Raw genomic sequence first — 65,370 nt, 5'->3', positions numbered from 1 at the left:
CTGTGTATTTTAAGTCATCTCTAGATGACGCGTGGTATGGAAGGCAACGTGAATGCTATGTAAGCAGTTGCCGGTGTGTGGCAAATTCAAGTGTCGCTTTCTGAAACTTTTTGTTTTTTTCCCGATTATTTTCAACCCACAGTTAGTTGAATCTGCTGGATCCGGAGCCCCTAGATACGGAGAACCCCCAAGCCCTTCCCACCTCCTACATTTCCACTGTAAGCGCTGAAGGGGACCAAAGAGAGGAGAAGAGCGCCCTCTAGCGGCTGGAAACGCTGAGGAATTTCTTCATTGTATGCAGCGCAGGAGAGAAGGTTTCGGGCCCACTAGCGTCAAAGGAGGGCCCGCCTGGACAGGAAGGAGGAAGGACGGCAGTGGAAGCCAGCTCGCACCCTTCCTGGAGCTAGCTGGTAGCAGTGAGGGACGCCGAGGGACTGGGGACACATCGCGTGGGGGCGGGGCAATCCTGGCCGCCAGGTGCACGGTTCACGCAGCTGGCACCCAGTTTGCACGATCAAAATAACAAGGAGTGGGGGTGGGGGGAAGGGGCTGCCTCAGCACCGGGATCCTGACAAGAGCCAGAGTGCGGCGACCTCAGCTAATGCGGCTCCCCTAGTAAGCCAAAAAAAGGGAACTCTGAGGCAAGATATTGCAGATTCCACCACAGCCACACGGAGAACTAGATCTCTAAGGTGACAAAATGGAACCGTCGGAACCAGGAATCTTTCCTTTTCTCTTCTTCTGGACCTTGGGACAGGGAGCCATACATCTCTGACGGGAACCATCTTTACTCCAGTAGAGAGCTCACTTTTTCAGGAATAAGCATAGAGAGTAAGAGTGTCGTGATGGTTTCGTGGTTCAGAGTTTCTGTCAGGGGCTGCAGTGGAAAGGCGGGGCTCCCCACTAAACCTGAATCTTTGCTCCCATGTCCCCCTTGGCCTGACCTGGGTTCTGCGTTTGATACCCCAGGTCCACCTTCTGCACATCCAAGTGCTGGCTGGCTCCCTCTAGGCGGGCGCTGTGCCCTCAAGGGCGGTGGCGTTAGCGAAGGCGGGGAGGCTGCAGAGAGTGCGGCATCGGGGGGCGGGACTGCCCAGGGAATCCTGTGGGTTTCCTCCCGTGTCCCCTTCAACCTGCACTGAGAGCGCCCTCTGCTGCCTGAAGTTCAGTGGGTGCACATCACCTTATTTTCTGGCTCCCTGGAGGCGGGCACGGTGCGCTCAGGGGTCCTTCTGTGGGGCGGAGGCGGGGTGTCTGCAGAGAATGAGGCAGCGAGGGGGGGGCTGCGCAGGTAAGCTTTGGATTCCTCCTGTGTTCCCCTCAGTCTGCTCCATGGGCGCCCTCTTCTACCCCAGGTTCACGGGGTGCCCTTCACCGTGTTGGCCGGCTCCTGAGATGCCGGCGTGGTATTCACAGGGGGCGGGGTCGGGGAGGGGGCGGGGCGTCTGCAGACAGGGCAGCAGCAAAGGATGGGGGCTGCCCACGGAAGCCTGTGCATTTCTTCCACTGTCCCCCTCAGCCTGTTCCGGGGGCGCCCTCTGCTACCCCAGCTTCACTGGGTGCAATTCCCCGTGTTGGCTGGCTCCTAGGATACTGGCGCGGTAAGGCCAGGGGGCGGGGTCGGGGGAGGGGGCGGGGCGTCTGCAGACAGGGCAGCAGCGATGGATAGGGGCAGCCCAGGCATGCCTGTGGGTTTCTAGCCTTGTGCACGTCAGCCTGCTCTGGGGCGCCCACTGCTACCCCAGGTTCACTTGGTGAACATCTCCTTGTTGGCTGGCTCCCTGTAAGCGGGTGCGGTTGCGCTCAGTGGGCGGTGAAATGCTTGGGACGGGGCTGTTAGAGAGAGGGCGCCAGCTGGGGGCCAAGGCTGCCCAGGAAAGCCTGTGGGTTTCCTCCCGTTTCCCCTTCAGCCTGCTCTGTGGGCGCCATATGCAGCCTGAGGTTCAGTGGGTGCACATCTCCTTGATGGCTGGCTCCCCAGAGGAAGGCGCGGTGCGCTCAGGGTCCTTCTATGGCGCGGGGGCGGGGCGGCTATAGAGAGTGCGGCAGCGGGGGACGGAGGCTGCACAGGTAAGCTTTGGATTTCCTCCACTGTCACCCTCAGCCTGGTCTGGCGGCGCCCTCTGCTACCCCAGGTTCACTGGGTGCACTTCCCGATGTTGGCAGTCTCCCAGGATGCTAGCGAGTTATGCCCAGGGAGCGGGGGAGTGGGTGGGGCGGTTGCAGAGAGGGCGGTGGGGGGGGGAGGTCTGCGCAGGCAAGCCTGTGGATTTCCTCCCATGTCCCCCTCAGCCTTCTCTGGGGACGCCCTCTGCTACACCAGATTCACTGGGTGCACATCTGCTTGTTGTCTTCCTCCCTAGAGGTGGGCTCGGTGCGCCCTCGAGGCAGTGGAAGGGGCAGGGGCTGGACGGCTACACGGAGGGTGGCAGCGGGGTGCGGTGGCTGCCCAGGAAAGACTTTGAATTTCTTCCCCTGTTCCCCTCAGCCTTCTCTGCGGGCGCCATCTGCTACCCCAGGTTCACTGGGTGCCCTTCCCTGTGGTTGCCTGCTCCAGGGATGATGGCGTGCTATGCCCAGGGGGCAGGACAGCTGCAGACCGGGCAGCAGCGAAGGACTGGGCCTCCCAGGAAAACCTGAGGATTTCCTCCCGAGTCCCCCTCAGCCTGCTCTCTGGGGTCCTTCTACTGCTTCAGGGTGGCATTTGACATCCCTTCAGGTCAGTCGAGTCCTGGGAGGCTTCCTCCAATACACAGAGAGACACACATATAAATAGAGAGGCAGACACACTAGTCTCTTCATTCGTTTATTAACAAATAGTTATACTAAACTCCTCGCCCTCCTATATTATGTAGGTACACCCATACATAGATAGAAAGACAGACTCACACACACAAACACACACACACACACTCACACAGAGAAGCCTCTTTCTACTCCTCAATTAGGTGGGTAGATCGACACACTGATCTCCTCCTCCATTAGATAGATTGTCAGACAGATACACACACACACCAGCCTCCTGTTCCTCCTCAATAAGGTAGGTAAGTAGATAGACACGCTAACTTCCTCCTCCAACACACAGATAGATGAAAAGACACACTACCCTGCTCGTATGCCTCCACTTGATAGGTAGGTAGATAGGTAGATAGATAATAGCGACAGACAGACTACCCTCCACCTCCTACTACAATAGCTTAAATAGATAGGCACACTAGCCTCCTCCTCTAGTAGATAAAGAAACAATTAGACAGACTGAGAGACAGACACACTCAACTCCTCCAATAGACAGACAGACGAACTCACTAGCGTCCTCCTACTTCATTAGATGCATCTGCAGACAGACAGACAGAAAGTCACGCTAGCTTCCTCCACCTCCTCCTCCATTAGATAGAAAGTATAGTCATGGACAGACACACACACACACACACACACACACACATACATACACACACACACACACTACCCTCCTTCTCCTCCTCAGTTATGCAGATAGAGAAACACACTTGCCTCCTCTGCCTCCTTCTTTGCATAGATAGATTGACAGAGATATAGGTAGGCAGAGAGATAGACCGACATTCTAGACTCCTCCTCGTCCATTAGATAGACACACAGAAACACGCAGACAAAGACTATCCTCTCCCCTCCTATAATAGATAGATAGACTGTCAGGCAAGCAGGCAGACAGACAGACAGACAGACACAATAGAGGCGGAGTGCCGCCAGGGGACGGTGTCAGGGACAGCGTGAGGGGACTGGGGTGCCCCTTGAGAGCCAGAGGTTTTTCTCCCATGTCCTCAACGGACTGGCCTGGGGGCGACCTCCGCTCACCCACGTTCGCCAGACTCAAACCCTTTAATCAGCCTGCTCTTGGGAGCGGGCGTGGTGCTCTCAGTCAAAGAGGATAGCGGTGGAGGGTGCGGAGGCACTGCAGCTAAGGGGGCTGCACTGGCGAGTTGGCAATTTTCCTCCGATCTCCCCCTCTCCTGCCCTTGGGACGGCCTCTGCAACCCCGGGTTTGCGGGATTGAAGTCTCCTTGTCAGCCAAGTCATGGGAGGCTGCCGAGGTTCCATCAGGGGCTGCAGTGGAAAGGCGGGGCTAACCACTAAACCTGAATCTTTGCTCCCATGTCACCCTTGGCCTGACCTGGGGTCTGCGTCTGATACCCCAGGTTCACTGGCTGCACATCCAAGTGCTGGCTGGCTCCCTCTAGGCGGGCGCTGTGCCCTGAAGGGCGGTGGCGCTAGCGAGGGCGGGGAGGCTGCAGAGAGTGCGGCAGCGAGGGGCGGGGTCAGCGCAGGTAAGATTCGGATTCCTGCCGTGTCTCCCTCAGCCTGCTCTGGAGGCGCCCTCTGCTACACCAGATTCACTGGGTGAAGTTCCCCGTGTTGGCTGGCTCCCGGGATGCTGGTGCAGTATGGCCAATGGGCGGGGTCGGGGAAGGGGGCAAGGCGGCAGTAGACATGGCAGCAGGGATGGATGGGGGCTGCCCACGGAATCCTGCGTATTTACAAATTTGTCCCCCTCAGCCTGCTCTCCGGGTGCCCTCTGCTACCGCAGGTTCACGTGCTACACTTCCCCGTGTAGCCGGCTCCTGGGATTACGGCGCCTTATTGCCAGGGGGCGGGGTCCGGGGAGGGCGCGGGGCGGTTGCAGACAGGGCATCAGCGAAGGATGGGGGATGCAATCGGAAGCCTGTATATTTCTTCCACTGTCCCCCTCAGCCTGCTTTGCGGGCGCCCTCTGCTACCCCCGATTCACTGGGTACAATTCCCCATAATGACCTGTAACCAGGATGCTAGCGTGATTCGCCCAGGGGGCGGGTACGCGGGAGGGGGCAGGGCGGATGCAGACAGGGCAGCACCGAAGGATGCGGGCTTCCTAGGCAACCCTGATGGTTTCTTCCCTTGACCAACTCAGCCTGCTCTGGGACGTCCAGTGCTACCCCAGGTTCATTTGGTGAATATCTCCTTGTTAGCTGGCTCCGGGCAGGAGGGTCGGCTGCGCTCAGAGGGCGGTGACATGCTTTGGACGGGGCTGTTACAGAGACGGCCCCAGCTGGGGGCGAAGACTAACCAGGAAAGCCTTTGGGTTTCCTCCCGTGTCCCCTTCAGCCTGCTCTGAGGGCACTCTCTGCTACCTAAGGTTCACTGGGTGCACATCTCCTATTTGGCTGGCTCCCTGGAGGCAGGCGGGGTGCGCTCTTGTGTCCGTCTATGGGGTGGGGGAGGGGCGGCTGCAGAGAGGGCGGCAGCGATGGGCAGGTTCAGCGCAAGTAAGATTCGGATTCCCCCTGTGTCTCCGTCAGCCTGCTCTGGAGGCGCCCTCTGCTACGCCAGATTCACTGGGTGAACTTCCCCGTGTTGGCTGGATCCCGGGATGCTGGAGCAGTATGGCCAATGGGCCGGGTCGGGGAAGGGGGCGGGGCGGCAGAAGACAGGGCAGCAGGGATGAATGGGGGCTGCCCACGGAAGCCTGCGTATTTCCAAACTTGTCCCCCTCAGCCTGCTCTGCGGGTGCCCTCTGCTACCGCAGATTCACGTGGTACACTTCCCCGTGTAGCCGGAACCCGGGATTCCGGCGCGGTATTGCCAGGGGGCGGGGTCCGGGGAGAGGGCGTGGAAGTTGCAGACAGGGCATTAGCGAAGGATGGGGGATGCATACTGAAGCCTGTATATTTCTTTCACTATCCTCCTAAGCCTGCTGTGGGGGTGCCCAGTGCTACCCCAGGTACACTGGGTACAATTCCCCGTATTGGCTGGCTTCCAGGATACAAGCGCGGTTCGCCCAAGGGGACGGGTTCGCGGGATGGGGCAGGGCGGAAGCAGACAGGGCAGCTCCGAAGGATGGGGGCTTCCCAGGCAACCCTGATGGTTTCTTCCCTTGTGCAACTCAGTCTGCAATGGGGCACCCAGTGCTATCCCAACTTCAGTTTGTGAATATCTCTTGTTGGCTGGATTCCGGCAGGAGGGTCGGCTGCGCTGAGGGGGCGGTGAAATTCTTTGGACGGGGCTGTTACAGAGAGGGCGACAGCTGGGGGCGAAGGCTGCCCAGGAAAGCCTTTGGGTTTTCTCCCGTGTCCCCTTCAGCCTGCTCTGAGGGCGCCCTCGGCTGCCTGAGCTTCACTGGGTGCACAACTCCTTGTGAGCTGGCTCCCTGGAGGCAGGCGCGGTGCACTCAGGTGTCCCTCTATGGGGCTGGGGAGGGGCGGCTGCAGAGAGTGCGGCAGCGAGGGGCGGGGTCAGCGCAGGTGAGATTCGGATTCCTGCCGTGTCTCCCTCAGCCTGCTCTGGAGGCGCCCTCTGCTACCCCAGATTCACTGGGTGAAGTTCCCCGTGTTGGCTGGCTCCTGGGATGCTGGCGCAGTATGGCCAATGGGCGGGGTCGGGGAAGAGGGCAAGGCGGCAGTAGACATGGCAGCAGGGATGGATGGGGGCTGCCCACGGAAACCCGGGTATTTCCAAACGTGTCCCCCTCAGACTGCTATACGGGTGCCCCATGCTACCGCAGGTTCACGTGCTACACTTCCCCGTGTATCTGGCTCCCAGGATTCCGGCGCGGTATTGCCAGGGGGCGGGGTCCGGTGAGGGGGCGTGGCGCTTGCAGACATGGCATCAGCGAAGGATGGGGGATGCCAACGGAAGCCTGTATATTTCTTCCACTGTCCCCCTCAGCATACTGTAGGGGCTCCCACTGCTACCCCAGGTTCACTGTGTACACTTCCCGGTATTGGCTGGCTACCAGCATGCTGGCACGGTTTGCCCAGGGGGCGGGTTCTTGGGAGGGGGCAGGGCGGATGCAGACAGGGTAGCACAGGAGGATAGGGGCTTCCCAGGCAACCCTGATGGTTTCTTCACTTGTCCTACTCAGCCTGCTCTAGGGCGCCCAGTGCTACCACAGGTTCGTTTTGTGAACATTTCCTTGTTGGCTGGCTCCCGGCAGGAGGGTCGGCTGCGCTCAGGGGGCGGTGAAATGCTTTGGACAGGGCTGTTACTGAGAGGGCGCCAGCTGGGGGCGAAGGCTGCCCAGGAAAGTCTTTGGGTTTCCTCCCGTGTCCCCTTCAGCCTGCTCTGAGGGCGCCCTCTGCTGCCTGAGGTGCACTGAGTGCACATCTCGTTGTTGGCTGGCTCCCTGGAGGCAGGCGCGGTGGGCTCAGGTGTCCGTCTATGCGGCTGCGGTGGGGGGCTGCAGAGAGTGAGGCCTCGAAGGGCGGGTTCAGCGCAAGTAAGATTCGGATTCCTGCCGTTTCTCCCTCAGCCTGCTCTGGAGGTGCCCTCTGCTACCCCAGATTCACTGGGCGAACTTCCCCGTGTTGGCTGGTTCCCGGGATGCTGGTGCAGTATGTCCAATGGCGGGGTCAGGGAAGGGGTCGGGGCGGTAGAAGACAGGGCAGCAGGGATGGATGGGGGCTGTGCACGGAAGCCTGGGTATTTCCAGACTTGTCCCCCTCAGCCTGATCTGCGGGTGCCCCCTGCTTCTGCAGGTTCACATGCTACACTTCCCCGTGTAGCAGGCTCCCAGGATTCCGGCGCGGTATTGCCAGGGGGCGGGGTCTGGGGAGGGGGCGTGGCGCTTGCAGACAGGGCAGCACCGAAGGATGGGGGCTGGCCAGGCAACCCTGATGATTTCTTCCCTTGTCCAACTCAGCCTACTTTGGGGCTCCCACTGCTACCCCAGGTTCATTTGGTGAATATCTCCTTGTTGGCTGGCTCCCTGGAAGAGGGCTCGGTGTGCTCAAGGGTCCGTGTATGGCACGGGGGCTGGGCGGCTACAGAGAGTGCAGTAGCGGGGCGGGGGCGGCGCAGTTAAGCTTTGGATTTCCTCCAGTGTCACCCTCAGCCTGCTCTGCGGGCGCCCTATGCTACCCCAGGTTCACTGGGTGCACTTCCCGGTGTAGGCCGGCTACCGGGATGCTAGCGAGGTATCCCCAAGGGGCGGGGACGAGTGAGTGGGTGGGGCGGCTGTAGAGAGGGCGGTACCGTGGGGGGCGGGGTGTCTGCGCAGGCAAGCAAGTGGATTTCCTCCCGTGTCTCCCTCAGCCTACTCTGGGGACACCCTGTGGTACACCAGAATCCCTGGGTGCACATCTCATTGTTGGCTTCCTCCTGAGAGGCGGAGTCGGTGCGCCCTGGAGGCAGTGGAAGGGGCAGGGGCTGGGCGGCTCTATAGAGGGGGGAAGCGGGGTGCGGTGGCTGCCGAGGAAAGCCTTTGGATTTCTTGCCCTGTTCCCCTCAGCCTTCCCTGAGGGCGCCATCTGCTACTGGAGGTTCACTGGGTGCACATCTCCTTGTTGGCTGTCTCCCTGGAGGCGGGTGCGGCTGCATTCAGTGGGCGGTGAAAGGAGCGGGGGCGGGGCAGCCACAGTGAGGGCGGCAGAGGGGGACGGTGGCTGCCCAGGAAAGCTTGTGGGTTTCCTCCCGTGTCCTCTTCAGCCTGTTCTGGGGGCGCCCTCTGCTGCCTCAGTTTCACTGGGTGCACCTCTCCTTGTTGCCTGTCAAACTGAATGGATGAAGCACTCCCCGCCCCCCGCATTACGAAGGGTCATTTGTTTTATGTCAACTTCAGTTGATTGGCGATGTCTATCACGTGGAGAAAGCCCTTTCCAGCAACACCTAGACGGGAGCCTGAGCCAGTAACTGAGCCCGCCGGCCTGGGCAGGCTGATGCGGAGACGTCACCGTCACTGCTCCCAGACTCGGAGGACAGAGCAACAGGGTGGAAAGTGTTCCTCTGCTCTAGATGTCCCTCCCCGACAAGCACCGGCACTCACCGAGTGTCAGGGGCCAGGAGAGCCCCGGGCAAGCCTCGTTCAGCAGGTCCAGCCCTGCTCCGAGCCCCACGCCCTGCCGTCCCCGCTCAGGGACAAGCCCAGGACAGCCCCACCACCCACACTTGCTGGCTTTCAACTCTGGGGTTTTTTTTTTTCCTTCCAATTTGTTTGTTTTTGTTTCCTGATCTTGGAGGATATATTTACTCTGTTTGCAAAACGCTGACGCCCTCGTGACCCTGCCTTGTCCCGGAGATCCCACGCCTCTGCTCATGCTGGTTTTCAGGGCTCTCCTTCTGCCTTCCCACCACCCACCGTCCCAACCTTCAAGTCTGCTGGGTTTCCTCTTTGCCCCGTTTTTCTTTGACTGTGAAAGAAGAGAGTCGCAGACCCGTGGTCTGTCCGTGTTCACCCGCCTCCGTTCATACTTGTTTTCTGCCCATTTAGCTCCTTTTCAAGCCCCCATGGGGGTCTTCCCTTCTCCGCAGCCTCCTGGTCGATGTTCCCCTTCATGATGTCTTCCTGGGCCCATTTTCTGTTTCGCTATTTCCTTCTTCTGTGGACCTGTTTGCATAGCTGATTCTTATTTTAATTTGTTGTTCAAACACTTCTTCCTTTTTATCGTGTGTTTTAGTCTTCTTTTCAGGGACTCAATTTTTAAAGCCTTCTCACTTCAACAATGCTTTCGTTCCTCTCTTAGCATTTATTTCTTCCCTTTATTCTCACAGGCCAGCCGTCCGCCTCTTTCCCGTGCAGCTGGGTCTCCACTCGGACCCTCGGCAGGGTGCGAGCGGTGGCAGGAGGTGCCTTTGTGTTTTCTATGTTTTTTCACCTTAAATTTGCTCTGTCTTTTATACTTTGTGCTCTTCTAAAGTCACAGATTTACATCCCCTGGGAATAGGCAAAGCGTAGCTTTGAAACCCGCCGGCGAAGAGACCACGATGGAGGTGGCCTGGCTGAGGCAGCGTTTCTCAGGGGGGTTCCGGGAGGATGCCAAACTCGGCTGTTCCTGCACCAGCACCTCCACAGCATTTGCCTGGATAACGTGCCTGCCCAGAAACCCTGAGCCCTTTGGATCCGAGGTCCCTGCTTGAAAGTCCTGCCTGCCCCACCGTCTCCTGCAAGTTACCTGCCCCACTCGGCCCCTCTCGTGTTGGCCCTTCCAGAGCCCTCAGCGTGGGCATCTTTTTTCCAGAACGTTCCAGATCTTGGCCACGCAGAGGGGATCCTGAACCAGCAAGATTGCATTCTTGCTGACACGGGTGTCCTCTGGTCTGAGTCCCCGAGGAAGGAGCTGAGACCTGAACTCCCATCCATCCACGTTCATGGCCCGGGGTGGGGGGCAGGGCGTGGCAGGCCCCACAGGGGAGGCGGGGAGCCTGCAGGAGGTTCCTGGGGGCGGCCTCACCACGAGCTGTGTCCTCTCATCCAGTCCTGGGCGGGCAACTGGGCGAGTGAGGCTGTGGCCACGATGACCCCAGGACTCGTGCAGACGTGATTGACCCGAGGCCCTCCCCAGCCCTGAAGAGCTTGCTGAGCCTGTGAGCGTCAGACACAGAGGCCCCTGGACCGACATCGAGGCCACTTCCTGGAACCTTCAAGACGCCTGGTCAGGACCTAGACTGGGCCCCTCACGAGGAGCTGAGGGTACAAAAGACGTACCAAGAATATCCTATTTGGTGAAAGAGAGAGAGAGCAGGTGGGGCCAAGCTCCAGGAATAGGTCCCCTCCCTCCTCTTCCAACCTGTATAAACAGCCATGAGGCGAGGAATCCCCTTGATTCCCCGTGACCTCTCATCACCCCCAGCCCCATCCAAGCATCACCATGCCTGCGCGCAGGGAAGCCTGTCTCCTGACCCGGGTTGTGGTGCAGGAAAAGGCAGCGTGTGCCGCAGACGCCCAGCGGGGAGGGGCACCCCGACTTCCCGACGGGGTTCAGGGAAGGGGTTAGGAGGGCCCGAGGGGGCGTGATCATCTCGGGCGCAGTTCTCAGGTTGGCACCGAGGTCCAGTCTCAAGTATCACCAGCCAGCCTTCTGGCCTCAGGTGGTCCGGGCTGCACGTGCCTGTTGCCAGCAGTTTTCCTCTGGTCGGGGGTCTGTTTCCTGCAAAAACACCTTGGGGCTGTGGGCCAGACCTTTATCTGTATCTTCAGGGAACTGGGAGTTTGGTGACTCGGCTGTGTGGCCAGTTTATAGTCTGGATTGTTACCAGTTTCCTTCCCAACAAATAGTCCTTGTTTCTGCATCTTCTCGCTTCCTAGTCATTCACTGCTGAGCAGCCTTTTGAGACTCAGGGGGGGCCTGGAAAACTGAAGCAGAAGCCTCTCACATCAAAGGGCAGGGTCCCAGGGCCCTGTATGTAGTTTCCACGCCCTTTTCTTTGATACCCCTCAGTCTTTTGGGGAACGGGTTCAGGGAAAGAAAGGGTGTGAGGTTTGGGCAGAGGGCTTAATCATAGACTCGGCAGAGGGACTGGGTTTTAGGGGCACTCGCTTTCAAAAGCAGACCTCTCGCCAAGGGCTCTTAACAACCTTATGTTGCTGTGTGAGTTTGCTGGGCTGCTGTAAGAAACGCCACAGAGGGCTGTGTGCCTTAGTGCCTGGGAGGCTGCAGTCCGAGAGGTGCTGGCATGGCAGGGCCGGTGTCTCCCGCGGCCTCTCTCCTTGGCTGCAGATGCCGACTCCTCCCCGCGTCCTCACAGGGTCTCCTTCTATCCTGAGCTCCTGTGCTTACAAGGACACCAGTCCCGTGGGATTCAGGGTCCACTTCCCCTTAGTTGCCTCTTTAAGGATCCTGCCTCCAAATACAGTCACATGCTGAGGTCCAGGAGGTTACGACTTGGACGTATGAACTTGGAGGAGGGGTGGACAAGACTCTGCCCAGAACAACTGCCAAAGGCAAGGTCACGGAGGACACGCTCTGCGGACTCTGTCTGATGGCAATTCTGTGAGCACCGGGCTAAATTCGCAGCAGTCTCCAAGCCCGGCGTCAGGTTCCGTGGGCGGGTGCGGGACGCGTCACCCCCAGCAGACGATCCCGAGACGTTCCTGTTCATGGTGTTTGGGAAGTCACCCCTTCCAGCCTTTTCTAAGGAGACCAGGAGATATGCTGGCATTTCAGAAATTCGAGGTGGGTTGGGCACAGGCCTAGCATGCATGATGTCCTGGGTCAATCCCCCCTGCCTCTATTAAAATAAAGAAATAAACTTAATTACTTCTCCCTCAAAAACAACCCCCTCAAAAAAATTTAAAAACCAAAGTTAAAAAAAAAATTTTAAGTTCATTATTAATGCATACTTTCAGAAGTTTTGTATTTCTGGACCAGTGGGCATTGTCTTCCATTCCCATCCCTCCCTCTTCTCCCCCACCCCGTGGCTCTCCTCAACCCCTGTGATTTCACTGGTCCTCGGTGCTTATCCACACCCCAGGGTGAGTCATCCCTGGAACCCCCAGGTCAGCCACTTTTCTCATGGGACTCTGAAAGCATCGAGGTATATTTGTGGCCAAGCAAAGTGGCTGCTGCTAAGATCGAACGGCCTGTAAGTGTTGCTGGGGAGAGGTGCAGAGGCCTCGGAGAGACAGATGGTGCAAGAGGGCAAAACCGCAGGCCGGAGGGGGGAGCCCGGGAGAGCTCCCGCTGGGACGTGTTGCAGACAGCTTTCTGTGCTCTGCCCTGTGCTTTTGCTGCAGCTCTGATGCCGTTGGCTTTGATTACAAGGGCTGCTCTCTCCCCACAAAAAATTGTCCCCTGGGGCGCAATGAGGCTGAGGCTTCTGAGTCAGAATTGTGCACACAGAAGATAAGATGTCCGTCTTTCTTTCTTATTTCTAACCCCCCGGCGTCAGTTATTGTGTTTCTCCAAATCCCCAACCCTGTGAGGTCACATTCCTTGAGCGCTGAAATGAAAATCGCTCAGGGCCCCGTGCCCCCACCACCCCTCCTTCCCCCATCTGCTGACGGACCTGGGGACACCCTAAGGACACGCTATCCCTGGCGTCCTCTGCTCTGCCCCCGGCACCTCACACCCTTTGGTTCCACGACAGCCATCAGCACGAAGCCATTTCTTGAGACACAGGTTTCCCCAAGGGAGTGGCCGCTTGGAGGAGACCTGAGTGAGCTGCCACGGGGATGCTGGTGTCTGACCACGTGAGGGCCGTCCCGCCCACAGCAATTCCGGAGGGGTGCTCTGGTTACAGGGCCACCAGGGTCTGTCTTGGGTTTGTCAGACTGAAGGCATCTGAGCAGTCTTTCCCAGCTGGGCTGGGGACGTGCATGTGGGCACTTTGATGGTGAAGGGTTGAATTACTGCTCCTTTGCCCTCTCCCCTGGAAAAGCTAATACCCTGGGATAGAAGAGACAGAGGGATGCGTGGTGGACTGTGGGAAACGGCTCAGCCTCCTTGCCTGTGTCTCATTTACATGTTCCCCATCACAACAGCCCGCCTCCCAGGTCCCCAGGGAGGAGCGTCACCAGCCCCCAAGTGCCCCCTTTCATGAGTCACAGAGCCCAAAGGTACCCCCTCAGCACGTGACCTGCTTGGTAGGGCCTGGCCCGCCAGAGCAGCACAGCTGGGAGACACCTGCTTGGCAGCCAAGAGAGACGGATTCCAAAGAGCTGTGGACCTGATGCAGGAAAAACAGACGTGGGGTGTGAGGGGGGCCATGTCCCTGGTCTCGGTGGAGCCCCTGGGACATGCCCCGCCAAGTGTGGGTCCTTGGCTTCGTGCAGGAAAGAACTCAGGAGTGAGCCACCATTGAGTAAAGGTAGATTTATTCAGAGAGATACATCGAAAGGCAAGAGAAAGGCCATGAGGTGTGGGGGTTGGGGGCTCAGGTTAGAGTAAAAGTAGGTGCACACTCCATAGACAGAGTGCCGGCCGTCTCCAAACAGAGACAGAGGCCGTGAGGGGCAGTGTTGCCCATTTTTATGGGCTTGGTGGCTTCATATGCAAAGAAGTAGAAGGACCAGTGTAACTAGGTTGGGGCAGGGGCTGGGATTCCCAGGAAGTTGGCCTTTTCCCACACTTTGACCTTCTGTGGATAGCCTCGGGTCCTCCATGGTGCCTGTGGGCGTGTTATTCACCATGCTGATATATTACAGTGGGCGTATAATGAAGCTCAAGGTCTCCTAGAGGGCAAATCTCCCACCACCTTGAGCCCCAATGCCTCCTGGGGGTTGAATCTTCCATCAGTTTGACGTTAATTGCAGTAGCGGTCCTTGAATAGCTGTGCCCTGCCCCCTTCCTGTCTCAGACCCACCAACCCTGCAATTCGGGGGAATTCCTGCACTTCCCTATCAGCAAGGCTAGAACACCCGGTCTTCCTGGGCTGTCGCAGTTTAATGAAACGATGCAGCCATAACAGGCAACGAATCTCCCTCTAAAATCCTGCACTAAAATTCTGTTAATTGGGCACCTGTGAGGACACGAGAGAGCTCTGCGGTTGCACTTCTGTACCTGCTCAGTCACTTTTAGGAAATGACCCTTATACAGATTGTCACAGCTTCCTATTTATCATCTCCAGATGTTTTTCTTTGTTTGGTTTCTAATGGTTATTCTGAAATTGTTATTACGGTTGACCTCTTTCTGTTGATTTTCAGAAGATCCTCGTTAAAAAAAAAAAAAAAAAAAAAAAAAGTCTAGGAAAGTTGCATGTGTCCCAAACCAAGATGATCTGTTATTTCCAAGTGTGTTATTTGTAAACGTGGGGTTTTTTTTTCCCCCTTTTCGAAGCTTCTCCCAAGGGACTGCCTGGTTCCAGATCTTTCCAGCATTTGGAAAAGAGCTGTTGCACACTTAACATTTTTCTTTAATCGTGAGGTTGAAATAAACATCGGGAGAGGCCAGAGCCAACGGCTGAGGGGGAGGAAAGTTCCAGGGCCAGTGGAGCAGGCACGTCCATCCTTCAGAAATAAAAATGATGGATGACCCAGGTTATCATCGCCCTTTGAAGGAAGAACAAGGGAGATGCAGTTTCCATGCTGGCAATTTCTTTGTTTACAAAAAAGGAAGGGAGGAGAGGCCTGGTTTCCCACAAGGCCTCAGGACATTGGGCAAAGTCCTTGAAAAGCTGCTGGGGAACCACGGTCCCTGCTCCAGTTGACAATGGTGAGGAGGTGGTTCCTGCAGCCACGTGAAGACACAGCACAGGCTGCCTCTGGCCGTTGCCTGGCAGGTGCACACGGTGCTCTGGCCCCAGAGAGACCCTGGGGCCCCCGGCTGATGGTTACCAGCCATTGGGTACCACGCCCTGGGGAGTCCCCATGCTCTGCAGGTGGGCTCTGGGCTGTCCCACCTCTCCAGCTTCCTTCCACTCGGAAGCCCCTCCCTCCCACTGCAAGGACACTGGGCTTTTCTCAGGTCAGCAGGCACCCCACTGCTGGATGCCCCCTAAATTCATAGGGAGAAATCCGAGCCCCCAGTGGGACTGTACTTGGATACAGGGCCTCTAAGGAGGTGATTAAGGTTACGTGAGATCGCACGGGTGGGGCTGGCACCCTTATAAGAAGGGCGACAGCAGAGATGCATACAGAGAGGGCAGCCCTCCGCAAGCCTCGGGAGGAAGCCTGGGGAGAAACCAGCCCTGCCGACACCCTGATCGCAGACTCGCAGCTCTGAGACCCGTGGGAAGGCTGCTTGTTTCAACCTTTCGGGGACTTGGTGGTGCCTGATACAAAACTTGCAAATCCATGGTGGCCCGTCCTTAGCGTGGAAAAGGCCACTGTCTCAGGACATCTGGAACCTGCGACCCTGGATGCTCTGAAAGGGCAGGTGGGCCCTCCCCCTCCCCCCTCCCCTCCTTTTTCCCCTCCATCCAGATGCTCAGAAATGCCAGGAAGTCTGCTGGTTGTTTGACATTCAACCCGCATCCGGCCTCTGTGCCCAGAAAGCTCAGCTGTGGGTCCCAACAAACGACCTCCGCCAAAGAGGAAGTCTCCCGGCGCAGCGAGCGCCCTACAGCGTCACAGCCATGCGGCCCCCGCGCTCAGGGCGCTCCCTCACAGTTCTCTTCTTAAACCCCGGTCCCTCTTCTTCCCAGCGCTGGGGAGGAGCCCGGCAGGAGGGGTCCGCGCCCCCCAGGACCGCGCGGGGTGGTATCCTTACCGGGCGGTCATGCAAAGCACTGCCACGTGTCCGGCCCGAGGACGCCCCCCGGAGGACCCTGCCCCCTCCCCGCCTCGGGTGGGTTCCCGCGGGGTTCGGGCTAGCCCCTGGGGCCCCCTCTATCCCAGATACACACCTCTCCCTCCCCAGCGCATCCCACCTCCCCAGCCCTGGGGACCCTGCGGGAGCCCCTGGCCCGGGCCAACAGACCCTGCAGGGCCGGGCGGCTTCCTCCGCGCCTGACTCGCATCCCACGCACAGACCCCCGCCCCCAGGCCCCAAGGGCGGTCTGCGGACCCCCGCCCTCCCCGCGGTTTTCCCCCACCGACCCCCGTGTCCAACACGCAGACTCCCTCTCCAGGCCCCACTTCCTGCGCCGGGACCCCGCCCCTCTCCGCTGTGTCCCCCTTGCCCTTGCCTCTAGGCCCCGCCTCCTGTGCAGACCCCGCCCACCCCACGGTCACCCCTCCTGGCTGTCTGAGGACCCCCGCCCCTCCCCGCATTCACCCCCGCCCCCGGCCCCGCCTCCTGCGCAGAGATTCCCTCCCCCCACCTCCTCCGCCCCTTACAAGTCCCGGATGGCGCGCTCCCCCTGCTGGCCACCCGGTCCCTGCGCAGACCCGGCCGCGAGGCACCTACCAGCAGACATTTCCCTTCATATAAAAGATCTTAGCATCATGGCCAATTCTGAAAATTACGAAACAAGGGAGAAAAAAGGAAATCCACTCTGGCACAACCACAGTTCCCATTTTGTGTTCCTCCCTCAAGCCTTCCTTCCACGATCTTTCGCTCCCACTTGGCGACGGCATCACAGGAACGGGCCCGCGGGCAGGGCAGCAGCGTGCCTACCCCAGGAGCTGATGTGAGTTTGCAGTTTCCAACCTGCTTCTGCAAAGGCACTGCCCACTTTCTCTAAGGCGAAGCTAATGTGGCTTCACCTTGCAGCCCCCTGGTCGTTGCGAGGTGCGGGCTCTGCGAAACTTCCTGACACCCCGCCAAACCCCAGCCCAGTAGCAGGGAACCCCTGGGGTCCCTGGTGAGCCTGCGGGCCGCTGAGGAGCAGGAGGCCCTTACACTTCGTGGTGCCTGTCGCTGGGGACCCACATAGTCACTACCCAGCAGGGGTTTGAGGGTGCAAGGCCTCAGATGCACACACACACACACGCACACATACACATTTGTGCACAGCACATTCACGGGTACCCTGCAGAGCAGACTGAGCCCACTGGTGGCCAAGGGGGTAGAAATACGGGCGGGGCAGCAGCCCTCTGAGCCTGGGGCACAGTCCTCTCCTGGGGCAGAGGCTGCTCCCGCAGAGCCAGGAGGATACGGTGTCTGCCCCGCACACGGCCTGCTCCTGGGAGCACAGAGGACCTCAAGATACAGCACGTAAGCAGTGTTCCCATCTGATAAAGGAGAAGACTGGCCTGGTCGCGTAGCTTGTCAAAGGCACAGGGTGACTACGCCCGCGAGCCGAGATTTGCAGGTGAACGCAGCTGGGCTGCAGCATCCACGCTCCAGCATGAAGGCAGCTGTCTCTATTTCCCGCTCCGCCGGGTCCGCGGCGTTCCGCCTGCTGCGGTGAAGCCACACTGACCACCAGGGGGCAGGGCTGCCCGCGAGCGCTCACCCACCGCCTCCCGCACAAGTCCTGGGAGACCCGGGCATCAGTTCCGCCACAGCCTTCCTGTCCCATTGGAGGTCACAGTGCAGGGGGAGGGGACCAATTCACAGGAGATGGCTCCCTGGGGGGCAGTGCACAGGGACGGCTTCTCAGGGCCACCGGGAGGACACAGGCCCTGGAACGGCCGGCTGGGATGAATTGCTAATTCAATCATTTAGTGGAATCTCACAACATACACAAATGCCATTTGTCCTTGTCAGCAGGTTTCAGCACTGGGGCTGACGTGTGGAGGTGCCACCTCCACTGAGGTCCCTTTGCCTCCTTCACTTTGAGACGTCCCAGGCTTGAGTGCTGGCTGGAGCTGGAATTCTTGCTGCCATCGCCAGCCATGCCTTATTTGTAATCCCCGCCAGGAAAAGCAGCGTCCACTGTACCCCCTCCTTCCTCCTTCCTTCCTGACCCTCCAGGTTTCCCCGTCACCGTTTCATTTCTGCTTGAAGAACGTCTTTTAGGCAGATTGTTAAGAGCAGGCCAGCTGAAGACGATTCTTGCAGGTTCCCTTCACCTGAGAATGGCCCCTTATGGCCCCTTCATTCCTGACGGCGGTTTCACTGGACAGAGACCTCACAGCTGGCATTTCTTTTACTTTCAGCCTCGAAAAATGTGTCATTTCCTTCTGGCCTCTGTGTTTTGATGTGAGAAACCCACCTTCACTCAGTGCACGGAAACCATCGCTTCTTTCTGGCTACTTCCCAGATTCTTCCTTCATCTCTACTTGTCAGAAGTTTGATTCCGGTGAATCTCGCATGGATTTTGTGGTTTCCCCTGTTTGGGGTTCACTCAGCTCCTTGAATCTACAGGTTTGTGTCTTTGGCTGAATTTGGAGAGTTTGGGGCCATTTCTTCAGATACTCCTCAACCCTCCCTTCTCCCCACCTCCTGGAACTCAGTGACTCACATGATTGTCCCCAGGTCCCCTCACTTTTTTTTAAGCCTCTGTTGTTCAGATCAGGGATTTTATCCATCGGTCCTCAAGGTCACGGATTTGTTCATCCGGCATCTCCACTCTGCTACGGAGTTCCCAGTGGGTTTTTAGTTTGTTTTCTGCATTTTAGTTCCGTACTTCGGTTTTTCCGTGACTTCGTGACTGTGCTGGGGTTCTGTTTTTGCTTTTCCATTCAGACTTGCTCACTGAAGCATGGATTCTGCAGTTGCTTTAAACGCCCCCCTCCCTGGCCACGCAATCCCAGCACCCGCTTCCTCAGCTCCCGTCTTTTCTCATTTGGGCTGTGAACTCCCTGACTCCTGGTTCAGCAGGTCCTTTTCTGTTGTATCCTGGGGATCTGGCTGTTGTGTTAGAAGACTCTGGGTCCCAGTTAAGTGTCAGGTGTCCACAGGGCTTGCCCTGGGCAGGTGTAGCCCCAGGATCCAGGCAGCCGTGGGCTGTGCTCCCACACGGGTCGGCTGCCCTGGTCTTTCCACAGTTTGGGGCTGTGTCTCCCACTGGCCCCTGTGGGGCTGCCTGAGAGGCAGACAGGGTCTCGGTAGGGGAGAGAGTGGCAGTCCCCAGCACCACCCTGGTGTCTTAGGTCCTTGGGGACAAGCTGCAGGGGCTCGGTCAGTTGGCAGAATCCCCACAAGGGACAGTCCACCCCACCTGAACTGCTGCCCCTGCCCAGGCTGGGACCGTGGCCTCTGATTCCTGGGGAACTTTAAAGACATTTGCTCTTGAATCATTTTTCTTGTTATCTGTTCAATAGCCCTGAGGCTCCAGTGTGTTCAGATACGTCATGAAATGTCCCTTCCTTGAAGCCCAGGTCCACCTGGACACTTCGGTTCAGCTCTGAGCCCAGCTCCATCGCCCCTGCTCTGAAATGTGACCCCCAGGTCCATGGGCCCCTCATCCCAGGACACGAGACCACACACAAACCTCTAGCAGACAAAAAAAACATGATAAAGGGTCCAACCCAACGTTTACCCCCCAGCGACCGGCCGTCCCTGAGAGATCCAGACCCGAGTGGGCGGGGCCGGGGGCATCACGGGTGGATGGCTCAGTGATGAACAGGGAGCATGACACTCTGGCACGAGGCAGGGGTCCTTCCACAAGGCCTCGTGGTCACTGGGTCTCCGATGGTCCTCTGTGCAGCCTGGAGCCACTGTGACAAATCCAGACTGTGTCCTTGAAAGTGTGCCCATAAAGACAGTAGGCCCAGAGCCCTGCTGTGACACTGGTCCAGGGTCCAGGACCCAGTGGAACCCTCCTGTGGACAAGACTCAGCCCCCCTTCCCCACCTGCCCTCCCTTCCATGCTTGGCATTGACATGGGGACCACTGCAGGGCACCCTCCCCAGTACAGTGTCCTCGGAGCCTGCGCCCAGAGGGCCATGCCAGCACAGTCATGCAGTGTGGGTGGAGACCTGAGGTTTGCGGGTGGGGTCAGCTGCCATCTGTCCACGGCTGCCATGGGTCAGGCAGTTTCTCTCCTGAGTGGGAGCAGAAGCAGCCCGCTCTAAGCCATATGAAGGGTCACCCCCAGCCCGAACCTGGTGAGGACGGCGCCCACTCCGTGGCAGAGCTTGCACCAGGAGAGGCAGGTGGGCCTGGGCCACCCAGTGACTGCCCACCCTCACAGACCAGGTCCAGGCACGCCCAGGGGTCACCTGGCCTCCTGCGGGGACAGAGCAGCTCCAGGCTCCAGAACACAGAGGGAGGGCAGGCAGCAGGGTCCCGTGTCCTCACCAAACAGGGGAGGCAGGTCAAGCTCAGGACGGCTCCAGACCCCAGCGGGCAGAAAGCCAGCACAGTGGGCCCCCGCCTCGCTGTGGGGTGAACCTTGCTAACCCAGGAGAGCTGGCTGAGACTGTCACCAGCATCCGTTGAAAGATTAGGTGAACCCACCAGGCTTTTCCTATTCTGGGTCACCAACAAACTCAGCAGACATCTGGGAAGTCCCATCAGACACTGGTCTAAGCAGGGACCTTTCTCCCACAGCCATTGGAACAGCGAGCTTTATACCAACATGAAAAATGTAGCAGCAAAAAAAAAAAAAAAAAGAAAAGAAAAAAAAAAAAAACAAACCCTAAAACATAGCAGAACCCATGATCAAAACCAGTTACTATCATTCACTACTTAAAACCTACAAATACAATTTTCTGAAGTCGCTGGGCAGAAATCTCAGACTATAATCCTGGAGGCAAAACACACACGAATGTATAACTGAATTTACTGACCCATAAACAGTCCCAAATAAAACTCCCAAATAAACACACACGCAGGCACACCCAGGCGTGCACACACACGTCCACACCCCAAGACACCCTTCCGGAAGCTTCCATCCGACACCACAAACAAGCACCTGCCTCCCCGAGGCTTACCAAGTTTATAACTTTATCACACTCTGAATAGAAGCGATATTTAAAGAGCAGAGCAGAGCGCTATACAGAGGGTTATCGTGGAACGTTCATTTACATACTGGGTACACTCTTTACAAGGCGGAAGTAGAAACACCCACTACTTGGCAGGGCAGATAAGGGGGCGCGGTGAGGTCAGACACAGAGGATGCGCGGGTGGGGGGCCCTCAGGTGCGGTGTGACTCAAGGAGATTACAGGTTAACATTGGAGGGACACAGCACAGGTCAATGGGTGGGTTAAGGGACCCTGGCTATGACACTTGCGGGGCGCGGGCCTTGTGCGCACCCCGGGACAGTGCCCCTGTGCCCGCCGGCACCTGGAGGCTGGATGCTGGGGGCCGTTCCCTCCCCGTGGGCCCCGGGGTGGGGCTCCCCGAGGCCTGAGCGCAGAGTTTGCGGCTGCATATGTAACACTATCGTACCAGCTCCTCGGGAACCAGGGATTGGCTCCCTTCGGTCCGTCACCTCCGAGGGAGCCGTTTGCTGGCGGGAAGCGTTCCGACACCCTTGGGTGCTGAGAGCACGCGTCTCAGCGGCTGGTCAGTCTATAAAGCAAATGCTGTGGCTTGCATGCTCTGGACAAGCTCGGCCAGGGAGGCCCAGCTCTCTCTGACTCCGGGTTCGTGCTTCTCAATCCTCCCCGCTCCTGCTTCGTCAGAAGGACGAGGCACCTGCCTGGGGCCCTTAGGTCAGACTTTGGGCTCGAGCATCTCGGGAGGGGGGCAGGTCTTGGGGGCAGCGCACACTGCTGCCCCCTGGGCTGAATTCCTGCTGAGAATGGAAAACGGAAATGCCAGACAGGCCACTGCTGAGGACCAAGGCGTCGGGCCTCCGAAGATGCCGGTACAATCTTCTTACCGGCCACGCAGCCACGTGGCAGGGAAGGTGGTCCACGAAGACCAAGGCAAACATTTGGCACAGAAATGAGGCACTTGCGTTTGGTGCATTAATAGGAGCTACACAGTGGACTCAGTGCCTGCTCTCACACACTCGCGCGCACACAGTCACACAGGCACGCACACCCACGTGTGCAGGCGCACACGCTCGATGCCCACTGCGGTTCGGCCCATCCCACCTCTGCTGCGGCCGAGTCTGTCTCTGCCCACTTTGAAACAGTCCACAAAGCACATTTCCAAAGCCCTGTGCGGTGACCGCTGGCTGCGGTGATTCCTGGTGACCTGAGGGCTGGTGCTTGACTGGGGATGCGGAGGCGCCCGGGAGGCCCTTGTTTGAGGGAGAGCCTGGGGGCGAGCGCCCAGGTGACGGGGAAGGAGACGGTGGTGCCCAGCTCCGTCTCTCGCTCCGTGGCATCCGCGGGACCTTGGACCACCACCCGACGGGCGGACGGACCACGGCACTGCAGTGCGCACATCCGCGCAGACAGCGCACCTGATCCGGGCCGCGGACACGCAGCAGATCTGAGTCAGAGCTCCCTGGAAGGACCGAGACTCGTCCGGTCTCATCCTCCTGCCGGAACGCAGGACCCGGGCAGGAGCCAACAGGCATGGACAAGACAACCGAGAGGTCCCCGGGGCAGTGTCCTCAGGGCAGTCTCCACCCCAAGACGACGGTGCGGCGTGGGGACTGAGGCTACAACTAAGCGCGTCCCACCCCTTGGAACCGTCCTCCCCAGAAAGGACGCGCGGGTGGTCAGGAATTCGGAAAGGCTGCGGGCAGCAGCCACGTCCCACAGCATCGCCAGTGGGGACCCACAGCCTCCAAATCTCGGTGACCTGCCCCGGGGCAGACGCTCCGCCGAGAACCCAGCTGGGGAGGCGGCAGTAACTGGACCCCAGTACTGCACAGCACTGGCAAACTGTTCCCATAAATAATTTGGCAGAAGTAAAACGTAACTTTTATGGAAACGGTGTTCCCCTCATGGCCCAGCGTGCCATTCAGAGCTGGGCGAGCGGAGGCAGAGGCAGTCCCTCCACGGGGACCCAGGGACTTCCTGGCCTCGCCGCCCATCACGCCGACCCCTTGTTCACGCCCCAGTGATCCGGAGGGCCTGACCTGCACGAACCTCCATTAGGCATGCACCCCTTTTCAGGCCCACCAATCAGCCTCTCCGTGGTGATCGCCAGAGGACAGAGGCATCAGGGTGTCCGCTGGACAGAAGCCCCCCGAGACGGCTACCCCGAGGCACAGCGGCCACTCGGGCCACTGCCAAGTGGGCTGGGCTCCCCTCCCCTCGTAGATGTAAGAACGCAATTTTGGGAGCCCATCCGGCGCCCGTCTTCCTCCGCTGGGGCCCTGGGTGGCAGAAACGTGTCTTTCTGGGAAGGCCACTGGGCCGTGGGGTGGCTCGTTCTGGTGTGTAAGTTGGAGGGGCCCCTTCCCTCCTGGGCTGGGGAGGTCGGGGGCACAGCCGGCCCCTCTGGGGTCTTCCGGTGCGAGGCTCAGATCTTCCTCGGGGAGCCGATCATGATCTTGGACACGAAGTTGATGATGGCGCTGGCGGGCTGCTAAGGGTCATGCTCCGCGAACAGGTGGCACACGTTGTCCGTGGTGCTGCTCTGCTTCCAGGCCATGAAACCGAAGACCCTGCAAAAGGAACGCGGGTCAGCGAGCAGCGGGCCTCGTCCCATCGGGTGCCAGCCTCTGCTCCCCCTCCCGGCCACTGCATCATCCCAGGCGCCAGCCCGCCAGCCACCTGCCCCGCCTCCCTCCACCTCCCAGACCCTGTGGGGGTGGGGCTGAGCCCAGGTGTCACAGGGGAGGAGCCCGAGGGACAGGGTTTGGACTTGCACTGCAGCGGCTACCCCAGGCCTGGCCAGAGCCCTCCAGACGCTGCACGGCTCCTGAGCGCCTCACCTGAGTCTTGGAGGGGAGGACCTGGCTCTTCCTAAGGGGCCACCTGGTCTCTCCTCACAGACCTCGTGAGTGACAACATCCCAGCTCTGGTCCTGAGATGGTGTGGATGCCGGTGGGCTCTGCCCGATGCCCACACTCCTCCCACACCCGGGCCAGCGGATGGGGGGTGAAAACACAGCAGGGCCCCCTTCTCAGGCCGCGTGCTCCTGAATTACAGGCTACACACAGGAGAGGACACTGAGAGAACGGCACGGTCGAACTATTTTCCTTAGAATTGAAGCCTTTATCTGAACAGGGTTTCTCAAGCCCTGACTTAACACAGTAACTACCATTATCTGAATCCAAATCCTTGGCAAAAGTCCTTCTCCTCCTTCTCAGGGAAATGGGGAATCTTTTTGTATAAGCCGAGTGGCTTCCATGCCAAGGGAGGGACTGGCCGATGGTGCCAAGTGGCCCCCTTGGGGCGGCCCCGTCCACGCAGCGGGGAGTGCCGTCCACCCTGTTGGCCAGAGCTGGGGGTCACGCCCCACCTGCCCGGCACTTTATCAGATGCCCAGACAAATGAGGAGTGTGAAATCGGAATCCTGGAAGGGGACCCCCGAGGTTGGACGCCGTGGCAGTCATGTTTGGGGGAATGATGCAGACGGCTCTGGAGGGTCCAAGGCCCCGCGGCCAGGCTGGAAATCCTGTGCCAACCGCCCCATGCTCTCTGTACTGTATCTTATGGGCTGGACGTACATACTGCTCAAAGAGCAAGCAGAAAAGGTAACCCTTTGTGGACACTTTCTGTCTACGAACACTTTCATTTCTGTTTAAAGCCAGACCCCAACCCGTTGGTGTTATGGGGTCATTTCCTCTTTGGGCATCTGGGAAAGAATTCAGCTTCAGAGGCAACCATCCACTAAGAGGCTGTGGAGACCGCTGGCGACATACCTTGAGGAGGGGCCATCTGTGATCCACCTGGCAAGTCAGAGAGCAAGGGAGAGTGAGGTTCAGGCCCCTGGCCCGGCGGGTGCGGCACGGGGCTGGCACACACACACTCCTTACTTCCTGTCCTGGGGGTCCAGCACGCAGAAGATCACGCTGCTCACGGGGTAGTGCCTTTGGAAGAAGAGCCTGTGGGGGACAGGCGGGCGAGCCCGTCACTGGGTGTCCCGGGGACAGTGAGGCACTGGGGCCCCCACGAGGAGATTCGGGGCAGAAGCGTATTCTGCGTTTTCACCCACTGGAAGTGAGCAGACCTGAAGCTGGCGCTCTAGGAAAGTGGGCAGGGCCTGGGTGAGGGGCTCTTTGCAGAGCGTGTGGGGGACAGGTCACAGGGAGTGACGCCCGACTGCCTGCCCTCACCCCTGGGGAACACCCCGGTCTCCAATCTGGATGCTGGCCTGTGAAACAGCATGTGAAGAGCCAGCCGCAGCCCCAGGACAGGGGCCAAACTGTCGAGGGCTGTGCTCAGGAAATCCCAGGGACGTGCTGCTAACAGGGTCCCCGCACAGCTGCGGGGGAGCCCCCAGGGGACCCCTCTCTCTGTCCTCAGTCCTGGCTCCCCGTTTCCCCAGGGGACCCCTCTGTCCATGGTCCCAGGTCCCCATTTCCCTGACAGCCTGCCCTGCTCCTATGGGCCTGGGGTCATGAGGCTCCATGACACAGTCCAGCATGGTGGTGTCCCCAGAGGCTGGCGGCTGTGCTCTCATAGGAGAAGGCAAGAGAGGAGGGGCCAGCGTCAGGGAGGGCACAGGCGGAGCCCAGGCATCTGGGGACCCCGAGGCTGGCTGTCACCGGGGACCCAGGCCCTCTGCCCATATCAGCCAGTGAGTTCAGTCCCGTCTCTAGCCACAGGAAGGACTCTGAGTGCAGTGGACGCAGCCTGCCCCCGCAGATTTATCAGGACACAGGGAAGCCGGAGACACAGGAAGAGCACGCAGCTGGGAGCAACAGAGATGCTCTGAAGAAAGAAGCCGTGCTCCTTGCCGGCCCCCCCAACCCACCACTGCTCCATGAAGCTCCTGCCACCACCTTTAGGGCTGATGGCATGGCCCCCTGGTCAGCGAGGCCATCTGCATAACAAAGAGCAACTTCCTCTGAAATGCCTCTGACCCTGGTCCGAGGCCCCGCCCAGGGGAGGAACGCGTCTGCCGCCATTCTGTCCGCGCCCCCACACTCGGGCCAGGCTCCCCGGTGTCCCTCCCTGGTGTCCCGCCGGAAGCCCTGCTCAGAGGGAAGCCCCGGGGGCGGAGGTGGTGCCTGCCGTCTGGGCGTTCAGACGGTACTGACGCGCTCTCACGTCTAGGAAATGAATGCTTTCTGTTAGCATCAAGCATCCTTGTGTTACTATGTTATTACATAATCACTGATGTTACGTGGACGTAAAGATCACAGGCTCGCCTGGACGGGATGACCTCCAGCCAGGAGCAGTGACACTGAAGGGTAGGGGAGTGGCTCCTATCACAGTCTGAGTCTTTCTCAGAAACGACTTGAAAGATGTTTGCATTTGCAAAAATGACACCTTCCATGCCCGCCCCTGCCGCCCTGCACACGCACTTCCTCTGGTTGTCCGTCAGCATGATGCCCTGGGCCGACACCTTGAAGTGCACGACCGTGCACAAGGGGGGCGGCTCCTGGACCAGGGTGATGCTCAGGGCCTTCTGAATGGCCTGGTGTCCGGTGAGGGACTCCACCTCCACGGAGTTCAGGTACCACACGTTGCAGGCTGGAAGACACGGAGGGGAGGCATGTGAACCGCACATCCCCGCGGCCCGGGTGAGGTGCGGCCGAGGCCAACGCCCTTTGCTCCTAATTCCACCGGCGTGGACAGTGGCGACCCAGAGACACACCTGCCCCAAGGCCAGTGTGAGAGTCACCCTGTCTGGGGCCAAGGAGACCCGGACGACTGTCCACCTGCTGCGTAATTTGCCCTGGCACCTGGGTGGGGATGACCCCCGGCAACAAGGCGCAGGCGGCGAGCTCATGGCCTCTGCCATGGGGACGCAGCTTCCAAGCTGCCACGGGCTGTCACCCAGGACTGGCCCTTTCAACTGGGCCCTGCAGAGAGGATGGCCATTCCTCTTGGGCCAGGAGAAGCCTTTTTACACAAAAGCAGAGCGGCAGGGGCACGGCGGTTCATGTGACCATGTTTTGGTCCCCGAGGGACTTTTCGGCACCTGCTCATCTGGCCTTTGTGGCTACTGACTTGGGGAGAGATTATCACGATAATGTTGACGTCTGCAGGCCAAGGGTCCTGCGGGGGCGGCAGGCCTGGATCGGAACTGGGACTGACACCGACCCCTGCTGCCTTTCGGGGTCTCGGTTCTAGCGTGTTCGCTATTTTGGGCAAACTCCTGTCACCTTTGTTCTGGCCACGGAGAGCGTATCCTTTAAGGATGGTCTACAGAGAGTCCAGCACTAAAAGTCTCCTTTGAAAACAGAGAGGTTTTACTTGAGCAGCGTTGCTGAGAAAACCGGCACAGAAGAATGATGCACATTGGGCAGAGGAAGCAACAAGAAAATGCCTGTTTCCTGCATATTCCTTTGTTTCCGGAGTCATAGCTACGAAGAACTCCACAGGCAGAGAAAGGTGGAGAATGGGGGCAGCCTAGTCCAGCCTCCCACAGACACAGGGATTCCCTCACCAGCACTTCTGAGAGTCAATGTCCACCTTGTGGGAAAGGCCTCCAACCGGGGATCTCAGGTCATGGGGCCCCTAGTCCTCTCCAGCCGTGTCCGTCCCTCAGAGCCGCAGACCCGCAACAGCCCTGTGGTCTCTGGCTCATCCACAACCCTCTCAAGCTGGGGTCACTAGCTGGGCACCCAATGCTGCAGGAGTGACCTGGCCTGAGAAGAGTGAGCTACTGCACAAGGCTGCAGGTGACCACACACAACATGGTACAAGGTGACCACACACAAGTCAGTCCCTTTCCTGGACACCAGCAGAAGACAGTGGAATGTGGAATTATAAACACCTATCATGCACAAAAACATGACAACAAATATACTTATGTACGTGTATGACTGAAACGTGATGCCGTGCACTGGAAATTGACACACTGCAACTGAGCATACTTCAATTAAAAAAAAGTCCACAATGCCGTGTATATTAGCACCTCGCTCAAAATGAAATAGGTAGGTGTAAATCTGCTAAAATAGGTACAAGACCTATATGAGGAAAATGGCTAAAGTCCCACTAATGGAATCAAAGAACTAAATAAATGGAGAGATGTCCCATGTTCATGGACAGGGAGACTCAACAGAGTCAAAGTGTCGTTTCTCCCCAAGCTGATCTGTGGAGTCACTGAAATTCCAATACTCTGTGGGCGTCAACAGACTGGTTCTGAAGTATCTACGGAGAGACAGGAGACCCAGGGCAGCCAGCACGGGACTGAAGGGGAAGACCTTGGTTGGAGGACTGACACTACCCGCCTTCAGGATTTACTCAAAAGCTACAGCAATCAAGACAGTGTGGTGTTCGTGAAATAACAGACAGACAGATCAATGGAGCAGGACGGTCAGCCCGGAAACAGACCTACATAAGCACTGCCAACCAATCTCTGACAGAGGAGCAAAGACAGTCTCTTCAGCAAATGTGGCTCAAACAACCGGACATCCACGTCCAAAACCATGAATCTGGACCCAGACCTTCCACCCTTCACAGAAATTAACTCAAAATAGAACGTAGACCTAAGTGTAAAACCCAAAACTATAACTCTTATAAGACAACAAAGGAGAAAATTTCGATGACTTTGGTTTGGTGATGATTTTTAGATACAGTACAAAAGCCACGATCCATGGAGGGAAGTACTGAAAAATGGATTTCATTCCCACAAAACGTTTTTTGCCCCAAGAGAGACACTGTCAAGAGAACGGGAAGACCAGCCACCGCCTGGGAGAAAGTATTTGCAAAAGACAAATCGCACAGAGAACTGTATTCAGCACATACGAAGAGCCCTCGGAACTCAACAATAGGAAAACAACAACCTTATTTAAAAATGGACAAACAGCCTTCGGAGCCATCTCAGCGAAGAAGACACACACACAGATGGCAAATGAGCACCTGAGAAGACACTTCATGTCAAATGTTGCCAGGGAAATGCGAAATTAAAACAACGAGATGCCATCAAAACAACAAGAGGGACCACGACCCAGCACACAGACGCCACCACACGCTGGGGAGGACGTGGGGCCACAGGACACTCAGCACTGCCGGTGGGGATGCAAACGGTGTGGCCACTTTGGAAGACGGTTTGGTGCCTCCTTACAGAATGAACACACTCCTACCCTACGATCCAGCATTTGGGCTCCCCAGTCTTTACCCAAAGGAGATGAAAATTATGTCCACGTCGTAACCTGAATGTGGCTGTTTACAGCAGCTTTATTTGCAACTGCCAAAACGTGGACACAACCAAGATGTCCTTCAGCGGGCGAATGGACAAATACACTGTGGTCCGTCCCGACGATGGGATATCATTTGGTGATAAAAAGAACCACGCCACAGAGCCGTGAAGGGACATGGAGGGGTCCTGAATGCATATGACCCAGGGAAGAAAGCCAGTCTAAAGAGCTACGTGCTGTATGATTCCAACTATGCGGCACTCTGGAAAGGGCAAAACCACGGGGCCATCAAGGACCAGGGGTGGCCAGGGTGAGGGAGGGGGGCGAGTGGGTGGAGCGCGGAGGCACTTCTCTGTGGGACAGCAATGCTGGACACGTGTCCTTACACAGCCGAGAGGGAGCCCTCGTGTAAACTGTGGGCGCTGGTGACGATGACGGGCCCCTGCAGGCTCAGGGACTGGGATGAAGGCTGTGCACGTGTGGGGGCAGGGCCACATGGGAAATCCCTGTACCTTCCTGCCAGGTTTGCTGTGAACCTAAACCTGTGCTGAAAAATAAAGCCTGTTACTAAGAACACAGTGCTCCGGGGAGTCGCCACCTGGGGTCAGCCTGGGCTGGGGGCAGCGTGAGTCCCTCTGTGGACTCACTGGTCACGTGCACATCTGCACGCCTGCAGCTGGAGGGGCAGGTCATCACGCCCTGCCTCACCACACCCCCCCGAACAAAACCCAGGACTCGACCTTGATTCCACGGAATTTGGTCCTGATCAGCCTGCGGAGTCCTGGACCTGCCGCCCCGACCCCTGGGCCCCCCAGCCCCAGTGCAGCTTCCCAACGGAAACCTCCCGGGATGCACGGGGAGGAAAGGAGCCCAGCAGTGCCCAGGACCGGGAGGTTTGGGGGACGCAGCAGGGACCCACCTGCCCCCTGCTTCAGCAGCTCCGTCGCGGAGTTGGCCATGGTCTGGGGAGAGCTTTCTGTCATTTCCTCCAACGGATCTGCCGGGAGGAGCAAGAAAACACAGACATGGGTCCGGCTCGCCGGCAAGAACCCTCGTGACAGCGGGGAAGCCCGTGACTGAGCTCGCGGAGAGAGGGGTCTCCCCAGGCGAAAACAGCCCAGCCTGGAGAAACCGTCACCATGTCCGGGGCAGGTGCAGCCCAGTGAAACACCCTCCTCGTCTCTGGGTGAATGGAGACGAACAACTGCATCTTAGAAAGCAAGTCAGCTTTGCCTGTATTTTAAACGAATCGTCTTTCTGGACCATGATGCAATTTGTGACCTCGAGGCTGTCCGGGGAAGTGGACGCCACTTTGTGTTAAATCTGTGTTGTGGGTGTTTTCAGACAGACACCAAGGGAAAGAGCCGAGCCCTTCCCACACCTCTGGCCAACAATATCAACAGCTGGTGATCGTGCAGAATTATAAAACTCACACGTAAATGGCCCTGAAGGTCCCTGAGTCCAGGCATGTTGTAATTTTGAGCCATGGGTCTCTGCTCCACTGAAACTGTTCCCAAAGCCCACGATGTGAAGATACGACCGAGGGCTGTGTGTGCAGAGGGACCACCTCTTACGTGACTGGGGTGGGCTACTCAGGGCGGACCCCCAGCGTGGGAGCAGAAGGAACTTCCGGTCTGATAGTTCTCACTGCATCTGTGCAGGCGGGCGAGCCCACCCAGCCAACCAGAGCGGCCCTGGGGCAGCCGGCAGCGTACCTCTGTCTGGAATGAGCAGTTTGCAGGGCAGAGCCAGGGGCGTGATGGAATGCTGGCACACCAAGTCCGTCAGGCTCCCTGCGGACGGGCAAAGACAAAAGAGGCATTAGCACACTGCACCTTCTGAAAGGGGGCCCTTCTATCTTCAGCAGCGCGCACGCTCTGTTACTGGGGGGCTCTGGGCAAAGCCTCAATAACTGAGGAGCGTGGCAGGTGGGGAAGGGTCGGGGGAAGGGGACTGCGGCTGGTTCTTGGCAGAGACACCCCCCGCCCATCTGTAAAGGACTGGCCACACCGCCTGCGGGATCCGAGGCAGCTCCCACTATGAACGGGCTTGTGGGTTCAGGACGCCGACCACGGGCTCTCGGCCACTCACCGAAATACGGCTCGTTGGGGCATCCTTTCAACCGCACTCCCTTCGGGGTGCACTCGATCAAGAAATGCCGGACCAGTTCGTTGGCCAAGTCTCCAGCTGGGGCAAGAGATTCAAAAGGAAGAGAAGTTTTACAGACCGAGCGCCTGGGAAGGTGGGGACATGGGAAGGAGAGCTCGGCCCTGCGGGAGGCAGCTGAGCTGGGGGGGGGTCATGGCCTGGATGGGCGGCCAGAACGCCTCCAGTGACCATGCCTGGAGCTGGGGAGTCCCCGGGGGACCGTTTGCAACATCCTGCAGAACCGTCCCCAGGGACCCAGACAAGCAGCTAAGAGCCAGTGATGTGGACTCCAGCTCCTTCCCCTCCTGAGCGGGAGGCCAGGGAGACCCAGACCCTGCATGATGCCCCAGAACTCATTGCGGGAAAGAGCCGGGTGGTGCCAGTCTCCTGGGTAACTGAGCCCCGAGCCAGCTGCAGGAGCCCCCGGAGGGCGGGCCCCCGCACACCTGCGTTCACCCGGCCCACGAGCCCGGAGAGAAAGCACAGCATGAAACACCAGGGAACGGCAGGTGGTCCAGGGAGGGAAAGCACAGATGAGCAGAAGGGACAGGAGCCGCCGCCCTGCGCTGACCAGCACGGCGCTCCTGGTCCTCCGTGGGGACGAGCCTGCATGACCACTCATGCTTCTGACACAGGACCAGCTGGCTCCCGTGACGCATGTTACACACAGAGACGGCATCAGCCATCTGAGTGCCGGCACTGCGCGGGACAGGTAGCCGGCAGGAAGGGTTCCAGGGCACGAAGTGACTGTGGGAACCCAGCCGTGCGGCCATGGCTGCCCACTCCCCGGGAAACCAGTGGGGCGTGGGGACCCGTGGGCCTCTTTCCGGGTTTGGCCAGCTCTCCTCTCAGATCTGTCCCTGGGCTCTGAAATCCAAATGCCACATCCAGGGGCCGGGCGAAGCCGGTGAGCCCCGATGTCTGCCCCTGCAAGAGCCCCTATTTGTGGCCTCTGCCTCAAGGCTGAGGCAGGTCAGCCTGAGAGATGGGCGGGTTGCACACCTGGAGGGGACAGTTACACACCACCGTCTGTGTTCCCTGAAAGGCGATGCACGCAGGAGGGGTAAAGGTGGCCTCGCTTTAAAAGCCTCAGCGGAGACAGAGGAGCTGGGCAGCTGCGGGGCTCTGACTCCTGCCTCCAGACTCCTGCTGTAACCGTCAGCCACGGGTTTCCCTGCAGCCCAGCGCCTGCATCCCCCAGTCAAGCCGACGCAGCTCCTGAGCTCCAGAAGCCCTGGTTTCCACTCAGGAGTGAGTGTGTGGTGGTCCCTCCTTCCTTCCTTCCTTCCCGTCCCAGGCTCCCCTCTCCTGGCTGGTGTGCACACAGCATCTCCCTCCCTCACTTCCAACCACGGCCCCGGGCTCACCCCTTCCCAGCCCCTCCCCGCTGCTGTGCACACATCCACCACCTGCGTCCTGATAACCCCTGGGCCACCGAGTCTCACATTCCGCAGGGTGTAACTCACTCCAGGCGCTTTTCCACCAGGAAGCTTTAAGCAAAGAGTTCACCCAAGGACTGGGTGCTGGGCATGAGTCTGAGGGAAGCGGGCAGCGGCACCTTTTTTAAACACCGAGGCTTCAGAACCTGCTTATTCTGATGCCCGCTGCCCCCAGGCGAGCCCAGGTGCCCCCCGGAAGAGCCATGTGACGTGCTGACGTCCACAATCTCCGTTTAGGGGGAAAGAGAGGTAAAAAAAAACTCCCATAAAAAAAAAAAACTCCCATTCTTTAGCGTTTGCAGCATAACGATAAGAAAAAAAAAGGCAAAGAGGAGGGTGACAGAAAAAGAAAAATGAGAGTAAATGTTAGGGGTCAGAGAAGGGAGGACGTAAACTGATTTGCTGGAAGCCAAGCCTGTCCCCGAGGGAGAAGGTGAGGAAGGACCTCGTGACCCTGTATGCGAGCTGGTGGCATCAGCTTTAGTTCAGGAATTTTTAAAAATCGTGTCTTCCCCAGCTCTGGTCTGGAGGGAAGCCAAGAGTCAGAAGCGAAGGGCAACCTGGTGATTGGAGCTCGGTTTCTAGGCACTGCTCCCGGCAGAGAACCAGGGTTCTTGGGAAGAGGCCAGGCCGAGCACAGCGTGTCTGCTGTTCCCAGGAGCTGGTGGCTTGCAGGCTCCCGGGGGGCCACCAACAGGACACGGGGCCAGCTGGACGGGCCTCGCGGGGCGGAGCCGGGGGACCTGGGGCCCCGAAGGAACAGTGGTGCTGGGTTACGATGCCCGGGGAGGGAAGGGCATGGCAGGCTCCCCACAGTCCCATGGCCTGGGTCCACTGCACACCCACCAGGTGCAGGACAACGCTCGCCTTGTGCGCAGGCACCACGCACTTCCCTGGGCCTGACGATGTCAAGCCACGGAGCGCCCGTTACAGAGCAAGAGGCCCGAGTGAACCACATGGTACCCGCTGGCCCTCGGCACCGGCCGAAGCCCTGGCCCGGAGGGCGGAAGGCTCCGTCCTCTCCCCCGAGGGGTGACCTGGTGACACCAGGCCCGCACCGGCTCGCATTCGATCCACCAGAACGCTCGGCTGGGAGGAGGAACGAAGGCCAGGCATGTGGTGAGCCGCCTCTGGTGTAAGAGGGGAGGACACGTGTGCTTGTGTGCACTGGACAGAGAGCCAGGGAGAAGACAGGGGAACTTATTAGACGTTTACGCTCGGAAGTCAGAGGGACTGAGGCAGACAGGCTGAGAGTGGGCACCGTGTCCGGCATCTGACCCATGGGCTGGGTCACCTGCTCAGAGCAATCAGAAAAATAAAGCTGACAATTAACCTCCGTTCTTGAGCTGGGCAGCACTTCCTAAAACAGAGCCGAGACAGGAAATGCTGAGAAGACCCGTGAGGGCTGTTCCTGTCCCCAGGGCCGCATGGGCGGGAAGGTTAAGCAGCAGGTGGGGCTGAGCAGAGCCGTCCGGGACCCACCTTTCTTGTTCAGCTGCAGGACGGAGGGCGGGGGCATGGCCACCTTCATGGCCAGCCCGTAGGCGCCCCGGAAGGAGTGGCTGTCCCTGACGATGAAGGCCCTGGGCTCCTTGTCCTTCAGCATGGCGATGGCTGCAGGAGGGAAAGAGGTGTGAGTGTGTGCGCAGCGGGGACCATGGCCTGCCTCTCCGACGGCCACACCCGGTGATGGCCGGGGTCTGCAGGGTCACCAGACAGAGGTGCGGCTTTCATGTACACACACATAGTACACATATGACCCCCGTCAACCCCACAGCACCTGCAAAGCCCCCGTGACACCCCCACCAGGAAACAGGCACACACGCCCAGACCGCATGTCCCCACAAGCAGTGGCGCCCAGCACCAAGGGAGGCCACCTGGGCCGTCTCCCGGCCTGGCATTTCTTGCGATATTAGAAAGGACACTGTCAACTTTCAACAGAAGGAAAGAAGTTTCTGATCGCACTTTCCAAGTCTGCGCATGTGACCCCAAAGTCACTGCATGTTTACTACAAATTTCCCTCTCTGCCCCAGGGAACGGCAAAGATGTGGCCACGGGTGGCCCTCCATCCGGTGGTTGGGGAAGATGTGGCTGCTCTGGTCAGCGGTTCCCACCTAGGTGGGGCTGTGAGCCCCTTTTCGGTGTGGCGGTCACCTGTTGGTCAGGGCCAAGGGCTGAGCCTGGCCCCGCGCTCTCCACCCGCCCCAGGTGAGCGCTGACTGTCACTTAACAAGAACATCCCTCCCTGCCTTGCCTCTGGGTTGAAGCCTGGCTCTCGCAGGCCTTCCACTGATGACACAGGAAGAAAGAGCGATGGGTCAGGGCGGTGGTAACCTCAGGCAACCCTGATGGTGCCCAGAGAGGAGCAGAGCCCAGAGCTTCCTTCACAGACCTGCACCTTTTATAGAAAGACAACTAGCAACCTGAAGCGTAATGCAGTGCAGAACGGCAGCTGTAACACCGCCTTTCTGTGGAGCCTGCAGCCCTGTCTGCAGCGGGTCAGGGCCCGGGACACAAACCCGGGAGAGCAGGAAGCCTGTCTCATCTTGGGAAACGCCCTGTCCCAGCCCCGTACGCACCGACTCCAGCCCCAACCTCCTGGCCTGGCGAGACACGGGGTTCCTTCTGCACTTCTCCGTGGGGCTGCCCCCAGCCCCGCGGGCGGGACGGGGCCCCCAGGTGGGGGCTTGCACACAGCATGTGGGGAGGGGCGGAGGGACCGGGCCTGGGGTGACCCTGACACGGCGGAGGGACCGGCAGCCTCTCCCACCTGCACTGGGGACCGGACAGAGCAGGGTCTGGGTCACAGGCTGTTTTCCAGATCTGGGGCTGAACGTGTATGACTGTTATTCTTTAAGTAAGGGAATCTCACTCACAGAAGTCGTATTTTTTTCCACTGTGACAACCTCACTAGCTCTGCCTTTCTAAGTCGTGACTCCACCCCACGGGGGTGGAGACAAGCAGCCCAGACTCATGGGGGGCAGAGATGGCCAGCTGGGGCTGCTCCGGGCGGCTCCCGGCTCCCAGCCCCTTCCCCAGAGGCCAGGCCGCCTGGGACACGGGGGCCACATGTGGAGGGCAGCCTGAGGTCTGGGCTGGACTCACTGTTTCCTGAAGCAGACAGGAGCTCACACCCACCAGGGCACCGCCAGGCTGCAGAAGACACGCCCTCACCACCTGTCTCCCTGCAGCTGCTGCGTTTAAGGATGGGGAGCAGAGGCTGAGAGCCCTGACCTCCCGCCAGTTCTATGTCCACCTTTAAAAAATGCCAAGGCCCTAAGTGCCACAGTCATGTGACCAGCTGTGCCTGAAAACAGCCCCGGGGCCTTTCCCCTCCTCCACCTCCCTGAAATTTCACTGCAGCTTTTCCAGGAAAAGGCACATTCCAGAGGTTACAACAGAACCTCTGGTGGCTTTCTTCCCTCGGGAGAAGTGGCACCCCCGACAGAACAAGTAGGGGTCCATACAAAACACCCAGGAAACAGAGGAAGCTCCGCTCCTGGGGTTCAGCTGGAAAAAATCAATGCCCAGGCCGCATATCAGCTATTTTGAGGTGGGGGGACGGCCCAGAAGAAATGTTCTTAAATTTGTGGCTCAGAATGACGACCACAGTAACTCCACCACCCTCTGTGTGCCCAGCAGGGCTAGCAAGGAGGTGCCCTCTGCCCAGGACTGTTCCCCAGGCCCCCCCAGGCAGGAACCGCCAGGCAAATGCCAGCCACACCTGCCTCTTCTGAGTGCCAGTCCAAAATGGGGCAGGCCAGCCCTCCGCCCTGGGATGATGGGCTGAGCTCACGCAGACCCGTAGGAGGGTCTGCTGAGAACGTTCCAGAACAGGGCCCTTGACAAGCACTCCGCAGAGTCTGTGGGCAGGATGAGGGCCACGGTCACGGGGACTCTTGCCAACGGAGCAGGGAGGGGATTGGACCGGGCATCTGGCCACAGCGCAGCCCGGCCATGAGCTCAGTCTGGCACAAAGGCCAATTCAGGGCCTCGGCAGCCCCCCAGGCCACGGGCTCCCCATATGAAACCACAATGGGTCGGTCCATTGAGCTCCCGGGAAGAAAGGGACATGCTTAGCATTTTTATGATCTCCTTAATTGAGTAGAAGAATTTTGAATAAAAAGCTGGACAGAGCTGTTCTCTCGCCTGTTTAACCCCTCAGATCCAGGCACTTTGGGGACGTAACCCCGAGAGCTGGTGACTTCCTCCCCAGGCTGAGGGCCGGCTCCGAGCAGCAGTGGAAGCCAGGCCACCCTCTTCTGAGCCCAGAGCCCCCAGGAAGCCCCTGAGGAGTTTCAACCTTCCGGGCACCTGCCAGCCCCCCAGCCAGGGCCAGAGCATCCTCTCGGAGGGAGTCCGCTGCCCAGGGTCCGCCCAGGGGGCCCACAGCTCCACAGGCTGCCAGCCCCCACTTCCACTCGGGTTCTGGGGAAACAGCGCCCGACAACCCTAACTTGCTCTCAGTTCCTCCCACTGTCCTGAGACTGCACGCAGGGGCGAGGGCTGCGCGGGAGAAGCTGGCCGCAGGCCCCATCGCCTGTCGGGTGCTTGGTCTTCCACATGGACAAAGGCAGGGGTGTGAGGACTAGAAATAGAGACGCCACCCACCCCGGCACTTGGCCCCGCGGCTCGAGGCCTTGGCAGGCTTCTTGTCCCAGTCTGGGACCCTGCGTGAGGGCGGGAAACGAGGCCGCTGCGTGGGGGCGGGACACGCGGCAGCTCCGAGGGGGCCGGCCCCACCCAGGGGTGCAGGTCCGGCTCAGCCAATCGCGAGCGCCGGGTACCTCTTGGCGCGGGCGATTTGAATGGTTCCCAGCAACATGAGGTGGCAGCAGGTGGGCACGCCGCTGCCCTTTTGGGAGCTTCTCTGAGATCAGGAGGGGAACCCGCCCCTCATTTTTTCGCCTGAGCCGCACCCTCCCCAGGCCGCGGGACTGGCAAAAAAAAAAAAAAAAAAAACAAAAACAAACCAGCTGGGAAAGTAAAACAACACTGACTTCAGGATAAGGGTTATGTCTTTGGATGGAAAGAAGTGAATGTGATAAAGGAAAGGTGAAAAAGAAACTTCAAGCATTTGTATATGATTTGATTTCTTAAAAGAAAGATTTTTAAATGCTAACCTTTTGCCACAATGCTTCAATGTTTTGAAGAAATAAAATGTTAATATGTTATTTTATTACATAAAAACCCAAAATATACTCATGCATATGCACACAGATATGCATATTTTATATGTAAACATAAAAAACATGATTCAATGAATAAAATGATAGAGATTTTCTTTATCATTGAGCTTTATTCTTTTACTGAACTTACGGTTATTTCAGGTACTTCAGGGCTCCACAGCTGGCCAGGAGGCGCACATGTCCAAGAAGGCCAGTCCCCAGCAGGGAAGCAGGATGGAGCCCCAGGTGCAGGTAGGTCACCACACGATGGGGGTACTGGGGATGGTCGAAGGCAGGCAGGGAGGCTCGGGGTCAGGCAACGGGGAGGGAAGCATCGGGGTATATGTGGGGCACAGGTAGGCCAAGGCAGGATGGAGTGAGGGCCGCTGTGTGGGACCCAAGTAGGAAGGGAGGGGAGGGGTGCTTCAGGAGCCAGGGTCGGGCAATCCCCTCCCCCCACCTCCTGCCACCTCCCAAAGCAGCAGCTGAGTCCCTCCTGAGCTCCCTGTCGGACAGGCCCAGCTTTGGCATCTGCGTCCTTGTCCCAACTTGCTACACGACTCCCCTCATCTGGAGCCCCCGGCCCTCTTTTCTTTCCCACCACAGACTGAATGCATCTTTGGACATGTGGCTGGCTCTGGGATGAAATGTTTCCAGGGCACTTCATTGGCACTCTTAATTCGTGTCATAACGCACTGAATTGTTTTATAAGTACGTTTAGAAATAGCTTATCCACAAGAATATCAAACTTCCTCATTCTTGGTCAACATTGACAGATTGTCATTTATCTTAGCATGTTATACATACTCCAGTTAAGTATTTTTCCCCCTTTGTCTGTGATCGTCCACAGATAAAACTGGCCTGCTAGTAGCTTAGAGTCCATCTCTGCCTTTGCTCTTTCATTTTTCCTGAACTTCCCGTGTGGGATAATTTCTCATATTGCTTTCCCTGATCCTAACTTATTTATTATAATTAAGTGGGGTGTAGGGATAGGAATATAGTATACTTATGAATGTACAATAACATATATTCCATTATTCTAAATTGATTTAAATTTACTTAAAAATTATACTTGAAGATAGAGTGCCTCGTTTGGAAGGGAAGGGGGTCTACACAATATTTGCTATTATATAGGGGGTATTGGGTCCGAAATGATAGCTATGGACATAAGTTAGCAACGTTTGCTAGGAACTGGGTTGATGTTAACTCTGCTAGTTCTGATCCATAGATCATAGTCCTTTGTAGATCTATGGTCTGTTGTAGACTTTGTGTGTTAGGTGCAGCATTTATCACATTTTATGTACCGCATTATATATATGATATTCAGTAGCTTACCCTTGTAAATAAAAAGATAAAAGGACTATAGATGAGTAGATTCTTAGTGAGTTGTTCCCCGCCATCTTCCATTCCCACTAATTTGGTTAGAGATAGCCAATACAGAAGATTCTTTAAACATGTGGATGAGGATAGAAACTCAATCCTTAACCATTACACATTTTCAGGACTGACTTTAAATTAAATTTTAGGCTATCATTAGCAAGGTACCGCTATTCTCAAATTTCTTTTATAGTCTCTTGTTTCGATGACATTTTCGTACTTCGGTCTTTGCTTAATTTCATTCAGAGGTAGAAAATACGGTCATTTTTAACAACTCCTTGGTAATTCTGCAAATACAAAGGAAGTTTTAAAAAGGCAGATTTAAAAAGAAAAGAACTGATTTGATTCCAAAGCTGGTATTAACATATTTTAAGGCAGAGGAAAGATAAGGAGCAAGATGAATCTTAAGGTTATAAGAGGCCCTTCAAATTGACCTACATGAGCTCACAGAAGTTACATGTTTCCTCAGGCCAAGGAACTGTTTCATGACCTTGAAGGGTATATTAGTATTTCTATTCAAGTCATTACATTTTCAAACATTGGAACTGCTCAGATTTGGTTCACTGCACAAACCAATCACTTAGAATGTTAAAGAGCATGACTTTGGTCTCCTGGAGACAGCTCTTCTGTGATTGAGTTCTCGTTTGCACGGCCTGTCTACCTTCCCTGTGAATTTTTTTTTCTTGTTGTTGTTTTTTTTTTTTTCCCCCTTGTCAGCCTACATTGTGAATGCAACTGATAGAACAAACACCAACACCTAACACTGGAAATTCTCTCCTCTGAACTCATTTGAAACACATGCTGAGGTTCTCAATCGGCAAGTTTTATAAAATGTCAGAACGTTTTATTAGAGTTGGGAGTGATTGTTTGACTAATTATAATCACACAGGAAGCTTAAGAAAATACTAATGCCTCAGCCCCACCTTCAGAAATTTTGAATTAACTTGTCTGGGGAAGGCTGCAGGCCCCTATGTTTTTAAAAAGTTTTCCAAACAATTTGAATGTCCAGCCAATTGGAGAACCACTGGGCTAGTCCCATGCGATCAGATAAAAACAGAAATTCATATAGGATTGGACATAGCAAAGGGCACAAAACTACACATCAGAATAGCTGAGACTAAACACTGACGGCGCCGGCCCTCCCCGCCCCGCAGAGGCCCGCGCGGCCTCCCTCCGCCGCGGGGACCCGGGGTGGCAGCCGCCGCAACCCCCGTCCTTCCCGCGCCCCGCGCCCTGCCGCCGCCGCCGCCGCCGCCGCCCGCACTCACCTCAGGGGCGCAACCGGCACAGCCGGCCGTCGGCCTCGTTCCCGCCGAAGCGTCTCGGTGCGGTACTCACTGCGCGGGCCGGTTCTTCCCCGGCGGTCGCAGGGGGTTCAGGGATGTGGGGGGGGAACGGCCGTCACACGAGCAACGAACCGAAGCGCTGCCTGGTGGCATTTTCCACAAGCCGGCGCCACCGCAGCCGCCTTGGGTCCGCACAGCCCCCTGCCGGCCGCAGCTCTTGCTGTCTCGCCGAGCCGACAAGCCTCCGCGGACAGGGGAGGGAGCCGCGGCGCGAGTCGGAGGCCGGGCGGGGGTGTGCGCAGACTCTTTCCTCTGGGGACTGCGCGCATGCGCACCATCGGGGCGGGACCCGCGGCCCCTGCGTGGGGGCGGGACCCGCGGCCGCTGCGAGGGGGCCGGCCCCGCCCAGGGGCGCTGGTCCGGCTCAGCCAATCGCGAGCGCCGGGTACCTCTTGGCGCGGGCGATTTGAATGGTTCGCGGCTGCCCGAGGTGGCGGCAGGTGGGCACGCCGCTGCCCTTTTGGGAGCTTCTCTGAGATCAGGAGGGGAACCCGCCCCTCATTTTTTCGCCTGAGCCGCACCCTCCCCAGGCCGCGGGACTGGCAAAAAAAAAAAAAAAAACAAACCAGCTGCGAAAGTAAAACAACACTGACTTCAGGATAACGGTTATTTCTTTGGATGGAAAGAAGGGAATGGGATAAAGGAAAGGTGAAAAAGAAACTTCAAGCATTTGTATATGATTTGATTTCTTAAAAGAAAGATTTTTAAATGCTAACATTTTGCCACAATGCTTCAATGTTTTGAAGAAATAAAATGTTAATATGTAATTTTATTACATAAAAACCCAAAATATAGCCATGCATATGCACACAGATATGCATATTTTATATGTAAACATAAACAACATGATTCAATGAATAAAATGATAGAGATTTTCTTTATCATTGAGCTTTATTCTTTTCCTGAACTTACGGTTATTTCAGGTATTTCAGGGCTCCAGAGCTTGCCAGGACACGCACATGTCCAAGAAGGCCAGTCCCCAGCAGGGAAGCAGGATGGAGCCCCAGGTGCAAGTAGGTCACGGCACGATGGGGGTACTGGGGATGGTCGAAGGCAGGCAGGGAGGCTCGGGGTCAGGCAACGGGGAGGGAAGCATCGGGGTGTATGTGGGGCACAGGTAGGCCAAGGCAGGATGCAGTGAGGGGCGCTGTGTGGGACCCAAGTAGGAAGGGAGGGGAGGGGTGCTTCAGGAGCCAGGGTCGGGCTATCCCCTCCCCCCACCTCCTGCCACCTCCCAAAGCAGCAGCTGAGTCCCTCCTGAGCTCCCTGTCGGACAGGCCCAGCTTTGGCATCTGCGTCCTTGCCCCAAGTTGCTACACGGCTCCCCTCATCTGGAGCCCCCGGCCCGCTTTTCTTTCCCACCACAGACTGAATGCATCTTTGGACATGTGGCTGGCTCTGGGATGAAATGTTTCCAGGGCACTTCATTGGCACTCTTAACTCGTGTCATAACACACTGAATTGGTTTATAAGTACGTTTATAAATAGCTCATTCACAAGAATATCAAACTTCCTCACTCTTGGTCAACATTGACAGATTGTAATTTATCTTAGCATGTTATACATACTCCAGTCAAGTATTTTTCCCCCTTTGTCTGTGATCGTCTACAGAGAAAACTGGCCTGCTAGTAGCTGAGAGTCCATCTCTGCCTTTGCTCTTTCATTTTTCCTGAACTTCCCGTGTGGGATAATTTCTCATATTGCTTTCCCTGATCCTAACTTACTTATTATAATTAAGCGGGGTGTAGGAATAGGAATATAGTATAGTTATGAAATGTACAATAACATATATTCCATTATTCTAAATTGATTTAAATTTACTTAAAAATTATACTTGAAGATAGAGTGCCTCATTTGGAAGGGAAGGGGGTCTACAGAATATTTGCTTTTATAAAGGGGGTATTGGGTCTGAAATGATAGCTATGGCCATAAGTTAGCAACGTTTGCTAGGAACTGGGTTGATGTTAACTCTGCTAGTTCTGATCCATAGATCATAGTCCTTTGTAGATCTATGGTCTATTGTAGACATTGTGTGTTAGGTGCAGCATTTATCACATTTTATGTACCGCATTATATATATGACATTCAGTAGCTTACCCTTCTAAATGAAAAGATAAAAGGACTATAGATGAGTAGATTCTTAGTGAGTTGTTCCCCGCCATCTTCCATTCCCACTAATTTGGTTAGAGATAGCCAATACAGACGATTCTTTAAACATGTGGATGAGGATAGAAACTCAATCCTTAACCATTACACAGTTTCAGGACTGACTTTAAATTAAATTTTAGGCTATCATTAGCAGTGTACCGCTATTCTCAGGTTTCTTTTATAGTCTCTTGTTTCGATGACCTTTTCGTACTTCGGTCTTTGCTTAATTTCATTCAGAGGTAGAAAATACGGTCATTTTTAACAACTCCTTGGTAATTCTGCAAATACAAAGGAAGTTTTAAAAAGGCAGATTTAAAAAGAAAAGAATTGATTTGATTCCAAAGCTGGTATTAACATATTTTAAGGCAGAGGAAAGATAAGGAGCAAGATGAATCTTAAGTTTATAAGAGGCCCTTCAAATTGACCTACATGAGCTCACAGAAGTTACATGTTTCCTCAGGCCAAGGAACTGTTTCATGACCTTGAAGGGTATATTAGTATTTCTATTCAAGTCATTACATTTCCAAACATTGGAACTGCTCAGATTTGGTTCACTGCACAAACCAATCACTTAGAATGTTAAAGAGCATGACTTTGGTCTCCTGGAGACAGCTCTTCTGTGATTGAGTTCTCGTTTGCACGGCCTGTCTAACTTCCCTGTGAATTTTTTTTTCTTGTTGTTGTTTTTTTTTTTTTCCCCCTTGTCAGCCTACATTGTGAATGCAACTGATAGAACAAACACCAACACCTAACACTGGAAATTCTCTCCTCTGAACTCATTTGAAACACATGCTGAGGTTCTCAATCGGCAAGTTTTATAAAATGTCAGAACGTTTTATTAGAGTTGGGAGTGATTGTTTGACTAATTATAATCACACAGGAAGCTTAAGAAAATACTAATGCCTCAGCCCCACCTTCAGAAATTTTGAATTAACTTGTCTGGGGAAGGCTGCAGGCCCCTATGTTTTTAAAAAGTTTTCCAAACAATTTGAATGTCCAGCCAATTGGAGAACCACTGGGCTAGTCCCATGCGATCAGATAAAAACAGAAATTCATATAGGATTGGACATAGCAAAGGGCACAAAACTACACAACAGAATAGCTGAGACTAAACACTGACGGCGCCGGCCCTCCCCGCCCCGCAGAGGCCCGCGCGGCCTCCCTCCGCCGCGGGGACCCGGGGTGGCAGCCGCCGCAACCCCCGTCCTTCCCGCGCCCCGCGCCCTGCCGCCGCCGCCGCCGCCGCAGCCGCCGCCGCAGCCCGCACTCACCTCAGGGGCGCAACCGGCACAGCCGGCCGTCGGCCTCGTTCCCGCCGAAGCGTCTCGGTGCGGTACTCACTGCGCGGGCCGGTTCTTCACCGGCGGTCGCAGGGGGTTCGGGGATGTGGGGGGGGAACGGCCGTCACACGAGCAACGAACCGAAGCGCTGCCTGGTGGCATTTTCCACAAGCCGGCGCCACCGCAGCCGCCTTGGGTCCGCACAGCCCCCTGCCGGCCGCAGCTCTTGCTGTCTCGCCGAGCCGACAAGCCTCCGCGGACAGGGGAGGGAGCCGCGGCGCGAGTCGGGGGCCGGGCGGGGGTGTGCGCAGACTCTTTCCTCTGGGGACTGCGCGCATGCGCACCATCGGGGCGGGACCCGCGGCCCCTGCGTGGGGGCGGGACCCGCGGCCGCTGCGAGGGGGCCGGCCCCGCCCAGGGGCGCTGGTCCGGCTCAGCCAATCGCGAGCGCCGGGTACCTCTTGGCGCGGGCGATTTGAATGGTTCGCGGCCGCCCGAGGTGGCGGCAGGTGGGCACGCCGCTGCCCTTTTGGGAGCTTCTCTGAGATCAGGAGGGGAACCCGCCCCTCATTCTTTCGCCTGAGCCGCACCCTCCCCAGGCCGCGGGACTGGCAAAAAAAAAAAAAAAAAAAAAAAAAAAAAACCAGCTGGGAAAGTAAAACAACACTGACTTCAGGATAACGGTTATTTCTTTGGATGGAAAGAAGGGAATGGGATAAAGGAAAGGTGAAAAAGAAACTTCAAGCATTTGTATATGATTTGATTTCTTAAAAGAAAGATTTTTAAATGCTAACATTTTGCCACAATGCTTCAATGTTTTGAAGAAATAAAATGTTAATATGTAATTTTATTACATAAAAACCCAAAATATAGCCATGCATATGCACACAGATATGCATATTTTATATGTAAACATAAACAACATGATTCAATGAATAAAATGATAGAGATTTTCTTTATCATTGAGCTTTATTCTTTTCCTGAACTTACGGTTATTTCAGGTATTTCAGGGCTCCAGAGCTTGCCAGGACACGCACATGTCCAAGAAGGCCAGTCCCCAGCAGGGAAGCAGGATGGAGCCCCAGGTGCAAGTAGGTCACGGCACGATGGGGGTACTGGGGATGGTCGAAGGCAGGCAGGGAAGCTCGGGGTCAGGCAACGGGGAGGGAAGCATCGGGGTGTATGTGGGGCACAGGTAGGCCAAGGCAGGATGCAGTGAGGGGCGCTGTGTGGGACCCAAGTAGGAAGGGAGGGGAGGGGTGCTTCAGGAGCCAGGGTCGGGCTATCCCCTCCCCCCACCTCCTGCCACCTCCCAAAGCAGCAGCTGAGTCCCTCCTGAGCTCCCTGTCGGACAGGCCCAGCTTTGGCATCTGCGTCCTTGCCCCAAGTTGCTACACGGCTCCCCTCATCTGGAGCCCCCGGCCCACTTTTCTTTCCCACCACAGACTGAATGCATCTTTGGACATGTGGCTGGCTCTGGGATGAAATGTTTCCAGGGCACTTCATTGGCACTCTTAACTCGTGTCATAACACACTGAATTGGTTTATAAGTACGTTTATAAATAGCTCATTCACAAGAATATCAAACTTCCTCACTCTTGGTCAACATTGACAGATTGTAATTGATCTTAGCATGTTATACATACTCCAGTCAAGTATTTTTCCCCCTTTGTCTGTGATCGTCTACAGAGAAAACTGGCCTGCTATTAGCTGAGAGTCCATCTCTGCCTTTGCTCTTTCATTTTTCCTGAACTTCCCGTGTGGGATAATTTCTCATATTGCTTTCCCTGATCCTAACTTACTTATTATAATTAAGCGGGGTGTAGGAATAGGAATATAGTATAGTTATGAATGTACAATAACATATATTCCATTATTCTAAATTGATTTAAATGTACTTAAAAATTATAGTTGAAGATAGAGTGCCTCATTTGGAAGGGAAGGGGGTCTACAGAATATTTGCTTTTATAAAGGGGGTATTGGGCCTGAAATGATAGCTATGGCCATAAGTTAGCAACGTTTGCTAGGAACTGGGTTGATGTTAACTCTGCTAGTTCTGCTCCATAGATCATAGTCCTTTGTAGATCTATGGTCTATTGTAGACTTTGTGTGTTAGGTGCAGCATTTATCACATTTTATGTACCGCATTATATATATGACATTCAGTAGCTTACCCTTCTAAATGAAAAGATAAAAGGACTATAGATGAGTAGATTCTTAGTGAGCTGTTCCCCGCCCTCTCCCATTCCCACTAATTTGGTTAGAGATAGCCAATACAGAAGATTCTTTAAACATGTGGATGAGGATAGAAACTCAATCCTTAACCATTACACAGTTTCAGGACTGACTTTAAATTAAATTTTAGGCTATCATTAGCAGTGTACCGCTATTCTCAGGTTTCTTTTATAGTCTCTTGTTTCGATGACCTTTTCGTACTTCGGTCTTTGCTTAATTTCATTCAGAGGTAGAAAATACGGTAATTTTTAACAACTCCTTGGTAATTCTGCAAATACAAAGGAACTTTTAAAAAGGCAGATTTAAAAAGAAAAGAATTGATTTGATTCCAAAGCTGGTATTAACATATTTTAAGGCAGAGGAAAGATAAGGAGCAAGATGAATCTTAAGGTTATAAGAGGCCCATCAAATTGACCTACATGAGCTCACAGAAGTTACACGTTTCCTAAGGCCAAGGAACTGTTTCATGACCTTGAAGGGTATATTAGTATTTCTATGTGAGTCATTACATTTTCAAACATTGGAACTGCTCAGATTTGGTTCACTGCACAAACCAATCACTTAGAATGTTAAAGAGCATGACTTTGGTCTCCTGGAGACAGCTCTTCTGTGATTGAGCTCTCCTTTGCACGGCCTGTCTACCTTCCCTTTGAATTTTTTTTTCTTGTTGTTGTTGTTTTTTTTTTTTTTTCCCCCTTGTCAGCCTACATTGTGAATGCAACTGATAGAACAAACACCAACACCTAACACTGGAAACTCTCTCCTCTGAACTCATTTGAAACACATGCTGAGGTTCTCAATCGGCAAGTTTTATAAAATGTCAGAACGTTTTATTAGAGTTGGGAGTGATTGTTGGACTCATTATAATCACACAGGGAGCTTAAGAAAATACTAATGCCTCAGCCCCACCTTCAGAAATTCTGAATTAACTTGTCTGGGGAAGGCTGCAGGCCCCTATGTTTTTAAAAAGTTTTCCAAGCAATTTGAATGTCCAGCCAATTGGAGAACCACTGGGCTAGTCCCATGCGATCAGATAAAAACAGAAATTCATATAGGATTGGACATAGCAAAGGGCACAAAACTACACATCAGAATAGCTGAGACTAAACACTGACGGCGCCGGCCCTCCCCGCCCCGCAGAGGCCCGCCCGGCCTCCCTCCGCCACGGGGACCCGGGGTGGCAGCCGCCGCAACCCCCGTCCTTCCCGCGCCCCGCGCCCTGCCGCCGCCGCCGCCGCCGCCGCCCGCACTCACCTCAGGGGCGCAACCGGCACAGCCGGCCGTCGGCCTCGTTCCCGCCGAAGCGTCTCGGTGCGGTACTCACTGCGCGGGCCGGTTCTTTCCCGGCGGTCGCAGGGGGTTCAGGGATGTGGGGGGGGAACGGCCGTCACACGAGCAACGAACCGAAGCGCTGCCTGGTGGCATTTTCCACAAGCCGGCGCCACCGCAGCCGCCTTGGGTCCGCACAGCCCCCTGCCGGCCGCAGCTCTTGCTGTCTCGCCGAGCCGACAAGCCTCCGCGGACAGGGGAGGGAGCCGCGGCGCGAGTCGGAGGCCGGGCGGGGGTGTGCGCAGACTCTTTCCTCTTGGGACTGCGCGCATGCGCAACAGCGGGGCGGGACCCCCGGCCCCTGCGTGGGGGCGGGACCCGCGGCCGCTGCGAGGGGGCCGGCCCCGCCCAGGGGCGCTGGTCCGGCTCAGCCAATCGCGAGCGCCGTGTACCTCTTGGCGCGGGCGACTTGAATGGTTCGCGGCCGCCCGAGGTGGCGGCAGGTGGGCACGCTGCTGCCCTTTTGGGAGCTTTTCGGAGATCGGGAGGGGAACCCGCCCCTCGTCCTTTCGCCGGAGCCCCACCCTCCCCAGGCCGCGGGACTGGCGAAAAAAAAAACAGCTGGGAAAGTAAAACAACACTGACTTCAGGATAAAGGTTACCTCTTTGGATGCAAAGAAGGGAATGGGATAAAGGAAAGGTGAAAAAGAAACTTCAAGAATTTGTATATGATCTGATTTATTAAAAGAAAGATTTTTAAATGCTAACATTTTGCCACAATGCGTCAATGTTTTAAAGAAATAAAATGTTAATATGTAATTTTATTACATAACAACCCAAAATATAGTCATGCATATGCACACAGATATGCATATTTTATATGTAAACATAAAAAACATGATTCAATGAATAAAATGATAGAGATTTTCTTTATCATTGAGCTTTATTCTTTTCCTGAACTTACGGTTATTTCAGGTACTTCAGGGCTCCAGAGCTTCCCTGGAGCTTACCCGTCGTAGGCTATGCAGCCATCCATACTGGACACATTGAGTACGCCGTCTCTGGTCCAGCCGGCTGTGCCTGTCTTAGGTTGTCCTCCTCTGAGGATCTTACCTGTCATTGGCTAGCCATCCATCCATGCTGGACATACTGAGTAGGCTATCTGTGGTCCAGCCGGCTGTGCCTGCCGTAGGTTGTCCTCCTCTGAGGATATTACCCGTCATTGGCTAGCCATCCGTCCACGCTGGACACACTGAGTAGGCCATCTGAGGTCCAGCCCGCTGTGCCTGTCTTAGGTTGTCCTCCTCTGAGGATCTTACCCGTCACTGGCTAGCCAGCCGTCCCTGCTGGACACATTGAGTAGCCCATCTGTGGTCCAGCCGGCTATGCCTGTCTTAGGTTGTCCTCCTCTGAGGATCTTACCCGTCGTTGGCTACCCAGCCGTCCATACTGGACACATTGTGTACGCCATCTGTGGTCCAGCCGGCTGTGCCTGTCTTAGGTTGTCCTCCTCTGAGGATCTTACCCGTCGTTGGCTATCCAGCCATGTATACTGGACACACTGAGTAGGCCATCTCTGGTCCAGCTGGCTGTGCCTGTCTTAGGTTGTCCTCCTCTGAGGATCTTACCCGTCATTGGCTACCCAGCCATCCACACTGGACACACTGAGTAGGCCATCTGTGGTCCAGCCGGGTGTGCCTGTCTTAGGTTGTCCTCCTCTGAGGATCTTACCCGTCGTTGGCTACCCAGCCATCCACACTGGACACACTGAGTAGGCCATCTGTGGTCCAGCCGGCTGTGCCTGTCTTAGGTTGTCCTCCTCTGAGGATCTTACCCGTCATTGGCTAGGCAGCCGTCCCTGCTGGACACATTGAGTAGCCCATCTGTGGTCCAGCCGGCTGTGCCTGTCTTAGGTTGTCCTCCTCTGAGGATCTTACCCGTCGTTGGCTACCCAGCCGTCCATACTGGACACATTGTGTACGCCATCTGTGGTCCAGCCGGCTGTGCCTGTCTTAGGTTGTCCTCCTCTGAGGATCTTACCCGTCGTTGGCTATCCAGCCGTCTATACTGGACACACTGAGTAGGCCATCTCTGGTCCAGCCGGCTGTGCCTGTCTTAGGTTGTCCTCCTCTGAGGATCTTACCCGTCGTTGGCTACCCAGCCGTCCATACTGGACACATTGTGTACGCCATCTGTGGTCCAGCCGGCTGTGCCTGTCTTAGGTTGTCCTCCTCTGAGGATCTTACCCGTCGTTGGCTATCCAGCCATCTATACTGGACACACTGAGTAGGCCATCTCTGGTCCAGCTGGCTGTGCCTGTCTTAGGTTGTCCTCCTCTGAGGATCTTACCCGTCATTGGCTACCCAGCCATCCACACTGGACACACTGAGTAGGCCATCTGTGGTCCAGCCGGGTGTGCCTGTCTTAGGTTGTCCTCCTCTGAGGATCTTACCCGTCGTTGGCTACCCAGCCATCCACACTGGACACACTGAGTAGGCCATCTGTGGTCCAGCCGGCTGTGCCTGTCTTAGGTTGTCCTCCTCTGAGGATCTTACCCGTCATTGGCTAGGCAGCCGTCCCTGCTGGACACATTGAGTAGCCCATCTGTGGTCCAGCCGGCTGTGCCTGTCTTAGGTTGTCCTCCTCTGAGGATCTTACCCGTCGTTGGCTACCCAGCCGTCCATACTGGACACATTGTGTACGCCATCTGTGGTCCAGCCGGCTGTGCCTGTCTTAGGTTGTCCTCCTCTGAGGATCTTACCCGTCGTTGGCTATCCAGCCGTCTATACTGGACACACTGAGTAGGCCATCTCTGGTCCAGCCGGCTGTGCCTGTCTTAGGTTGTCCTCCTCTGAGGATCTTACCCGTCGTTGGCTACCCAGCCGTCCATACTGGACACATTGTGTACGCCATCTGTGGTCCAGCCGGCTGTGCCTGTCTTAGGTTGTCCTCCTCTGAGGATCTTACCCGTCGTTGGCTATCCAGCTGTCTATACTGGACACACTGAGTAGGCCATCTGTGGTCCAGCCGGCTGTGCCTGTCTTAGGTTGTCCTCCTCTTAGGATCTTACCCGTCATTGGCTATCCAGCCATCCCTGCTGGACACATTGAGTAGGCCATCTGTGGTCCAGCCGGCTGTGCCTGTCTTAGGTTGTCCTCCTCTGAGGATCTTACCCGTCGTTGGCTACCCAGCCGTCCATACTGGACACATTGTGTACGCCATCTGTGGTCCAGCCTGCTGTGCCTGTCTTAGGTTGTCCTCCTCTGAGGATCTTACCCGTCGTTGGCTATCCAGCCGTCTATACTGGACACACTGAGTAGGCCATCTCTTGTCCAGCCGGCTGTGCCTGTCTTAGGTTGTCCTCCTCTGAGGATCTTACCCGTCGTTGGCTATCCAGCCGTGCATACTGGACACATTGAGTACGCCATCTCTTATCCAGCCAGCTACCTGACATTTCTCACAGCTTGTTTATCAGTTCAGCCCATGGCTTCTTCTCTACAGCCTTCAGGCAGTGCCTACAGTTTCCTGATAGCCAATTCTTCCCTAATATCAACAACCACCCATCGTTTATACTTTTCTTGCCTTTTGCCTTTTGCCTTTATGCCTCAGGACACCTGCTCAACTCACCTTCCAGAAATTGAACTTGCCTGTCCTCCACTCTGATACCTCAAAGAGACCTCAGCTTTGTCTCAAGACTCAGCTGTCTCTACCATCTGACATCTCTTGATCTAGCCAGGGCTAAAAATCCCAACTGTGACATTTAGAAATGGGATAAAGTTGGGAAGGATGATAAAGCTGGAGAAAGGAATTAACATTTGTTTTTCCCCCACTATGTGCCTGGCTCTGGGCCCGGCCCTGACACATCAGATCTTTCAACTCTACTTCTGAAGAACACCAGGGAGGCTGGAGATGATACTTCCACTATCTGTGACTTTGGGTTAGGAAATAACTCTCTCCATCCAGATCCCAAGTGTTTTCATTCATGAAAACTAATCCACTTCCTTGAATTACTGATTTTCAGTTGCAGGTCTGAGAATTGATGAATATCTGTAATGAAAATTTGACCCATCTACAACAAAATAAGAAAAATAAGGGCAACAAAACGCATTTATCCATAGGCTAAAATAGTCTATGTAAAGGGTTATCCTTTGTTCTGAGACCACAGTGCAACAATATGTTAAGATGGAGTAAAGTGATTCCTTATTGGAAAAGTTGCATACAGCCAAAATTATCCTTCAAAATTTCTTATGAAGGTACACAAATGAAGTCCAAGCCAATCACAGCCTAATTTTCCTACAACATGGAATAGATTGCTAATCCTATGGTTGAGTGTATCTGATGAAATAATTGGGCTCCCTTTAAGTGTCATGATGTTTTTAAAAACAAACCTCTTAAAGACCTGAATGGCACATAGCTGAGGGACATGGGGCTGTAGACTCAGGGGAACAGAAGATTCGCTGCACACCCAGACCTGCTAGGAGAAGGGAAGATCCACACCTTCCATGCCTTCATCAGTCCAGAGTACGTGCTCAGTAAGTGGAACCAAAACAGCTGACAGACTGTCCCACACTCTTTAAGGCGTGTACTTTTGAACGTATATGGTTGAAGAGAAGTCACAAAAGTTAAATGGCTGTATGACACTTTGTCCTTCCATTGTTGTCTTTTAGTTTTTGGTGGGGGGAAAAACAAACGAACAAACAAACAAAAAAACCTTCCTTTCATGACATGAGGTTGAGATCAAATACAACTTTTAGTAAAAAAGGAGTTGGAAAAATAAAACATTGGCAGTCTTGTATCAATCTCCAAACCCTTTTAAAGGATACTTGTTTGTGAAATTCAGATCTCTGAATCTGCAAGTTATAAACTTAATATTAGAATAGTAAGCAGCTGCCATAGGAAACAGAGGGGGGAAAAGTTGCAGCCAATATCCTAAGGTCAAACCTGGATTCCTAAAGAAACGATCCATCTAAAGACTTTTTTTTTCAAAAGTGCTGAATTTAAACACCATTACTTTTAACCTATTTTTCTAACTTTCCATGGTTCCTTCTCATAGCATAGTTGAAAATTTAGCAAAAGAATAGATTTACCATGTCAAAATCTAGTTCTCACCCCACTCAGATAAACCTACTCCACTCCACCTCAAACTCCACATTTAGCCCCTCAGCCAAAACCTCAGAGTCATTCTTGTATGTTCCTTCTCCTTCACCCACTTCCAATCCAACAGAGAATCTTGCCCATTCTCTCCTTAAACCGGATCCAGATCCCAACACCTGCTCACCACCTCCAAACCACCAGGGACTGTGCAGATCATCACAACAGCTTCCTCACTGGCCTTGCTGGTTCAACCCTCATCTACTGTCAGCACAGCAGCCTCAGCACTTCTACTAATGCTTAAGTTAGATCAACATTTATCTGCTCAAAACCTAAAAGTGGCTCCACATCATTCAGAATCCCAAGTTCTTACTCTGGCCAACAAGAGTGACTTGTCCCATGTATCTCACTTACTTCTCTGACCTCATCTCTTGCTGTTACTGTTTCATGAACTTGGGGCAGTGTCTGGCAGAAGGCAGCTGTTAGACAACGGGTATCGGGCTCTGTTATCACTAGCATTATTTCCATTACTGCTACTGCTACTCCCAGCACTGTTTTGTCACCCACCACTTGCTCCCCTCCAGCCACACCACCTTTCTTGCTGCCCCCAAACACACAAAGTGGAGTTCTGCCTTTACACTCTGCACTTACTGTTCCCCTTGACAAGAACACCCTTTTTCCCAGATATCATCCTGACCTTTCCAGGCTATCTGCAGGACTTCCTCACTCACCACCTTCAGCTCAAATACTTACTCACTCAGTACGTCCTTCTCTGACCACTCTACTTTAAAATTGCAACTGCTTCCTCTAACCATGACACCCCATCCCCTTTCCTTGTTTAATTGTTTTCCTTACAGCAACTACCACCTTCTAGTATAATATATAATATCTATTTTTTTGTTGTTTATACTTTGTCTCTATATATTTTAACATAAGTTCCAAGAGGGTAGTGATTTTGTACATTTTGTTTACTTCTGTATACTGGCTAGTACATAATAAATATTTGTTGAACAAATAACATTCAATTATTATATTCAGATCATCAAAAACCACTAAGAATTTACTGAATTTAATATCCATTCATGATATTTTTAAAACTCCTTAGAAAACTAGAAATATTAGAGTATTCTCTCAATCAGACAAAGGTAGCTTTAAAAAAATTCTACAGGTAAGGTAACATTTAATAGTGAAATATTACATTCCTTCCCCCAAGGCTAAGAATTTAACAAGGATATCCACTCTCACCATTTCTATTCAATATGGCACTGGAGGTCTGAGCTAATGAAATAAGGCAAAAAGAAAAAAAGGCATTAATATTATCAAAGATGAAGTTAAACTGTTTTCTTCAAAGATGATGACTGTCTGTGTAGAAAATCCAAAGGAATCTATAAAATGTTAGGACTAGTGAGTGAATTTAACAGTATCACAGGGTATAAAGTCAACACCCCAAAATTCATTTTACTTTTAAAGACTAACAAACACTTGAAATATAAATTTTTAAAATATTTATATCCTCAAAAAATTAAACACAGGATTACCATATGATTCAGTAATTCCACCTCTCATATGTAAACAAAAGCATTGCAAATAGAGACTTGAACAGGTATCTGTACACCAATCTTCATGGCACCATTATTTATAATAAACAAAAGATGAAAATAATGTCCATCTATACATGACTGGATAAGCAAAATGGGGTATTATATATAGTAGAGTGTTATTATACAGTCTGAGAAAGGAATGAAATTATGACACATGCTACAACATGGACAGGTGTTAAAGGCACTGTGCTAAGTGAAATAAAGCAGAAGGACAAATATTGTATGATTCCATGTATATGAGGTGCCTAAAACAGTCAAATCATACAGACAGAAAGTAGAATGGTAGTTTCCAGGGCTAAGCAAGGAAATGGAGAGCTATTGGGTCTGAAACGATAGCTATGGCCATAAGTTAGCAACGTTTGCTAGGAACTGGGTTGATGTTAACTCTGCTAGTTCTGATCCATAGATCATAGTCCTTTGTAGATCTATGGTCTATTGTAGACTTTGTGTGTTAGGTGCAGCATTTATCACATTTTATGTACCGCATTATATATATGACATTCAGTAGCTTACCCTTCTAAATGAAAAGATAAAAGGACTATAGATGAGTAGATTCTTAGTGAGCTGTTCCCCGCCCTCTCCCATTCCCACTAATTTGGTTAGAGATAGCCAATACAGAAGATTCTTTAAACATGTGGATGAGGATAGAAACTCAATCCTTAACCATTACACAGTTTCAGGACTGACTTTAAATTAAATTTTAGGCTATCATTAGCAGTGTACCGCTATTCTCAGGTTTCTTTTATAGTCTCTTGTTTCGATGACCTTTTCGTACTTCGGTCTTTGCTTAATTTCATTCAGAGGTAGAAAATACGGTCATTTTTAACAACTCCTTGGTAATTCTGCAAATACAAAGGAACTTTTAAAAAGGCAGATTTAAAAAGAAAAGAATTGATTTGATTCCAAAGCTGGTATTAACATATTTTAATGCAGAGGAAAGATAAGGAGCAAGATGAATCTTAAGATTATAAGAGGCCCATCAAATTGACCTACATGAGCTCACAGAAGTTACACGTTTCCTAAGGCCAAGGAACTGTTTCATGACCTTGAAGGGTATATTAGTATTTCTATGTAAGTCATTACATTTTCAAACATTGGAACTGCTCAGATTTGGTTCACTGCACAAACCAATCACTTAGAATGTTAAAGAGCATGACTTTGGTCTCCTGGAGACAGCTCTTCTGTGATTGAGCTCTCCTTTGCACGGCCTGTCTACCTTCACTTTGAATTTTTTTTTCTTGTTGTTGTTTTTTTTTTTTTTTTTTTTTTTCCCCTTGTCAGCCTACATTGTGAATGCAACTGATAGAACAAACACCAACACCTAACACTGGAAACTCTCTCCTCTGAACTCATTTGAAACACATGCTGAGGTTCTCAATCGGCAAGTTTTATAAAATGTCAGAACGTTTTATTAGAGTTGGGAGTGATTGTTGGACTCATTATAATCACACAGGGAGCTTAAGAAAATACTAATGCCTCAGCCCCACCTTCAGAAATTCTGAATTAACTTGTCTGGGGAAGGCTGCAGGCCCCTATGTTTTTAAAAAGTTTTCCAAGCAATTTGAATGTCCAGCCAATTGGAGAACCACTGGGCTAGTCCCATGCGATCAGATAAAAACAGAAATTCATATAGGATTGGACATAGCAAAGGGCACAAAACTAGACATCAGAATAGCTGAGACTAAACACTGACGGCGCCGGCCCTCCCCGCCCCGCAGAGGCCCGCGCGGCCTCCCTCCGCCGCGGGGACCCGGGGTGGCAGCCGCCGCAACCCCCGTCCTTCCCGCGCCCCGCGCCCTGCCGCCGCCGCCGCCGCCGCCGCCGCCGCCGCCGCCGCCGCCGCCGCCGCCGCAGCCCGCACTCACCTCAGGGGCGCAACCGGCACAGCCGGCCGTCGGCCTCGTTCCCGCCGAAGCGTCTCGGTGCGGTACTCACTGCGCGGGCCGGTTCTTCCCCGGCGGTCGCAGGGGGTTCAGGGATGGGGGGGCGGGGAACGGCCGTCACACGAGCAACGACCCGAAGCGCCGCCTGGTGGCATTTTCCACAGGCCGGCGCCACCGCAGCCGCCTTGGGTCCGCACAGCCCCCTGCCGGCCGCAGCTCTTGCTGTCTCGCCGAGCCGACAAGCCTCCGCGGACAAGGGAGGGAGCCGCGGCGCGAGTTGGAGGCCGGGCGGGGGTGTGCGCAGACTCTTCCCTCTGGGGACTGCGCGCATGCGCAACAGCGGGGCGGGACCCGCGGCCCCTGCGTGGGGGCGGGACCCGCGGCCGCTGCGAGGGGGCCGGCCCCGCCCAGGGGCGCTGGTCCGGCTCAGCCAATCGCGAGCGCCGGGTACCTCTTGGCGCGGGCGATTTGAATGGTTCGCGGCCGCCCGAGGTGGCGGCAGGTGGGCACGCCGCTGCCCTTTTGGGAGCTTCTCTGAGATCGGGAGGGGAACCCGCCCCTCGTCCTTTCGCCGGAGCCCCACCCTCCCCAGGCCGCGGGACTGGCGAAAAAAAAAACAGCTGGGAAAGTAAAACAACACTGACTTCAGGATAACGGTTACCTCTTTGGATGCAAAGAAGGGAATGGGATAAAGGAAAGGTGAAAAAGAAACTTCAAGCATTTGTATACGATCTGATTTCTGAAAAGAAAGATTTTTAAATGCTAACGTTTTGCCACAATGCGTCAATGTTTTAAAGAAATAAAATGTTAATATGTAATTTTATTACATAAAAACCCAAAATATAGCCATGCATATGCACACAGATATGCATATTTTATATGTAAACATAAACAACATGATTCAATGAATAAAATGATAGAGATTTTCTTTATCATTGAGCTTTATTCTTTTCCTGAACTTAAGGTTATTTCAGGTACTTCAGGGCTCCAGAGCTTGCCAGGAGACGCACATGTCCAAGAAGGCCAGTCCCCAGCAGGGAAGCAGGATGGAGCCCCAGGTGCAGGTAGGTCACGGCACGATGGGGGTACTGGGGATGGTCGAAGGCAGGCAGGGAGGCTCGGGCTCAGGCAACGGGGAGGGAAGCATCGGGGTGTATGTGGGGCACAGGTAGGCCAAGGCAGGATGCAGTGAGGGGCGCTGTGTGGGACCCAAGTAGGAAGGGAGGGGAGGGGTGCTTCAGGAGCCAGGGTCGGGCTATCCCCTCCCCCCACCTCCTGCCACCTCCCAAAGCAGCAGCTGAGTCCCTCCTGAGCTCCCTGTCGGACAGGCCCAGCTTTGGCATCTGCGTCCTTGCCCCAAGTTGCTACACGGCTCCCCTCATCTGGAGCCCCCGGCCCACTTTCCTTTCCCACCACAGACTGAATGCATCTTTGGACATGTGGCTGGCTCTGGGATGAAATGTTTCCAGGGCACTTCATTGGCACTCTTAACTCGTGTCATAACACACTGAATTGTTTTATAAGTACGTTTATAAATAGCTCATTCACAAGAATATCAAACTTCCTCACTCTTGGTCAACATTGACAGATTGTAATTGATCTTAGCATGTTATACATACTCCAGTTAAGTATTTTTCCCCCTTTGTCTGTGATCGTCTACAGAGAAAACTGGCCTGCTAGTAGCTGAGAGTCCATCTCTGCCTTTGCTCTTTCATTTTTCCTGAACTTCCCGTGTGGGATAATTTCTCATATTGCTTTCCCTGATCCTAACTTACTTATTATAATTAAGCGGGGTGTAGGAATAGGAATATAGTATAGTTATGAATGTACAATAACATATATTCCATTATTCTAAATTGATTTAAATGTACTTAAAAATTATACTTGAAGATAGAGTGCCTCATTTGGAAGGGAAGGGGGTCTACAGAATATTTGCTTTTATAAAGGGGGTATTGGGCCTGAAATGATAGCTATGGCCATAAGTTAGCAACGTTTGCTAGGAACTGGGTTGATGTTAACTCTGCTAGTTCTGCTCCATAGATCATAGTCCTTTGTAGATCTATGGTCTATTGTAGACTTTGTGTGTTAGGTGCAGCATTTATCACGTTTTATGTACCGCATTATATATATGACATTCAGTAGCTTACCCTTCTAAATGAAAAGATAAAAGGACTATAGATGAGTAGATTCTTAGTGAGCTGTTCCCCGCCCTCTCCCATTCCCACTAATTTGGTTAGAGATAGCCAATACAGAAGATTCTTTAAACATGTGGATGAGGATAGAAACTCAATCCTTAACCATTACACAGTTTCAGGACTGACTTTAAATTAAATTTTAGGCTATCATTAGCAGTGTACCGCTATTCTCAGGTTTCTTTTATAGTCTCTTGTTTCGATGACCTTTTCGTACTTCGGTCTTTGCTTAATTTCATTCAGAGGTAGAAAATACGGTCATTTTTAACAACTCCTTGGTAATTCTGCAAATACAAAGGAACTTTTAAAAAGGCAGATTTAAAAAGAAAAGAATTGATTTGATTCCAAAGCTGGTATTAACATATTTTAATGCAGAGGAAAGATAAGGAGCAAGATGAATCTTAAGATTATAAGAGGCCCATCAAATTGACCTACATGAGCTCACAGAAGTTACACGTTTCCTAAGGCCAAGGAACTGTTTCATGACCTTGAAGGGTATATTAGTATTTCTATGTAAGTCATTACATTTTCAAACATTGGAACTGCTCAGATTTGGTTCACTGCACAAACCAATCACTTAGAATGATAAAGAGCATGACTTTGGTCTCCTGGAGACAGCTCTTCTGTGATTGAGCTCTCCTTTGCACGGCCTGTCTACCTTCCCTTTGAATTTTTTTTTCTTGTTGTTGTTTTTTTTTTTTTTTTTTTTCCCCTTGTCAGCCTACATTGTGAATGCAACTGATAGAACAAACACCAACACCTAACACTGGAAACTCTCTCCTCTGAACTCATTTGAAACACATGCTGAGGTTCTCAATCGGCAAGTTTTATAAAATGTCAGAACGTTTTATTAGAGTTGGGAGTGATTGTTGGACTCATTATAATCACACAGGGAGCTTAAGAAAATACTAATGCCTCAGCCCCACCTTCAGAAATTCTGAATTAACTTGTCTGGGGAAGGCTGCAGGCCCCTATGTTTTTAAAAAGTTTTCCAAGCAATTTGAATGTCCAGCCAATTGGAGAACCACTGGGCTAGTCCCATGCGATCAGATAAAAACAGAAATTCATATAGGATTGGACATAGCAAAGGGCACAAAACTACACATCAGAATAGCTGAGACTAAACACTGACGGCGCCGGCCCTCCCCGCCCCGCAGAGGCCCGCGCGGCCTCCCTCCGCCGCGGGGACCCGGGGTGGCAGCCGCCGCAACCCCCGTCCTTCCCGCGCCCCGCGCCCTGCCGCCGCCGCCGCCGCCGCCGCCGCCGCCGCCGCCGCCGCAGCCCGCACTCACCTCAGGGGCGCAACCGGCACAGCCGGCCGTCGGCCTCGTTCCCGCCGAAGCGTCTCGGTGCGGTACTCACTGCGCGGGCCGGTTCTTCCCCGGCGGTCGCAGGGGGTTCAGGGATGGGGGGGCGGGGAACGGCCGTCACACGAGCAACGACCCGAAGCGCCGCCTGGTGGCATTTTCCACAGGCCGGCGCCACCGCAGCCGCCTTGGGTCCGCACAGCCCCCTGCCGGCCGCAGCTCTTGCTGTCTCGCCGAGCCGACAAGCCTCCGCGGACAAGGGAGGGAGCCGCGGCGCGAGTTGGAGGCCGGGCTGGGGTGTGCGCAGACTCTTCCCTCTGGGGACTGCGCGCATGCGCACCAGCGGGGCGGGACCCGCGGCCCCTGCGTGGGGGCGGGACCCGCGGCCGCTGCGAGGGGGCCGGCCCCGCCCAGGGGCGCTGGTCCGGCTCAGCCAATCGCGAGCGCCGGGTACCTCTTGGCGCGGGCGATTTGAATGGTTCGCGGCCGCCCGAGGTGGCGGCAGGTGGGCACGCCGCTGCCCTTTTGGGAGCTTCTCTGAGATCGGGAGGGGAACCCGCCCCTCGTCCTTTCGCCGGAGCCCCACCCTCCCCAGGCCGCGGGACTGGCGAAAAAAAAAACAGCTGGGAAAGTAAAACAACACTGACTTCAGGATAACGGTTACCTCTTTGGATGCAAAGAAGGGAATGGGATAAAGGAAAGGTGAAAAAGAAACTTCAAGCATTTGTATACGATCTGATTTCTGAAAAGAAAGATTTTTAAATGCTAACGTTTTGCCACAATGCGTCAATGTTTTAAAGAAATAAAATGTTAATATGTAATTTTATTACATAAAAACCCAAAATATAGCCATGCATATGCACACAGATATGCATATTTTATATGTAAACATAAACAACATGATTCAATGAATAAAATGATAGAGATTTTCTTTATCATTGAGCTTTATTCTTTTCCTGAACTTAAGGTTATTTCAGGTACTTCAGGGCTCCAGAGCTTGCCAGGAGACGCACATGTCCAAGAAGGCCAGTCCCCAGCAGGGAAGCAGGATGGAGCCCCAGGTGCAGGTAGGTCACGGCACGATGGGGGTACTGGGGATGGTCGAAGGCAGGCAGGGAGGCTCGGGCTCAGGCAACGGGGAGGGAAGCATCGGGGTGTATGTGGGGCACAGGTAGGCCAAGGCAGGATGCAGTGAGGGGCGCTGTGTGGGACCCAAGTAGGAAGGGAGGGGAGGGGTGCTTCAGGAGCCAGGGTCGGGCTATCCCCTCCCCCCACCTCCTGCCACCTCCCAAAGCAGCAGCTGAGTCCCTCCTGAGCTCCCTGTCGGACAGGCCCAGCTTTGGCATCTGCGTCCTTGCCCCAAGTTGCTACACGGCTCCCCTCATCTGGAGCCCCCGGCCCACTTTCCTTTCCCACCACAGACTGAATGCATCTTTGGACATGTGGCTGGCTCTGGGATGAAATGTTTCCAGGGCACTTCATTGGCACTCTTAACTCGTGTCATAACACACTGAATTGTTTTATAAGTACGTTTATAAATAGCTCATTCACAAGAATATCAAACTTCCTCACTCTTGGTCAACATTGACAGATTGTAATTGATCTTAGCATGTTATACATACTCCAGTTAAGTATTTTTCCCCCTTTGTCTGTGATCGTCTACAGAGAAAACTGGCCTGCTAGTAGCTGAGAGTCCATCTCTGCCTTTGCTCTTTCATTTTTCCTGAACTTCCCGTGTGGGATAATTTCTCATATTGCTTTCCCTGATCCTAACTTACTTATTATAATTAAGCGGGGTGTAGGAATAGGAATATAGTATAGTTATGAATGTACAATAACATATATTCCATTATTCTAAATTGATTTAAATTTACTTAAAAATTATACTTGAAGATAGAGTGCCTCATTTGGAAGGGAAGGGGGTCTACAGAATATTTGCTTTTATAAAGGGGGTATTGGGCCTGAAATGATAGCTATGGCCATAAGTTAGCAACGTTTGCTAGGAACTGGGTTGATGTTAACTCTGCTAGTTCTGCTCCATAGATCATAGTCCTTTGTAGATCTATGGTCTATTGTAGACTTTGTGTGTTAGGTGCAGCATTTATCACGTTTTATGTACCGCATTATATATATGACATTCAGTAGCTTACCCTTCTAAATGAAAAGATAAAAGGACTATAGATGAGTAGATTCTTAGTGAGCTGTTCCCCGCCCTCTCCCATTCCCACTAATTTGGTTAGAGATAGCCAATACAGAAGATTCTTTAAACATGTGGATGAGGATAGAAACTCAATCCTTAACCATTACACAGTTTCAGGACTGACTTTAAATTAAATTTTAGGCTATCATTAGCAGTGTACCGCTATTCTCAGGTTTCTTTTATAGTCTCTTGTTTCGATGACCTTTTCGTACTTCGGTCTTTGCTTAATTTCATTCAGAGGTAGAAAATACGGTAATTTTTAACAACTCCTTGGTAATTCTGCAAATACAAAGGAACTTTTAAAAAGGCAGATTTAAAAAGAAAAGAATTGATTTGATTCCAAAGCTGGTATGAACATATTTTAAGGCAGAGGAAAGATAAGGAGCAAGATGAATCTTAAGATTATAAGAGGCCCATCAAATTGACCTACATGAGCTCACAGAAGTTACACGTTTCCTAAGGCCAAGGAACTGTTTCATGACCTTGAAGGGTATATTAGTATTTCTATGTAAGTCATTACATTTTCAAACATTGGAACTGCTCAGATTTGGTTCACTGCACAAACCAATCACTTAGAATGTTAAAGAGCATGACTTTGGTCTCCTGGAGACAGCTCTTCTGTGATTGAGCTCTCCTTTGCACGGCCTGTCTACCTTCCCTTTGAATTTTTTTTTCTTGTTGTTGTTGTTTTTTTTTTTTTTTTTTTTTTTTCCCCTTGTCAGCCTACATTGTGAATGCAACTGATAGAACAAACACCAACACCTAACACTGGAAACTCTCTCCTCTGAACTCATTTGAAACACATGCTGAGGTTCTCAATCGGCAAGTTTTATAAAATGTCAGAACGTTTTATTAGAGTTGGGAGTGATTGTTGGACTCATTATAATCACACAGGGAGCTTAAGAAAATACTAATGCCTCAGCCCCACCTTCAGAAATTCTGAATTAACTTGTCTGGGGAAGGCTGCAGGCCCCTATGTTTTTAAAAAGTTTTCCAAGCAATTTGAATGTCCAGCCAATTGGAGAACCACTGGGCTAGTCCCATGCGATCAGATAAAAACAGAAATTCATATAGGATTGGACATAGCAAAGGGCACAAAACTACACATCAGAATAGCTGAGACTAAACACTGACGGCGCCGGCCCTCCCCGCCCCGCAGAGGCCCGCGCGGCCTCCCTCCGCCGCGGGGACCCGGGGTGGCAGCCGCCGCAACCCCCGTCCTTCCCGCGCCCCGCGCCCTGCCGCCGCCGCCGCCGCCGCCGCCGCCGCCGCCGCCGCAGCCCGCACTCACCTCAGGGGCGCAACCGGCACAGCCGGCCGTCGGCCTCGTTCCCGCCGAAGCGTCTCGGTGCGGTACTCACTGCGCGGGCCGGTTCTTCCCCGGCGGTCGCAGGGGGTTCAGGGATGGGGGGGCGGGGAACGGCCGTCACACGAGCAACGACCCGAAGCGCCGCCTGGTGGCATTTTCCACAGGCCGGCGCCACCGCAGCCGCCTTGGGTCCGCACAGCCCCCTGCCGGCCGCAGCTCTTGCTGTCTCGCCGAGCCGACAAGCCTCCGCGGACAAGGGAGGGAGCCGCGGCGCGAGTCGGAGGCCGGGCGGGGGTGTGCGCAGACTCTTTCCTCTGGGGACTGCGCGCATGCGCACCAGCGGGGCGGGAAACGCGGCCCCTGCGTGGGGGCGGGACCCGCGGCCGCTGCGAGGGGGCCGGCCCCGCCCAGGGGCGCTGGTCAGGCTCAGCCAATCGCGAGCGCCGGGTGCCTCTTGGCGCGGGCGATTTGAATGGTTCGCGGCCGCCCGAGGTGGCGGCAGGTGGGCACGCCGCTGCCCTTTTGGAGTTTCTCTGAGATCGGGAGGGGAACCCGCCCCTCGTCCTTTCGCCGGAGCCCCACCCTCCCCAGGCCGCGGGACTGGCGAAAAAAAAAACAGCTGGGAAAGTAAAACAACACTGACTTCAGGATAACGGTTACCTCTTTGGATGCAAAGAAGGGAATGGGATAAAGGAAAGGTGAAAAAGAAACTTCAAGCATTTGTATACGATCTGATTTCTGAAAAGAAAGATTTTTAAATGCTAACGTTTTGCCACAATGCGTCAATGTTTTAAAGAAATAAAATGTTAATATGTAATTTTATTACATAAAAACCCAAAATATAGCCATGCATATGCACACAGATATGCATATTTTATATGTAAACATAAACAACATGATTCAATGAATAAAATGATAGAGATTTTCTTTATCATTGAGCTTTATTCTTTTCCTGAACTTAAGGTTATTTCAGGTACTTCAGGGCTCCAGAGCTTGCCAGGAGACGCACATGTCCAAGAAGGCCAGTCCCCAGCAGGGAAGCAGGATGGAGCCCCAGGTGCAGGTAGGTCACGGCACGATGGGGGTACTGGGGATGGTCGAAGGCAGGCAGGGAGGCTCGGGCTCAGGCAACGGGGAGGGAAGCATCGGGGTGTACGTGGGGCACAGGTAGGCCAAGGCAGGATGCAGTGAGGGGCGCTGTGTGGGACCCAAGTAGGAAGGGAGGGGAGGGGTGCTTCAGGAGCCAGGGTCGGGCTATCCCCTCCCCCCACCTCCTGCCACCTCCCAAAGCAGCAGCTGAGTCCCTCCTGAGCTCCCTGTCGGACAGGCCCAGCTTTGGCATCTGCGTCCTTGCCCCAAGTTGCTACACGGCTCCCCTCATCTGGAGCCCCCGGCCCACTTTCCTTTCCCACCACAGACTGAATGCATCTTTGGACATGTGGCTGGCTCTGGGATGAAATGTTTCCAGGGCACTTCATTGGCACTCTTAACTCGTGTCATAACACACTGAATTGTTTTATAAGTACGTTTATAAATAGCTCATTCACAAGAATATCAAACTTCCTCACTCTTGGTCAACATTGACAGATTGTAATTGATCTTAGCATGTTATACATACTCCAGTTAAGTATTTTTCCCCCTTTGTCTGTGATCGTCTACAGAGAAAACTGGCCTGCTAGTAGCTGAGAGTCCATCTCTGCCTTTGCTCTTTCATTTTTCCTGAACTTCCCGTGTGGGATAATTTCTCATATTGCTTTCCCTGATCCTAACTTACTTATTATAATTAAGCGGGGTGTAGGAATAGGAATATAGTATAGTTATGAATGTACAATAACATATATTCCATTATTCTAAATTGATTTAAATTTACTTAAAAATTATAGTTGAAGATAGAGTGCCTCATTTGGAAGGGAAGGGGGTCTACAGAATATTTGCTTTTATAAAGGGGGTATTGGGCCTGAAATGATAGCTATGGCCATAAGTTAGCAACGTTTGCTAGGAACTGGGTTGATGTTAACTCTGCTAGTTCTGCTCCATAGATCATAGTCCTTTGTAGATCTATGGTCTATTGTAGACTTTGTGTGTTAGGTGCAGCATTTATCACGTTTTATGTACCGCATTATATATATGACATTCAGTAGCTTACCCTTCTAAATGAAAAGATAAAAGGACTATAGATGAGTAGATTCTTAGTGAGCTGTTCCCCGCCCTCTCCCATTCCCACTAATTTGGTTAGAGATAGCCAATACAGAAGATTCTTTAAACATGTGGATGAGGATAGAAACTCAATCCTTAACCATTACACAGTTTCAGGACTGACTTTAAATTAAATTTTA

The 65,370-nt window shown here is 54.1% G+C and overlaps 1 protein-coding gene across 6 annotated transcripts; it reads right to left on the bottom strand.

The window, feature by feature from the left end:
- Nucleotides 1–22,745: 22,745 nt before the first annotated feature.
- On the bottom strand, nucleotides 22,746–40,939 carry LOC105106175 (tensin-3). 6 transcript variants are annotated; one of them, XM_064483755.1, is made up of 10 exons: nucleotides 40,442–40,939; nucleotides 37,948–39,460; nucleotides 34,111–34,242; nucleotides 31,133–31,228; nucleotides 30,757–30,834; nucleotides 29,961–30,038; nucleotides 26,258–26,426; nucleotides 24,764–24,832; nucleotides 24,650–24,676; nucleotides 22,746–23,446 (listed from the first exon to the last, which is right to left on the bottom strand). In XM_064483755.1, exons 3-10 carry the CDS (start codon nucleotides 34,232–34,234, stop codon nucleotides 23,368–23,370), a joined length of 720 nt encoding a protein of 239 aa, XP_064339825.1. In that variant the 5' UTR covers nucleotides 34,235–34,242; nucleotides 37,948–39,460; nucleotides 40,442–40,939; the 3' UTR covers nucleotides 22,746–23,367. The 6 variants fall into 6 exon arrangements, with proteins under 6 accessions (XP_064339825.1, XP_064339824.1, XP_064339822.1 ...); XM_064483754.1 differs by lacking the exon at nucleotides 37,948–39,460; XM_064483752.1 differs by lacking the exons at nucleotides 37,948–39,460; nucleotides 40,442–40,939 and adding an exon at nucleotides 35,734–37,298.
- Nucleotides 40,940–65,370: the final 24,431 nt, after the last annotated feature.

Source organism: Camelus dromedarius, unplaced genomic scaffold (assembly GCF_036321535.1).
Source record: "Camelus dromedarius isolate mCamDro1 unplaced genomic scaffold, mCamDro1.pat HAP1_SCAFFOLD_65, whole genome shotgun sequence".
In the NCBI taxonomy this organism is placed as follows: domain Eukaryota; kingdom Metazoa; phylum Chordata; class Mammalia; order Artiodactyla; family Camelidae; genus Camelus; species Camelus dromedarius.
This window is presented reverse-complemented; position numbering and strand designations above follow the sequence as displayed.

Bases quoted from the DNA above. Each gene is read 5' to 3' on its own strand.
- LOC105106175 (XM_064483751.1), bottom strand. From the start codon at position 35,328: ATGCTGTGTGCAAGCCCCCACCTGGGGGCCCCGTCCCGCCCGCGGGGC. The intron at 31,229-34,110 runs GTGGGTCCCGGA...CTCTTGCCCCAG, and splicing joins CCTGCAGCTGAACAAGAAAG to CTGGAGACTTGGCCAACGAA. The intron at 26,427-29,960 runs GTGGGTCCCTGC...CGTGTCTTCCAG, and splicing joins GCTGCTGAAGCAGGGGGCAG to CCTGCAACGTGTGGTACCTG.